The sequence below is a fragment of the Arachis hypogaea genome, chromosome 19, assembly GCF_003086295.3.
Source record: "Arachis hypogaea cultivar Tifrunner chromosome 19, arahy.Tifrunner.gnm2.J5K5, whole genome shotgun sequence".
Lineage (NCBI taxonomy): Eukaryota > Viridiplantae > Streptophyta > Magnoliopsida > Fabales > Fabaceae > Arachis > Arachis hypogaea.
In genome coordinates this window covers 95,896,490-95,968,578 of record NC_092054.1, presented here as the reverse complement: position 1 = coordinate 95,968,578, position 72,089 = coordinate 95,896,490, and the positions used below count along the sequence as shown (strand labels likewise).

Here is a 72,089-nt window from a genome sequence, read left to right as displayed (position 1 = left end):
GTCCACCATGCAGTGCCATATATGCTTGGAAAGATCTCGATTCCTACTTTCCATTGCTTTTTGAATCACCTCATTTGGAGCTCTGTAGCTCAAGTTATTCTTGTTGGAAGTATACCCCTTGCACACTCATGGCGCCAACGTTAGCCAAAAAGTTAGAGGCTAACGTTGGCACAAACTTTTGCTCTCCAGGGTGTGTTTTTCATGCGCCAACGTTAGCCAAAAAGTTAGGGGCTAACGTTGGCGCAAACTTTTGCTCTCCAGGGTGTTGATTTGTGATGCCAAAAGTTAGCCAAAAAGTTTGAGGCTAACTTTTGCTCCAGCTTTTTGCCCAAAAGTTTGCACAAAAGTTTGAGGCTAACTTTTGGTCCAGCTTTTTGCTCCTTGGTTCATTTTCAATTAATCCAAAAGTTTGAGCTAAAGTTTGAGGCAAACTTTTGCTCAAACTTTTTGTCCTCTCTTCCTCCTAACTATTCCTTCTTGCTTCAACCTTTCTCCAAGCTTTCTTCACCTATCATTAATCAACCAAACACATCAAAGCTATGCTTAAAATCATGAGATATTCATTCTTTCATAATATGTGACAATTATAGCATAAAACCTCATGAAATAGCATGAATTTATACATGGTTGATTGAATCAAAGGAAACATGGAAATCTACCCAATTGGCTTGCTTATGGCTCAAGAAAGTGCATAAAACCTATTGAAAACAAAGGAAAAAGCATAGAAAAACATGACATGGTGACATGTCATCAGGGCCCACTTGGTGTGTGCTTGGGCTGAGCTTGAATGTTACACGTGTAGAGGTCAATCTTGGAGTTGAACGCCAGTTTGTAACGTATTTCTGGCGTTCAACTCTGGTTTGTGACGTGTTTCTGGCGTTTAACTCCAGACAGCAGCGTAGAACTGGCGTTCAACACCCTTTTACGTCATCTAAACTCGGTCAAAGTATAGACTATTATACATTGCTGGAAAGCCCTGGATGTCTACTTTTCAACGCAATTGGAAGCGCGCCATTTTGAGTTTTGTAGCTCGAGAAAATTCACTTTGAGTGCAGGGAGGTCAGAATCCAACAGCATCAGCAGTCCTTCTTCAACCTCTGAATCTGATTTTTGCTCAAGTCCCTCAATTTCAGCCAGAAAATACCTGAAATCACAGAAAAACACACAAACTCATAGTAAAATCCAGAAATGTGAATTTAACATAAAAACTAATGAAAACATCCCTAAAAGTAACCAGATTCTACTAAAAACATACTAAAAACAATGCCAAAAAGCGTATAAATTATCCGCTCATCACAACACCAAACTTAAATTGTTGCTTGTCCCCAAGCAACTGAAAATCAAATAGGATAAAAGAAGAGAATATACTATAAATTCCAAACTATCAATGAAACATAGCTCCAATTAAATGAGCGGGACTTGTAGCTTTTTGCCTCTTGAATAGTTTTGGCATCTCGCTTTATTCATTGAAGTTCAGAATGATTGGCATCTATAGGAACTCAGAGTTCAGATAGTGTTATAGATTCTCCTAGTTTAGTATGATGATTCTTGAACACAGCTATTTTATGAGTCTTGGCCGTGGCCCTAAGCACTTTGTTTTCCAGTATTACCACCGGATATATAAATGCCACAGACACATAATTGGGTGAACCTTTTTAGATTGTGACTCAGCTTTGCTAAAGTCCCCAATTAGAGGTGTCCAGGGTTCTTAAGCACACTCTTTTTTTTGCTTTGGACCTTGACTTTAACCACTCAGTCTCAAGTTTTCACTTGACACCTTCACGCCACAAGCACATGGTTAGGGACAGCTTGGTTTAGCCGCTTAGGCCAGGATTTTATTCCTTTAGGCCCTCCTATCCACTGATACTCAAAGCCTTGGGATCCTTTTTATTACCCTTGCCTTTTGGTTTTAAGGGCTATTGGCTTTTTGCTCTTGCCTCTTGGTTTTAAGAGCTTTTGGCTTTTTCTGCTTGCTTTTTATTTTTATTTTTTTTTTGCCTTTTTTTTTTGCAAGCTTTGTTCTTTGCTGCTTTTTCTTGCTTCAAGAATCATTTTTATGATTTTTCAGATTATCAAATAACATGTCTCCTTGTCATCATTCTTTCAAGAGCCAACATATTTAACATTCTTAAACAACAACTTCAAAAGACATATGCACTGTTCAAGCATTCATTCAGAAAACAAGAAGCATTTTCACCACATCAATATAATTAAACTAAGTTCAAGGATAAATTCAAAACTCATGTACTTCTTGTTCTTTTGAATTAAAATAGTTTTCATTTAAGAGAGGTGATGGATTCATAGGACATTCATAACTTTAAGACAAAGTTACTAAATACTAATGATCATGTAATGAAGACACAAACATAGATAAGCACTTAACATAGAGAAAACGAAAAACAGAGAATGTAAGAACAAGGAATGAGTCCACCTTAGTGATGGTGGCGTTTCCTTCTTGAGGAACCAATGATGTCCTTGAGCTCTTCTATGTCTCTTCCTTGTCTTTGTTGCTCCTCCCTCATTGCTTTTTGATCTTCTCTTATTTCATGAAGGATGATGGAGTGCTCTTGATGTTCCACCCTTAGTTGTCCCATGTTGGAACTTAATTCTCCTAGGGAGGTGTTGATTTTCTCCCAATAGTTTTGTGGAGGAAAATGCATTTGAGGCATCTCCGGGATCTCATGGTGATGAGCTTCATGCGTCTCTTGAGATCCATGAATGGGCTCTCTTGCTTGCTCCATCCTTTTCTTAGTGATGGGCTTTTCTTCCTCAATGGGAATGTCTCCTTCTATGAAAGCTCCAGCTGAGTAACATAGATGGCAAATAAGATGAGGAAAAGCTAGCCTTGCCCCAGGAGAGGGCTTTTCGGCTATTTTGTAGAATTCAAGGGAGATGACTTCATGAACTTCTACTTCCTCTCCAATCATGATGCTATGAATCATGATGGCCCGATCCACAGTAACTTCAGATCGGTTGCTAGTGGGGATGATGGAGCGTTGGATGAACTCCAACCATCCTCTAGCCACAGGCTTGAGGTCCAGTCTTCTTAATTGAACCAGCTTGCCTTTGGAGTCAATCTTCCATTGAGCTCCTTCCACACATATGTCCATGAGGACTTGGTCCAACCTTTGATTAAAGTTGACCCTTCTAGTGTAGGGGCGTGCATCTCCTTGCATCATAGGCAAGTTAAACGCCAACCTCACATTTTCCGGACTAAAATCTAAGTATTTCCCCCGAACCATTGTAATATAATTCTTTGGGTTTGGGTTCTTACTTTGATCATGGTTCCTAGTGATCCATGCATTGGCATAGAACTCTTGAACCATTAGGATGCCGACTTGTTAGATGGGGTTTGTTAGAACTTCCCAACCTCTTCTTTGGATTTCATGTCGGATCTCCAGATACTCATTCTTCTTGAGCTTGAAAGGGACCTCGGGGATCACCTTCTTCTTGGCCACAACATCATAAAAGTGGTCTTGATGAGCTTTGGAGATGAATCTTTTCATCTTTCATGACTCGGAGGTGGAAGCTTTTATCTTCCCTTTCCCTTTTTCTAGAGGATTCTCCGGTCTTAGGTGCCATCAATGGTAATGGAAAAACAAAAAGCTTATGCTTTTACCACACCAAACATAAAATATTGCTCGCCCTCGAGCAAGAGAAGAAAGAAGAGATGAAGAAGAAGAAGAAATGGAGGAGAGGGAGAGAGAGATGTGTTTCAGCCAAGAAGGGGAAGAGAGGGTTGTGTTGTGTGAAAATGAGGAGGAATGGAGGGCTATATATAGGGAAGGGAGGGGGGTAAGGTTTTGGCCATATAGGGTGGGTTTGGGTGGGAAATTGATTTTGAATTTTGAAGGTAGGTGGTGTTTATGAGGTAGGTTTATGGGGAAGAGTGGATGGATGTGAGTGGTGAAGTGGTGATAGGGAAGAGAGATTGAGGTGATTGTGAAGAGTTTTCGGGAAGAGTGTTTATGAGATTGTGTGAAAGAGGGGTGAGAAGAAGTGAGTGGAGGTAGGTGGGGATCCTGTGGGGTCCACAGATCCTGAGGTGTTCAAGGATTTACAACCTTGCCCCAAATTGGGCATGCAAAATGCCCTTGCACATAACACTGGGCGTTCAGCGCCAGATTGGTGCTTGTTTTGGGCGTTGAACACCCATTTGTTGCCCATTTCTGGCGTTGAACGCCAGAACCATGCTTGTTCTGGGCGTTCAGCGCCAACTCTTCTCCAGGGTGCAATTCTGGCGTTCAAACGCCCAGATGCTGCCCATTTTGGGCGTTCAGCGCCAGAACCATGCTCTATTCTGGCGTTGAACGCCAGCCAGATGCTCCTTACTGGCGTTTAAACGCCAGTGAGATCTTCCTCCAGGGTGTGATTTTTCTTCTGCTGTTTTTGATTCTATTTTTAATTTTTCTATTTTTTTGTGACTCCACATGATCATGAACCTAAGAAAACATGAAAAACAAATAAAAATAAAATTAGATAAAAATTGGGTTGCCTCCCAACAAGCGCATCTTTAATGTCAATAGCTTGACAGTGGGCTCTCATGGAGCCTCACAGGTGTTCAGAGCATTGTTGAGACTTCCCAACACCAAACTTAGAGTTTGGATATGGGAGTTCAACACCAAACTTAGAGTTTGGTTGTGGCCTTCCAACACCAAACTTAGAGTTTGACTGTGGGGGCTCTGGTTGACTCTGTTTTGAGAGAAGCTTTTTATGCGTCCTCTTCATGTTTACAGAAGGGTAACCTTGAGTTGTAAACACAAGGGAGTCCTCATTCAATTGAAGGACTAATTCACCTCTGTCAACATCAATCACAGCTCTTGCTGTGGCTAGGAAAGGTCTTCCAAGGATGATGGATTCATCCTCATCCTTCCCAGTATCAAGGACTATGAAATCAGCAGGGATGTAAAGGCCTTCAACCTTTACTAACACGTCCTCTACTTGTCCATAAGCCTGTTTTCTTGAATTGTCTGCCATCTCTAATGAGATTTTAGCAGTTTGCACCCCATAGATTCCTAGTTTCTCTATTATAGAGAGGGGCATGAGGTTTATCCCTGAACCAAGGTCACACAGAGCCTTTTCAAAGATCATGTTGCCTATGGTACAAGGTATTACGAACTTTCTAGGATCTTGTTTCTTCTGAGGCAATGTCAGTTGATCCAGATCACTTAGTTCATTGGTGAGCAAGGGAGGTTCATCTTCCCAAGTCTCAATACCAAATAATTTGGCATTCAGCTTCATGATTGCACCAAGAAACTTGGCAGCTTGCTCTTCAGTAACATCCTCATTCTCTTCAGAAGAGGAATACTCATCAGAGCTCATGAATGGCATAAGGAGGTTCAATGGAATCTCTATGGTCTCTAGATGAGTCTCAGATTCCTTTGGTTCCTCAGAGGGAAACTCCTTATTGATCACTGGACGTCCCAGGAGGTCTTCCTCACTGGGATTCACGTCCTCAACCTCCCTTACAGGTTTGGCCATGGCGGTTATGTCAATGGCCTTGCACTCTCCTATTGGATTTTCTTCTGTATTGCTTGGGAGAGTACTAGGAGGGATTTCAGTGATCCTTTTACTCAGCTGGCCTACTTGTGCTTCCAAATTTCTAATGGATGACCTTGTTTCATTCATGAAACTCACAGTGGCCTTAGATAGATCAGAGACTAAGTTTGCTAACTTAGAGGTATTTTGTTCAGAGTTCTCTGTCTGTTGCTGAGTAGATGATGGAAAAGGTTTACTATTGTTAAACCTATTTCTTCCACCATTATTAAAGCCTTGTTGAGGCTTTTGTTGATCCTTCCATGAGAAATTTGGATGATTTCTCCATGATGAGTTATAGGTGTTTCCATAAGATTCACCTAAGTAATTTACCTCTGCTATTGCAGGGTTCTTAGGATCATAAGCTTCTTCTTCAGAAGATGCCTCTTGAGTACTGTTGGATGCAGCTTGCATTCCATTCAGACTCTGAGAAATCATATTGACTTGCTGAGTCAATATTTTATTCTGAGCCAATATAACATTCAGAGTATCAATTTCAAGAACTCCCTTCTTCATAGGCGTCCCATTACTCACAGGATTCCTCTCAGAAGTGTACATGAACTGGTTATTAGCAACCATGTCAATGAGTTCTTGAGCTTCTACAGGAGTTTTCTTTAGGTGAATGGATCCACCTGCAGAAGTATCCAATGACATCTTAGCTAATTCAGACAGACCATCATAGAATATATCCAGGATGGTCCATTCTGAAAGCATGTTAGAAGGACACTTTTTGGTCAGTCCTTTGTATCTCTCCCAAGCTTCATAGAGGGATTCACGTTCTTTTTGTCTGAAGGTCTAAACATCCACTCTAAGCTTACTCAGCTTTTGAGGAGGAAAGAACTTGGCTAAGAAAGCCTTGACCAGCTTTTCTAAGAGTTCAGGCTATCCTTAGGTTGAGAATCCAACCATACTCTAGCTCTGTCTCTTACAGCAAAAGGGAAAAGCATGAGCCTGTAGACTTCAGGATCTACTCCATTAGTCTTAACAGTATCACATATCTGCAAAAATTCAGTTAAGAACTGAAAAGGATCTTCAGATGGAAGTCCATGAAACTTGCAGTTCTGCTGCATCAGAGAAACTAATTGAGGTTTCAGCTCAAAATTGTTTGCTCCAATGGCAGGAATGGAGATGCTTCTTCCATGTAAATTGGAATTAGGTGCAGTAAAGTCACCAAGCATTCTCCTTGCATTATTATTATTTTCGGCTGCCATCTCCTCTTCTTGTTCGAAAATTTCTGAAAGGTTGTCTCTGGACTGTTGTATTTTAGCTTCTCTTAGTTTCCTTTTCAGAGTCCTTTCAGGTTCTAGATCTGCTTCAACAAGAATATTCTTGTCTTTGCTCCTGCTCATATGAAAAAGAGGGACAGAAAAATAATAATAATAGGGGTCCTTTTTACCACAGTATAGAGGTCCCGGTGTGAGTAGAAGAAAAGAGGAAGAAAAAATTCGAACACAGATGGAAGAGGGGGTTCGAATTTGGGTGAGATGAAGTGTTAGTAGATGAATAAATAAATAGAAGGAGATAAGAGAGGGAGAGAATTTTCGAAAATAATTTTTGAAAAAGAGTTAGTGATTTTCGAAAATAGTTTTTGAAAAAGGTTAGTAATTATTCAAAAATTAAAATCAAAAAATTAAAATAATTAGTTAATTAAAAAGAAATTTTGAAAAAGAGGGAAGATATTTTCGAAAATTAAAGAGAGAGAGTTAGTTAGGTAGTTTTGAAAAAAAATAAGAAACAAACAAAAAGTTAGTTAGTTAGTTGAAACAAATTTGAAAATCAATTTTGAAAAGATAAGAAGATAAGAAGTTAGAAAGGATATTTTAAAATCAAATTTTGAAAAAGATAAGATAAAGAGATATTTTTGAAAAGATATGATTGAAATTAGTTTTGAAAAAGATTTGAATTTTAAAATCACAATTAATGACTTGATTCACAAGAAATCACAAGATATGATTCTAGAACTTAAAGTTTGAATCTTTCTTAACAAGTAAGTAACAAACTTGAAATTTTTGAATCAAAACATTAATTGATGATGATTTTTTTTTTTTGAAACAAAGGAAGCTCAACACATTAAAGTGGAGCAAATAAAAGAAAAAAGAAGACACATAACCAGCTACCAACAAATAAACCAACCCCTACTATCCCCAGTGCTCTCATCCTCCCCCAGGATCACCACCACTCCATTCCGTGTAGCTCATCAACGTCCTTGTGTGTATGACCTCCAGGCTTGCTCTTGCATTCTTGAAGATTCGTGCATTCCGTTCCAACCAGATGTTCCAAATCACTGCAAAGAACACTGACATCCACATCTTCTTCCCCTGTTGTCTATTATGCATTCCATGCCAACTCTCAAACACTTCTTTAACAGTTTCGGGAATCACCCACTCCCTTCCTAGTAACCTCAGCCACTTGCACCACACCTGCCATGTTACCTCACACCTAAGGAATAAATGCTCAACAGATTCTAATTCCTTGGTACACAGTACACACATACTATCCCCCAGAATGTTGACTCCTAGTTTAGTCAGCCGCTCCTTGGTGTTAACTCTACCCACTAGCACAAACCACCCAAAGAGCTCAATTCTCGGAGGGACGAAACCTTTCCAAATGGAACTCGTGAAGCTATAACTCGTTATCTCAGCTGATAATGTCTCCGCTTGTATAGCCTGGATCACAGAACTAGTAGAGAAAATACCTTTATTTTCAAACTTCCACACCACATTGTCCTCCCTACCTGATGACAACCTCACTGGCCTTAACCTCTCATGCAGTTGATTGACAAGCTCCAGCTCCCATTGGAACAGTGCCCTCCTCCATTGAAAATTCCAAATCCAATCAAGCCCATCCCAAAAACCACACTCCCCGATGACAAGTCCTTGCTGACTGGAAATAGAGTAGAGTCTCGGATGACTTCCTTTCAGAGTACCACCTTGAACCCAGTTATCTTCCCAAAATCGAGTCTGCATACCATTGCCTACTTCCATTGCCAGTCCACTTACCACTTTATCACGAATCCGCGGTTCTTTTATATTCAGCTGACATATGTCCTTCCAAGGGCCACCCTTTACTGGTAAAGGCTGAGTTGCTAACATGACATCCGGGTTCAACTTATTACACGAACACACAATCTTCTTCCACAGCGGGCAATCCTCCTTTGAAAACCTCCACCACCACTTAAACAGAAGCGCTGTGTTTCTCAGCACTGCATCACCAACCCCCAATCCCCCAACCTTTTTTGGAGCTTGAACGATCTCCCACTTTACCATAGGTATACCATAGTTCCCGTTCTCCCTGCACCACATAAAGTTCCGTTGTAAAGCAATCAGCTTGTCCGCTATCGCCTTCGGCATCTTGTATAGACTAAGGTAGTAGATGGGGAGACTATTCAGCACCGATTTGATAAGGACCAGCTTACCTGATTTATTCAAAACCTTGGCTTTCCACAAACTCAGCTTCTGTTCCACCTTATCAATGATTGGTTTCCAAGTCTTCACCAAGCGCGGATTCGCACCTAGAGAAACTCCCAAGTATCTAACCGGTAGAGAAGCTTGTTGGCATCCCAGCAGTCCACATGCCTGATCAATCCATCCTTGCTCACAGTTCACGATATCAGATTCGATTTATCAAAGTTAATGCTCAGCCCAGACATCAACTCAAAGCACCGTAACAGTCTCTTATAGTTTACAATTGTTTCAGTCTCCGGCGGGCAAAATAAAATAGTGTCATCTGCAAATTGTAGGTGTGACAGTTCAATAAGATCTCCCCCTACCAGCAGTGGAGCAATGCGGCCATTCCTCACAGCCTCCCCCAACATCCTATGCAACACATCTACAACTAATACGAATAGCAATGGAGAAAGTGGGTCCCCTTGTCTTAGTCCCCTCTCCATCTTGAATGGCTTGGAAGGTGCCCCGTTTACCAAGACTGCCATGGTGGCCGTAGTAACACACTCCTTCACCCAGCTCCTCCATTTTTGGCCGAAACCCATTTTCTGTAGCACAATGTCAACAAAATCCCATCTCACTTTGTCATAGGCCTTCTGAAAATCCAGTTTGATAATGACTGCTGACTTTTTCTGAGTCTTCAGCCAATGAACCGTCTCGCAGGCTATGAGTGCACCATCATGAATTTTCCTTCCCTTTACAAACGCAGTCTGAGTCTCTCCAACCAGTCCCGACATCACAGATCGCATCCTGTGCACCAACACTTTCGAAATCACTTTGTACACACACCCCACCATACTAATCGGCCTAAAATCCTTCACCTCCTTTGCACCTTCAAACTTTGAGGCTAGTGTCACCCACGTTACATTGACATCCTTTGGCAATTTCGCACTTTGAAAGAACCCCATTACCGCAGCAGTGAATTCCGGCCCAATGTCATCCCAGCATTTCTTTATGAAGTTCATGTTAAACCCATCACTCCCTGGGGCCTTGGAAGATTCGCAGTCCCACACAGCCTCCTTAATTTCCTCATCTTTCGGCATCACTTCTAAAGCTTCAGCCTCATCCCTATGGATACACTTTACTAACCCATCTCTGATTCCAATCCTTGGAACATATTCCTGTCGATATAAATCCTTGTAGAACCCTCTAATCGCACCTTTTATTCTCGCCTGATTCCGCACAAGTCTTCCATGTAACATCAGAGCATCAATCCTGTTATTCCGTTTTCTGGCCGAAGCAATGTTATGAAAGTATCTGGTATTCCTATCCATGTTTGCAGCATGCTTAGACCGAGACATCTGTTTCCAGTGCATTTCCTTTCTAATATACCATTTTGAACAAAAGCTCACAAGCGCCTTCCTTCTAGCCTCCGTTGTACCATCATAAACTCCATCACTGACTGAATTGTCCAGCTTGGTGAGCTCCTCCTCAAACCTCATGAGTCTCTTATCCATGTCCCGGAAGTTATCCTTGTGCCATTGCCGCAGTTGTATTGCTAGAGCCCTCAGCTTTCACGGGAACTGCGTTTCTCCGAGGCTTCGCCACTCATCCTTCACCATTCTCAGAAATCCCTCATGCGTAAACCAGGCGTCTAAACTTCTGAATGGTCTAGGGGGCCCCGTTACTCTTGTTAGTTCCATGATCACTGGGCAGTGATCAGACAATCCCCTTGGGCCACCCTTAATCCTAATATCCGGAAACACCTCAGTCCATTCAACATTAACCATCACCCTATCAATCCGACTACAGGAACGCCCCCTAAACCATGTATACTTCCTATCAGTAAGAGGCAAATCTATCAACTGCATGTCTCGCACCCATTCCTTAAATTCCTCCGATGACGCCATCAAGCTAGTAGCTCCTTTACGATCCTCTACTTGTAAAATTTCATTAAAGTCTCCGAGAAAACAGAAAGGAATCTGACACAACCCCGCCACATAGCTCAGTTCCTCCCACACCCCCCTCTTTGCCTCCCTCCCATGCGCCCCGTACACCAAACAGAAAGCACATCGGAAGTTGGTCTTTGTTAAAACGCCTTCAACACACAGCCACCACTCACCTTTATACCTTTGATCTACTTGAAACACTCCTTCATCCCAAATTAATAGCAGACCCCCGCCATTCCTGCAGATTCCACAAACTCCCAACCAGCAGTACTAGATCCCCAAAGCCTTGCAACCTCATATTTAGTAATCACTTTTTTTTTTTGTTTCAAGCAATCCCAACATGTTCAAATTATATTTATTTTTCAAAGATTTCAGCATGCTTAATTTACCGTCCCCCCTCCACCCCCTAATATTCCAACAGCTCACAATCATTTAAATAAAGATTTGCTCACCTTATTTTTATTTTTTGGTCGACTCCTTCTCGCCTTTTCTTTTTGCTTCGCCAGTTTTCTCTTAGCTGCTATTTCTTCATTTTGTGCTTGCAAAATCGCCATAATATCTTCTTCCTCATCGCATAAAACCGCTCCTGATTCCACAGCCAATGCCCAGGTTGCTTGATTCTCCTGGCGCTGCTCTTCCTGTGTCCCCTCGCCTTCTAAATGGCTAACTGTGCCCAGCCTAGCCCCTGCTCCTGCCCCCCGGGCATTGCCACAGGCAGCCACCTCCGGGACGTCCCTCACTGCGTTTCCCTGTGCTCCCGAGGTACCATCCTTCCCCATTAGGCAGCTCAATCCCGCTTGGGATCCCTCATCGTGCAAGCCGGCCTCACTTATCCCATCCTGCGCCCCTTGCTCCTGCCGGTGGACTGCCGCGCTGATTCTCGTCCCCTCCTGCGCAACCCTTCCCCCATCAAGCTCAACTCCCACCCCATCGATCGGGCCTCCGCCCCCCACCATCTCCTCTAGTTGCGGGTTCTTATCCACCGACGGATCCCCGAGTTTAAGCGGCAACCCTCTCGCCTCAAGATCCTTCTCCGCTGGTGAGCACCCCAACCCTCGCAAACCTTCCATCGGCGCCGCTTCAAACAGCTCCCGTGGATCCCTCCGGATCCTCAGGCTGCCCGGCCCGTCGTGGCCTCCAATGGAAAGAAAACCATACGCCGTTTTAGTTAGGAGGCCATCCTGGCCCAGCCCAACAACAGGCTCCCTCTCAATACTCATGTCCCTTACGGTCAGCCTCCCCCCTCCGTTCTTAGTTGGTGTTGGGCCAATTGAATGCGAGCCCATACTGTTACAATACTCCAACCGTGTCCCAGCTTGGTCCCAATCCGGATGGGCCTCTTTAGTCGTACCAAATGGATCAGCCCACTTTGCATGAACTCCTCCCACCCCTCCCCATACTTGCGTGACTGTATTCTCCGACTCCCCCTCATGAACTATCTCACATCCCTTCAAACCCGCTACTTCACCGTCCTTGGTACTAGCTGAATCCGGTACAACCGTATCCTTTTTGAATTTCAAAAAGGCAACGTCCACATCATTCAATAACACATCAGAGATTACTATTCTGTCCTCACCGTGCTCAGCCTCCGTAGGCCTACCAGTAACCAGTTCCGCCGCCGGGTCCCAACTACCCTCCCCCTTCTTCATGGCCGTGCCAGCGGTGCCAGAAACTTCATTCTCCGCATAGACACTTCTGCTTCTCCCCATGCTGACCGCACCGCCCTCCTGTGGTTCTACCTCCTTCACAAAGATCTCAAACACCGTCTTCCCAACAACAATTTGCATCCATTCTCGGATTACATCGAATACCCCCGTCTCAACTTGAATCCTCCTTGCTTCAAACGATGCTCCTTCCCCCGTCATTACATCACACTGGACCACGTTGCCCCACTGCCCTCCTATTCTCTTGAACGTTTCCGGCGCCCATGCATGTAAAGGAATTCCGTAGCACTCCAGCCACGCTCGTCGAGTAATACACCGTTCCGATTCCTCCCAACGCGAGATCCTATGGAATACTTGCAACAAATTATCCATCTTGAATGTAAACACTCCCTCCGCATGCTGCACAGTATTAAATATTACCAGCACTTTGCACGGCCCGATCTCCCTAACATCCACAATGTTGGGCAGATTTTTAGACACCACCGTCTTCACTGATCTGAGGTCCACTGGGTGTAATGTGTGCCCCACTAAGCTCCTCGCCAACCATTCCATATTTGCTTCGACTACCGGCACATCAATTCTTTTCACAGGTCCACTCCCCTCTGTGGCATTCTTATGATCTCGCACTGGCTGTTCCTTCATAGCTTTGGCCGCAGCCACCCCATTCCCCTGATAAGAATCCACTGCTTCACCGCCAATGGGACTTGTTATTTCCTTCCGCACTGTGCCACCCATCTGAAACTGTCTTCGATACTTAGCTTCCCCGACGGTAATTACCTTCCCCCTTAATCTCCACTGGTTCATTTCTGTAATCGCCTTGAGAGCGCCCCCTTTTGTCGTGTACCGAACAAAGGCAAATAAATAGATCACACCACTCTTTCGTTTCCGGCCAAGATATATGTCGTTAATTCTTCCCGTCCAACAAAATAAGTGATACAGTTCCCTCCTTGAGATATCAGCCGGTAGATTATCCACAAACACAGAGAATGAATCATTTTCCAAACGATGATATGCCTCCCGATTCCAAATTCTAGGATCCTTTGGTGTTAACTGTACTCCTCTCATATTATCCCTGGAGTACTCACCTCTCACAGCCCCTCTGCCTCCCATTTCTTAATTGATGATGATATTTTCGAAAATTATGAGATAAAATTAAGAAAAAATTTTTGAAAAATATTTTTATAATTTTTGAAAATAAATAAGAAAAATGAAAAAGATTTGATTTTTGAAAAAGATTTTGAAAAAGATAAGATTTTTAAATTGAAAATTTGAATTGACTCATAAAAACAACTAGATTTTAAAAAAGTTTTGAAAAAGTCAACTCAAATTTTCGAAATTTATGAGAGAAAAGAGGGAAAGATATTTTTTTGATTTTTGAATTTTTAATGATGAGAGGGAAAAACATGAAAAAGACTCAATGCATGAAAATTTTGGATCAAAACAATGAATGCATGCAAGAATGCTATGAATGTCAAGATGAACACCAAGAACACTTTGAAGATCATGATGAACATCAAGAACATATTTTTGAAAATTTTATATGCAAAGAAAACATGCAAGACACCAAACTTAGAACTCTTTCATGTTTAGACACTATGAATGCAAAAATGCACATGAAAAACAAGAAAAGATGCAAAACAAGAAAACATCAAGATCAAACAAGAAGACTTACCAAGAACAACTTGAAGATCATGAAGAACACCATGAATGCATGAATTTTTCGAAAAATGCAAGATGAACATGCAATTGACACCAAACTTTAAATCTGACTCAAGACTCAAACAAGAAATACAAAATATTTTTTTGGTTTTTATGATTTTATGAATTTTTTTTGTATTTTCTTTTAATTTTTTCGAAAATCATTTTGAAAAAGAAAAATAAGGATTCCAAAATTTTTAATATGAATTCCAGGAATCTTATGCTCTTTAGTTTAAAGCTCCAATCAAAGGGTCAGGCATGGCTTAATAGCCAGCCAAGCTTTAGTACGTAACTCAGACATGACACGTCTGACATACCCTATCCAGAAGAATTAGATATGGCTTTACAGCCAGCCAGGCTTCAACATGCTTCATGAAACACTAGAATTGATTCTTAAAAATTTTGAAGAAAAAATATTTTTGAAAACATTTTTATTTTAAAATTTTTTTCGAAAACAAAGGAGAAATTTTTGAAAGATTTTTGAAAAATTTTTGAAAAGAAAACAAATAGAAAATTACCTAATCTAAGTAACAAGATGAACCGTCAGTTGTCCAAACTCAAACAATCCCCGGCAACGGCTCCAAAAACTTGGTGCACGAAATTGTGATCTCAGGCAACGGCATCAAAAACTCTGTACGCACGTCTTAATAAATTGTTTTTCATTCACAACTTCGATACAACTAACCAGAAAGTGCACTGGGTCGTCCAAGTAATAAACCTTACGTGAGTAAGGGTCGATCCCACGGAGATTGTCGGCTTGAAGCAAGCTATGGTCACCTTGTAAATCTCAGTCAGGCGGATATCAAATAGTTATGGAGTTTTCGAATATTAGTAATAAATAGAAAATAAAATAAGGATAGAAATACTTATGTAATTCATTGGTTAGAATTTCAGATAAGCGTATAGAGATGCATTCGTTCCTCTGAACCTCTGCTTTCCCGCTGTCTTCATCCAATCAATCTTACTCCTTTCCATGGCTGGCTTTATGTAAGGATATCACCGTTGTCAATGGCTACTTTTAATCCTCTCTGGAAAATGGTCCGATGCGCTGTAACTTTATGGCTAATCGTCTGGAGGCATCACCCTTGCCAATGGCTGCATCCTATCCTCTTGTGAAAATGGTCCAAATGCTCTGTCACAGCACGGCTAATCATCTGAGGTTCTCGATCATACTGGAATAGGATTCACCCTCCTTTTGAGTCTGTCACTACGCCCAACACTCGCGAGTTTGAATTTCGTCACAGTCATTCAATCCCAGAGTCTTACTCGGAATACCACAGACAAGGTTTAGACTTTCCGGACTCTCATGAATGCCACCATCAATCTAGCTTATACCACGAAGATTCTGATTAAGAGATCCAAGAGACACTCATTCAATCTAAGGTGGAATGGAAGTGGTTGTCAGGCACGCGTTCGTGGGGGAATAATGATGATTGTCACGTTCATCACATTCAGGTTGAAGTGCGAATGAATATCTTAGAAGTGGAATAAGTTGAATTGAATAGAAAAATAGTAGTACTTTGCATTAATCTTTGAGGAACAGCAGAGCTCCACACCTTAATCTATGGAGTGTAGAAACTCTACCGTTGAAAATACATAAGTGAAAGGTCCAAGCATGGCCGAATGGCCAGCCCCCAAAACGTGATCACTATGATCCTAAGATGAACTAAAAATCATAAGATGTCTAATACAATAGTAAAAAGTCCTATTTATACTAAACTAGTTACTAGAGTTTACAGAAGTAAGTAATTGATGCATAAATCCACTTCTGGGGCCCACTTGGTGTGTGCTTGGGCTGAGCTTGAATGTTACACGTGTAGAGGTCAATCTTGGAGTTGAACGCCAGTTTGTAATGTATTTCTGGCGTTCAACTCTGGTTTGTGACGTGTTTCTGGCGTTTAACTCCAGACAGCAGCGTAGAACTGGCGTTCAACGCCCTTTTACGTTGTCTAAACTCGGTCAAAGTATGGACTATTATACATTGCTTGAAAGCCCTGGATGTCCACTTTCCAACGAAATTGGAAGCGCGCCAGTTTGAGTTCTGTAGCTCCAGAAAATCCACTTTGAGTGCAGGGAGGTCAGAATCCAACAACATCAGCAGTCCTTCTTCAACCTCTGAATCTGATTTTTGCTCAAGTCCCTCAATTTTAGCCAGAAAATGCCTGAAATCACAGAAAAAAACACAAACTCATAGTAAAGTCCAGAAATGTGAATTTAACATAAAAACTAACGAAAACATCCCTAAAAGTAACCAGATTCTACTAAAAACATACTAAAAATAGTGCCAAAAAGCGTATAAATTATCCGCTCATCAGAGTGCTAGAACTCAACTCTGTAGATGCTTTGTTAGCTCAAAACAAGGCAATTGCAGCAGAAATAGCAGCCTTAACCAAGAGGATGGAGGCTAATCAAGCCTCAGTCATTCAAGACCAAACTCCTCAACAAGAAGGGAATGCATCAGAACCTGAAGGTGACTGGAAACAAGCTAATTATGTGAACAATTCATCCAGGCCACCATATGATCCAAACTCTAAGACATACAACCCAGGTTGGAAGAACCACCTAAATTTTGGTTGGGGAAACCAGCAAGACCACAACCAAGACCACAACAAACCTTATCCATCAAATCAACACTCCACTCACAAGCCCAACCATCAAACAGGCAACCATAGACCCTACCATAACTCACAAAACACATCATACCAAAGCAACCTACCAATACACAATAACCTCCATCAAGACACACTACCCTTAACTATGCAACCATATGAAATCAAGAGCAACTTTGAGAGGATGGAGGCTGCAATAGCACAATTGTCATCACAGATTATAGGAGCAGTCTCCACCCTTATGGAGAGACAAGCACAAACTGAAAGAAGGATAGACGCCAATCAAGAAGAATACAGGTCAAATCTGAAAAATCAAGGTGCAGCAATCTCAAAGTTGGAAGCACAAGTGGGGATCCTATCCAAACAAATCCCACTGCCCACACACACATTTCCCAGTGATACCATGGCCAACCCAAGAGGGGAAGGCAAGGCCATTACACTAAGAAGTGGAAAGTTGTGGAAGAAGGAACCCCAAGCAAAGACAACCACGAAGAAGAAGTTACAGACAAGCATGGGAATAGAAATGAAGAAGAGACCCCTGCTCCACCTTCACCAAAACCAGTCCTGAAGCCCTATGTGCCAAAGGCACCATACCCACAAAGGCTGGAAAAAGATAAGAAGAATGGTCAATTCTCTAAGTTCCTAGAGATCTTCAAGAAGCTCCAAATCAACATACCATTTGCTGAGGCATTGGAACAAATGCCACTCTATGCCAAATTCTTGAAAGAGCTTATAACAAGAAAAAGAAACTGGGAGGCAAAGGAGACCATAGTACTAACTGAGAAATGTAGCGCCATCATACAAAAGAAGCTACCTCAGAAGATGAAAGACCTAAGGAGTTTCCAAATCCCCTGCATCATAGGGGACATCACTATTGAGAAAGCTTTGTGTGACTTGGGATCTAGTATAAATATCATGTCCTTAACCATGATAAGAAGGATGAAGATTGAAGAAGCCAAGCTAACAAGAAATGGCACTCCAATTGGCCGACAGAACATTTAAGTTTCCACATGGGGTGGTGGAAGACTTATTAGTAAAAATGGGAGAATTCATTTTCCCAGCTGATTTTGTTGTGCTAGACATGGAAGAAGAGGTCAACACATCAATCATCCTAGGGAGGCCATTCCTAGCTACTGCTGGAGCCATCATTGATGTGCAAAAAGGGGAACTAGTCTTGAGATTGCATGAAGAGAAGATGGTCTTCAACGTCTTTAAGGCAATGAGTTACCCCAAAGAATCCATAGGAGAATGCATGATGGTAGACACCATGGAACAGATAGTTCAAGGAGTCTTAGAAGAAGAACAATATGAAGGAACTATTGAACTGGAACAAGCATCAAATGGAGAACTACCACAAGGAACCATGAATAATCCAACCATACCATCCACCATAGATAACAAAGAAGCAGAGGCACCAAAATTATAATTGAAAAGCTTACCACCCAGCTTGAAATATGCATATTTGGGTGCCAACAACACTCACCCAGTAATCATAAATTCAAGTCTGAGTGAGGAGCAAGAAGAAGAGCTTATCCAAGTGCTGAGACAACAGAAGGATGCCATATGCTGGACACTTGCAGATTTAAAGGGGATCAGTCCTTCAATGTGCATGCACAAAATCCTACTTGAAGAAGATGCCAAACCTTCAAGGCAACAACAAAGGAGGCTGAAACCAACCATAAATGAAGCGGTTCAAAAAGAAGTGTTGAATTTGTGGCAAACAGGGGTGATCTATCCCATCTCAGACAGCCCTTGAGTAAGCCCGGTGCAAGTAGTCCCAAAGAAGGGAGAAATCACTGTTGTGTCAAATGAGAAGAATGAACTGATACCGACAAGGATAGTGACCGGATGGCGTATGTGCATTGACTACCGGAAACTCAATGAAGCCACCCAAAAAGACCACTTTCCTTTACCCTTCATAGACCAGATGCTTGAAAGATTGGCAGGACATGAGTATTATTGCTTCCTTGATGGGTATTCGGGCTACAATCAAATTGTTATAGACCCCAAGGATCAGGAAAAAACTTTATTTACTTGTCCATATGGTGTTTTCGCTTATAGGAGAATGCCCTTTGGATTGTGCAATGCACCTGCAACATTCCAAAGGAGCATGCTCTCGATTTTTTCGGACATGGTTGAGAAGTTCATAGAAGTATTCATGGATGACTTTTCTGTGTTTGGTAACTCATATTTTGATTGCCTATGCCATCTTGCTCTTGTTCTAAAAAGGTGCCAAGAAACCAACCTGGTTTTGAACTGGGAGAAGTGTCACTTTATGGTAACTGACGGGGTGGTTCTTGGTCACAAGATTTCAAAAAATGGCATAGAAGTAGACAAGGCAAAGGTGGAAGTAATTGAGAAATTACCTTCACCATGCAATGTCAAGGCAATCAGGAGTTTTTTGGGACACGTTGGGTTCTATAGGAGGTTTATCAAAGATTTTCAAAGATTGCAAAACCCCTTAGCAACCTACTTGTCTCAAATACTCCCTTTGTTTTTGATAAAGAGTGCATGGTAGCCTTTGATGAGCTTAAGAAGAGACTCTCCTCTGCACCTATTATAGCACCACCAAGCTGAGATCTTCCCTTTGAATTAATGTGTGATGCATCTGATTTTGCTGTTGGTGCTGTTCTAGGACAGAGGAAAGACAAGCTAGTACATGTTATTTACTATGCTAACAAGGTCCTTAATGAGAATCAAAGGAACTACACCACCATGGAGAAAGAACTTTTAGCCATAGTCTTTGCTTTTGATAAGTTTAGATCATATTTTATTGGCTCTAAAGTAATTGTATTCACTAATCATGCAGCACTCAAATACTTGCTTACCAAACAAGAATCTAAGCCCGGATTAATAAGATGGATTCTGCTGCTCTAAGAATTTGACATTGAAATTAAAGATAGGAGCGGAGCAGAGAACAAAGTAGCTGACCATCTCTCAAGGATTCCACAAGAAGAAGAAGAGACACACCAAGTTGCAGTAAATGAAAGCTTCCCTGATGAGCAATTGATGATGATTCGAGTAGCCCCTTGGTTTGCAGACATAGCTAACTTCAAGGCCATTGGGGAACTACCAACCAACATCAACAAACACATGAGAAGAAAGCTAGTCAAGGATGCCAAACACTACATCTGGGATGACCCCTATTTGTTCAAAAGGTGTGCTGATGGGATCTTGAGAAGGTGTATATCCCATGAAGAAGGTCAGGAAGTGTTGTGGCAGTGCCATGGATCCGCATATGGAGGCCACTTCAGTGGAGAAAGAACAGCAGCAAAAATGCTTCAATCCAGATTTTACTGGCCAACAATGTTCAAGGATGCCAAGGAATTGGTGTCAAGATGTGATGAGTGCCAAAGGGCTGGTAATCTAACCAAGAGAAATGAGATGCCACAGCAATTCATATTAGAGCTAGAACTATTTGATGTATGAGGGATTGATTTTATGGGACCCTTCCCAATCTCCTACTCAAATAGTTACATATTGGTGGCTGTGAATTATATCTCAAGATGGGTAAAAGCCATAGCCACTACAACAAATGACAACAAAGTTGTGATAAGCTTCTTGAGAAGGAACATTTTCAGCAGGTTTGGATTTCCTAGAGCTCTCATCAGTGATGGAGGGACACACTTCTGCAACAAACAACTTGAGACACTCCTTCTCAGGTATTGAGTCAAGCACAAGGTGGCAACTCCATATCACCCACAGACCAACGGGAAAGTTAAAATTTTCAATAGAGAGCTAAAACGAATCCTTGAAAAAACTGCTGGAAGCTCCAGAAAGGATTGGTCTAAGAAGCTGGATGATGCATTATGGGCCTACAGGATAGCCTACAAGACACCCATTGGGATATCTCCATACCAACTGGTATATGGCAAGGCTTGTCACTTACCAGTTGAACTTGAGCATAGAGCTTTTTGGGCTCTAAAAATGCTAAACTATGATGAGCAAGCTGCTGGAGAAAGAAGATTGATGCAACTCAATGAGCTGGAGGAATTTAGAAATCAAGCATATGAGAATGCAAAAATCTACAAAGAAAACACAAAAATGTGGCATGATCAAAAGATAGCAAGAAGGGAGTTCACTGAAGGACAAAAAGTGCTACTGTACAACTCAAGACTCAAGTTTTTCCCTGGGAAACTTAAGTCTTGATGGTCAGGACCATTCACCATACTCAAGGTGTTTCCCTATGGTCATGTAGAGCTCATGGAGGACAAGACTAAGAGAACTTTTACTGTCAATGGTCATAGACTCAAACACTACTTGGGAGGCTCCTTAGAGGAGCAGAGAGTGAGCTACAAGCTCAACTAAAGATGGAGGAGTGTCAAGCTAGTGACAATAAAGAAGCGCTAGTAGGGAGGCACCCCAACACTTTATCCTTTTGATTTATTGTTTTTCTTAGAAGTAGTTAAAATTCATTGCTTTAGATAGTTTAAGTTTCAGTCTCAAATTTGTGTTACATTACCAATTAGAATTAGATTGCAATAGTAGGCTAGGAAGTTTGATACTAGCTTTTTGGTAGTAGATTATTCTTACATTCTTTTATTTTTGGGATTGCAACTTGATGAATGCATTACTAATGATGAGTAAATGGGCTGAGAAATAGCTAAAATGCTAAGTTTGGTGTGGTGATGCGCATAAACTAGTTATGCTACGATTTAGGAAATTGCACGATCGGCAAAATTCCTTCCGGCAAGTGCACCGGTTATCGTCAAGTAAAAACTCACAATAGAGTGAGGTCGAATCCCACAAGGATTGGTTGAGTGAGCAATTCGGATTGGAAGTATGTTCTAGTTGAGCGGAATCAAAATTTAGATGAGAATTGCGGAATGTAAAATTGGCGGGAAAAGTAAATGACAAGAAATTGAAATGGCGGAATCTTAAATGGCATGAATTAAAGAGCAGAAGCTAAATTGCTGAAATTAAAAGGGAATGGGGGTGATTGCATGAATTGAGTGCAGAATGTAAGAGAAAGTGGAAATCAGAAATGGGGAATTCATTGGGTTATAGGAGATATTGAGATCTCCGAATCAAAACATGTTTATCTCTTCCTCAACCAATGCGTTCATTGAATTTTGCTTGGCAATCTTATATGATTGGATCCCAATCCCTTGGCTCACCAATTCTCTCTAAAAACAAACAAATTCCCAATCCCTTGGTTTAAATGTTCATAAGAAGAGATGATGCTCGATCACTGATTATACCACACAGTTTCATGAACCACAATTTGGTAGGATTACATGTCACAATATCCATCCAAACCCCAATCCAATTCACTGTGAGAAGGCTTCTCTAGCATGAATCCTCCATTCCTTTCCCAAGGTTCCGAAGGATTCCAATTATGGGTAGTTTCTTTCCCAAGACAACTACCCAATGGAATTAGATCGAGAAGCTTTCTAACAAAATTCAAGAGAAAAGATTGAAGAAGAAGATAAACTATTATTGATTCATTGAATTACAATAGAGCTCCCTAACCCAATGAAAGGGGGTTTAGTGAGTCATAGCTCTGAATTCAATTACAAAGATATGAAAACTAGCCAAAAATGAGAAGGTAAAAGTCCTTTCTAACTTAAATTCTATCCTATTTATACACTTTCTATATTGAGCTTCTGTTGTGTTTCTTGGGCTTTGAGGCCTCTCCCTGCTTTCCTTTTGTCTTGGGTTTATGATCCATAATCTTGATGAGGCTGTTGATCCAAAATCTGTAACATTCATTGAGCCAACTTAGTGATAATCAAATAATGACACATGACTCAATAAATTGAAATTTCAGACTCATCAATCTTTCAGGCCCAATCCCATAAACCATGATATTCAATTGGGTTTCATACCAGAGTAAGTTTAAGTTAATGTTTGTGCTCAAATACTAACTTAAACCGCAATATTGTTGGCCCAGAAACCTTTTCCAAGAGTGGCGTTTAAGTTGCAGTTTAAGCTTAAACTGCAGCTTAAACGCCAGACACTTCCAGTGAAGCCTTTTGTAGAAGCACGTTTAAGCTTTAGTTTAAGGTTAAACTGAAGCTTAAACGTGGAAATGGAAGAAGGCAGCCCTGGAGAGTCATATAGTCGAACACGTTTAAGCTTCAGTTTAAGGTTAAACTGAGCTTAAACGTGGAGATAGGAAGGGCAGCCCTGGAGGTCGAACACGTTTAAGCTCCAGTTTAAGGTTAAACTGGAGCTTAAACGTGGAAGAGGAGAAAGCCATCCTGGAGGTCGAACACGTTTAAGCTCCAGTTTAAGGTTAAACTGGAGCTTAAACGTGGAAGAGGAGAAAGGTAGCCCTGGAGGTGTCGAACACGTTTAAGCTCCAGTTTAAGGTTAAACTGGAGCTTAAACGTGGAAATGGAGAAAGCAACCCTGGAGGAGAAACTTGGTCGAACACGTTTAAGCTCCAGTTTAAGGTCAAACTGGAGCTTAAATGTGGAAATGGCTCCCTGGTGCTTTTCCCCTTTCTGGCGTTTAACCTCCAGTTTAAGGTTAAACTGGAGGTTAAACGTGGAACTGCCCCCCTTGGTGCTCTTCTCACTTCTGGCGTTTAACCTCCAGTTTAAGGTCAAACTGGAGGTTAAACGTGGAAATGCTTCTTTGGTGAGACTTCCATTCTGGCGTTTAACCTCCAGTTTAAGGTTAAACTGGAGGTTAAACTTCAGTTTCAGCATTTCTTAGCCTTCATGATTCTGGCGTTTAAGCTCCAGTTTAGGCTTAAACTGGAACTTAAACTCCACATGTGATATTCAAGCTTCCTTTATTGATTTTGTTGCTTCCTTGCCTAGCCTCTTCTTCCCTGAAATCATCCAAACAATTGCATCAAAGTCTTGCAAAATTTCATGAGAAATCTTCCATTCATAGCATTCAAGTAATATAACTAAAACTCATGGAATTTGCATCAAAATCATACTGTTTGGATGGTTCATTGCTTTGTTATTATTTTAACCATTCTTGGTTACTTTAAGCTCAAGAAAATGCATAAAACCACTAAAACTAACAGAAAAATACTAGTGAAACTAGCCTAAGATGCCTTGGCATCACAACACCAAACTTAATTCTTGCTTGTCCCTAAGCAAGTCCTGAGTTATTTGAGAAGAAAGTATGAAACAGAAAGCAATTACATTGGCTATATTAGCAAGCATTTGAAGTTCATCAGAAGGGTTTTATGCAGAGAGTTGCAGCATCACTTTTTCATTCTTATCAGGTAAGATTATCACTTTTTCATTGCATCCATCAAACACTGCTATGGCCTCTTGTTATTCTTATGTCCTTGGCACTTTTCTCTTCTTTGTTTTTCTTTTGTTTTTCTTAGAGCTCCTTTGCTCCTTGCTTGCTTGGTGTCATGTGTTGCACAAGCCTTTGGCATTTTCTTTTTCTTATCAGTGCACTACACATATCCACTTCAGGCATTTTAGTTCACATTTCTTCTTGAGACATTGGTGCCCAGCACCTCTTTGTGTGACTAAATGTTTTGTATTTAGGTTGCTCTTGATAATGGACTTTTGGTTGATAATCCCGGGTTAGTTAACCCAAGTTACCAAGTGTTGAAACACTCCTCAGAACCTATTCATCCAAGCATATCCTTAATACATAAACACCACAAGCATTTGTCTCAGAAGTTCAAACCATTGGTGCCTAGCTTATTTTCTCAATTTTCTTGCCTTTTGGTTACCCTTTTTCAGTGGCTTTTTCTTCTTCTTTTTCTTTCTTTTTCATGGCCAAAGACATTTATTCATCAAGATCCATAGACAGTTTTCAATTTCTACACAAAATGATAATTCTACACTCTAATTCCAGTGATCTGACTAAACAATCAAGCATGCATACCACCACTTAATTCTACTTGATTTGTCACTAATTGAGCCAAGTTACCTTTGTTCAAACTTTTCTTTTATTTTTGGAAACAGAACAAGCATGGCAAGCACTTGTTTAAGAAGGTGAAGTTATATCCAAACATCTAGGCATTCACATTATTCAAAGCAATAACAGACACTCATACTAAAAAAACTCCACATAAAACTTAAATGACTTATGATGAAAGAAAGCTCATAAAGACAATTCACCAATTATCATTTGATTATTAAGGAACGAGACCACCTCTTATTTATTGCTTGGTTCTTCTTAATTCTTGGGATCCTGCTTCTTCTTGCTTCCTGCCTCTTTTTGACCACTTGTGCTTCCTTTGTCTTTTCTTATGAGCTTTTTCCAGAATCCATCCTTTTTCATTGTTTCTTCCACTCCTTTTTCAAGGATCATTGCCTTGTTTATTTCTCCTTCTTTCCTCCCTTTGAAATACTCATCAAAAGCTGGAAATGCTGGGTCCATCTTGTGTAGATGTTCCCCTATGTAGTTAAGCTTGATTTGCGAACTGATGTTGTAATCAGCTTGGACTGAGTATCTTGCATTCTGTAAAGTGGTGGCTTCCTTGATTGCCAAGACATTGGCATCTTGGTGTTGGCATATGTGGCTGAAGGATTCCTGTAAGTGTAAATTCTGTTCCCTTTGCAGATCTAAGAATCTTGATTCAAAGTTCCTTTGCATATCCATCATTTTTAGGTGAAAGTCCTCTTGTCTCTCCTGAGACCTCATGTATTGTTGAGACATTCCTTCCATGATTTCCTGCATTCTGCTCATATCCATGGGGTCTCTGGGAATTCGTTGTCTTCTTTCTGGGATTGCTTGCTCTTCTTGCTCTTCTTCTCTGTCTTCTCCTTCCTGTCCTTCTTGTTCTGCTTCTTGCTCTGCTTCCGCTTGTTGCCCTTCTTCATTTCTTCTTCTTGTATGTATTGGAGGAGTTGGGCCAAGAGTCATTCTGTACGCAGTTATGGCCAATCCAGGATATAGCCAATTAGGTCTTTCATCTTCAAGTGGTACTTGGGCATCGATGCATAGTCTAATGATGGTGCTAGGGAAGTGGAGCCAGGATTCAGGGTCACTTTTCTCACTAAACTCTTGTATCTGTTCAGCAATGAGTTTATGAACTTTGATCTCCCCTCCCACCATAATGCAATGTAGCAAGATGGCTCTTTTAGGGACTATTTCTGAAGAGTTTGCAGTGGGTAGGATGGATCTCCTAACTATTGCATACCACCCTTTAGCTTCAGGTGTTAGGTCTCCCCTTCTCAAAACTCTTGGAGCCCCTCTTGTTTTTCTCACCCATTCAGCTCTGATGGCACAAAGATCTTCAGCAATAGTCGTGTAGTCAGGTTCTCCTATCATCCTTTCCTCATAACTTGCTTGGCTGAAATGTATGTTTTTCAGGCCAAGAGTTTTCATGATTGCCTTGGGGCTGAAGTCAACTTCCACCCCTCTCACATAGCTTTTGTATGTGGGTTTCTTGGTTGAGTCTTCCCTCACTGCATTTGCATAGAACTCCTTCACCAAGTTGATGTTGATTTTAGTGATTGGCTTAGTCAGGAGCTCCCACTTCCTCTTTTTGATCTTCTCCCAAACACCTAGGAACTCATCCTTTTCAAGGTCAAAGGGAACCTTAGCTAGTACCCTTTTAGGTCTCATCCATTCGGCTTGAATCTCATGGAAAACTGATTTGTATCTCCTTGCATCGAATTCCCTGTTCTCCTCCATTGGTTGCTTGTCTTTTCTTCTTTTGTGGCTAGATGAAGCTGCCATTGGTTCTTTAGTTTTGGGGTAAGTGACAAGCTAAAGTTGACAAGGTGAAGCAAGAAGTGTTGTTGGAAGTATGGGGAGGTTGTTTTCGGCATGATGAAGGAAATGTGCATGAAGGAGATTTGGTGGTGTTGAACTCGTTCCCCAAGTGGTTCTTTATAGGGCCCTTAAGTGAACAATGGACGGCTAGGGTGGTTTGTGAAGGGTGGTTTGATGGTAAATATATGAATTAGGGAGGAGGACGAATTGCTTTTCATTTTCTTGGAAGTATTCTGGGTGCATTAGGTTGTACATGTAGCAATCTTTTCTTGCAGAACTTCCTTTTCCCATGTGTTAGCTTCAAAGACTTGTGAACTTTCTTTTTGACCAAGCACCGTACCTCCCTTTGTCTTTTTCCCCCATTTTTGTCTTTTCTTTTGTACCTGCACAAACAAACAAGTTTGCTATCATTTTTCGGTCCATGTGAATGATGAATAGTACTTGCACATGTAAATCAATGATTGACTCCATGAGCTTATAGCCGTGACTTTTGTATGTATGCACACTTATTATTGGACACCAAACTTAGTGTTTGGTAAAGTCTCCTGATGACATGAAATCCATATTGGTTGTCCTTAATGAATGTGCATAATTCGAATAAATCATAGTCACTTTGGCTCTTTGATTCTAAACAAAGTTACTACCCTAAGTAATTGAAACCAAAGTATTAAAACATGCGAATGGTCTACTTGTCATGAATTTCGAAATCCAGAGGAACTTCTTGCTTTTCATGAACCGTGCTCAAAGAGGAACACCAAACTTAATGTTTGGTTGTGCTCTTTGCATGAAAAATTGAATGCATTTTGAATAAAGTTTGGGGTGCCCTCAGGCACACCAAACTTAGAGACAAATTGTATTTTATATGCAATGTTTAGTGCACTTTTTCAGCAGTTGTCCTGAGGATTCAAGTTCATGCATAAGAAACCATGCTTTATTAGATGCAAAATAACACAAAAAAAGAGTAAGGATATTAAAAACATGGGTTGCCTCCCATGAAGCGCTTCTTTAACGTCACTAGCTTGACGGTTGTCCCTTGTTAGGGTGGATTGTAGTGCTTGACGTCTTCTCCTCTCACTATGCAAACGTCTCCACTTGATTCCTTCATGACCTCTAAATGTTCCATAGAAAGAACTTTCCTGATTGTGAACACTTGAGGGAGCTGGGAAGGAATGGTTTTAAGGCCAGGTGGGATTGGCAGATAATGACTTGATATCACTTTATCTCCCGGAGAAAAACCTTCAGTGGGAATTTTCTTGTTTCTCCACCCTCTTGGCAATTTCCCTATCATTCTTCCCTTTCTCTTGAGGATTTCTTCATTGACCCTTATGCTAGGAGGATCCTTCTGATCTGTTTCCATTGATTCTTGTGGCTTTAACTCTTGCAACTCCTGTTTGCCTTCCAAAGACTGCTTTAGAGTTTCAGCTGCTGGATTACCTTCCTCCAAACACAGATGACTACTATCATCCTTAGGCTTTTCAGGTTCTGGTTCAGGCTCAGATGCAGGTTTGAAAACTTTGAAAATGAGCTGTTCATCATGTATTCTCAGAATTAGCTCTCCTTGTTCTACATCTATGAGCGCTCTAGTAGTGGCTAGAGAAGGTCTTCCCAGAATGATCGGGTGTAGGTAGCTTTCCTCCATGTCCAGAATGACAAAGTCTGTGGGGAAGTAATAATCTCCCACTTTCACCAGCACATTCTCAACCACCCCTTCAGCTTGCTTCTGAGTTTTGTCAGCCAGTTGTATGATTACATCAGTGGATTTCACCTCATTCAGTTGTAGCCTCTTCATAAGAGTTAGGGGCATCACATTTATGCTGGATCCTAGATCACAGAATCCTCTGTCAATTTTTGTTTCTCCTATGATGCAAGGAATATGAAAACTTCCTGGGTCTGTTTTCTTAGAGACTGTGTCCTTCTTGATGAGGGCACTGCATTCTTTGTTCATTGTTACCGTTTGTCCTCCCTTCAAAACTTTTTTCTTGCTCAACAATTCCTTTAAATACTTGATGTGCGTAGGCATTTGATGGAGAATCTCAAGAAAGGGAATATTGATATGGAGAGACTTAAATGTCTCTAAAAACCTTGAATAGGTTTTCCCTTTTTCTCCTCCTCCTAACCTCTGAGGAAATGGTGCTTTTGGTTGGTATGTTTCCATCGTGCCTTTTTGCAGTTCCTTGGCTTGCTCAGTTTTACTTTCCTGCTTAACTTCTTCCACACCTTCCTTCAAGATTTCTGGCTCCTGCTCTGAGGGCCTGATTCCTTCTTCTTCTGAAACTTCCTTCAATGTGGTGATGGCCTTGCATTCTTCCCATCTCACTCTCTTTTGTTCCCCTTTAGGATTCTTTTCTGTGTCACTAGGGAACACTGCAGTTGATTTGGGGGCCTGTTGAGATAGCTCTCCTACTTGAGACTCCATCCTCTTGAGTTTTTCCCCATGGTTTCTTAAGGTAGTTCTCACATCATCCCTGAAGCTTTTCAATTCGGTTATGTCTTGACTCATGGTTGCCATCATTCCTTCTATCCGGTTTAATTGATCTTGAAATTGTTGGTTCGGATTAAGTTGGGTAGGTTGATTATTTTGGCTATGATATGATGGTTGGGGGTAAGTGTTTTGTGTGGCTTGGTATGATCTTTGGTTGGAGTTTTGGTATGTGGAATTGTTATATTGGTTGTGGTTGTAAGGTTTGTGGTTTTGTGGTTGGGTTTGTTGGTTCCCCCACCCAAAGTTTGGGTGATTTTTCCATCCTGGGTTGTAAGTGTTGGAATGTGGATCATATGATTGCCTTTGTTGGTTTCCCACATAGTTGGCCTCTTCCCAATCACCTCCTTCAATGCTTACTTCCTCTTGATCTTGTGTGTGTATTGCAGCCACTTGCTTTGTTTCTAATTGCCTGGTAAGCTCTGCTAGTTGCTTGGCAAACACCTTGTTTTGGGCTAGAATTGTATCAACATGGTTCAACTCCATGACTCCCTTAGTGTTGTGCCTCTCTGATGCATAGTAGTACTCATTCTCAGCCACTGTCTCAATCACTTCAATGGCTTCTTCCACAGTCTTTTTCCTGTTCAATGAACCTCCTGATGAATGGTCTACAGCCTTCCTTGATTCATAAGAGAGTCCATCATAGAAAATATGCAATTGCATCCAATCATGGAACATGTCTGGTGGGCATTTCCTTGTCAAATCCTTGAATCTCTCCCATGCCTCGTAGAGAGTTTCACCATCTTGTTGTCTAAAAGTTTGAACCTCAGATCGAAGCCTATTGACCTTTTGTGGGGGGTAGAAACGTGCCAGAAACTTGCTTTCCACCTCATCCCATGTTGTTAGACTCCCCCTTGGGAATGATTCCAGCCACTTAGCTGCTTTGTCCCTAAGTGAAAATGGGAACAAAAGCAGTTTATAGGCATCTTCCTGGACTCCATTGGACTTCACAGTGTCACAAATTCTCAGGAATTTTGTGAGATGTTGGTTGGGATCTTCATTAGCACTCCCACCAAATGAACAATGATTCTCCACAAGTGATATTAGCTGTGGTTTGAGTTCAAAATTGTTGGCCTGAATGGGTGGTTTCTGAATGCTGCTACCACAATTCCCAGAGGTTGGGTTTATGTATGAACTAAGAACCCTCCTCTCAAGAATGGCATTGTTTCCATCAGCTCTCTCATGGTTGTGAACTTCTCTATCCATGTTGAGATCTAGAGCTTCCTCAAAATTGTCCTCAGATTCTCCTTCAGATTCTTCTTCTCCCAGTACTCTCTTCCCTCTTGCTTCCCTTCTAAGTCTATGAAGGGTCCTCTCTGGTTCGGTATATGGAGGAGTTGATGTCTCTCCTCCCCTACCTGTCATACAAGAACACAGCACAGGCAACAAACAAGTGAAATACTCTTGGTTAATGGAAGAGTATGGTTAGAGCAATTGAGGAATTAATTCAAACAGTTAGTGAGTCAGTGAGTTAGTTGCTTGAATTTAAAGGCATAAAGAAAGAAAGCATGTAACAGAGTGCAGAAATTAAAATTCAACAAGTAACTTGTACTGAATTGATCAAAACAAAAAAAAAATGCTCAATCTAGTTAACTTCCAATTGGAGAATTGTCAATCGAAAACCAATCCCCGGCAACGGCGCCATAAACTTGATGCGCATAAACTAGTTATGCTACGATTTAGGAAATTGCACGATCGGCAAAATTCCTTCCGGCAAGTGCACCGGTTATCGTCAAGTAAAAACTCACAATAGAGTGAGGTCGAATCCCACAAGGATTGGTTGAGTGAGCAATTCGGATTGGAAGTATGTTCTAGTTGAGCGGAATCAAAATTTAGATGAGAATTGCGGAATGTAAAATTGGCGGGAAAAGTAAATGACAAGAAATTGAAATGGCGGAATCTTAAATGGCATGAATTAAAGAGCAGAAGCTAAATTGCTGAAATTAAAAGGGAATGGGGGTGATTGCATGAATTGAGTGCAGAATGTAAGAGAAAGTGGAAATCAGAAATGGGGAATTCATTGGGTTATAGGAGATATTGAGATCTCCGAATCAAAACATGTTTATCTCTTCCTCAACCAATGCGTTCATTGAATTTTGCTTGGCAATCTTATATGATTGGATCCCAATCCCTTGGCTCACCAATTCTCTCTAAAAACAAACAAATTCCCAATCCCTTGGTTTAAATGTTCATAAGAAGAGATGATGCTCGATCACTGATTATACCACACAGTTTCATGAACCACAATTTGGTAGGATTACATGTCACAATATCCATCCAAACCCCAATCCAATTCACTGTGAGAAGGCTTCTCTAGCATGAATCCTCCATTCCTTTCCCAAGGTTCCGAAGGATTCCAATTATGGGTAGTTTCTTTCCCAAGACAACTACCCAATGGAATTAGATCGAGAAGCTTTCTAACAAAATTCAAGAGAAAAGATTGAAGAAGAAGATAAACTATTATTGATTCATTGAATTACAATAGAGCTCCCTAACCCAATGAAAGGGGGTTTAGTGAGTCATAGCTCTGAATTCAATTACAAAGATATGAAAACTAGCCAAAAATGAGAAGGTAAAAGTCCTTTCTAACTTAAATTCTATCCTATTTATACACTTTCTATATTGAGCTTCTGTTGTGTTTCTTGGGCTTTGAGGCCTCTCCCTGCTTTCCTTTTGTCTTGGGTTTATGATCCATAATCTTGATGAGGCTGTTGATCCAAAATCTGTAACATTCATTGAGCCAACTTAGTGATAATCAAATAATGACACATGACTCAATAAATTGAAATTTCAGACTCATCAATCCTTCAGGCCCAATCCCATAAACCATGATATTCAATTGGGTTTCATACCAGAGTAAGTTTAAGTTAATGTTTGTGCTCAAATACTAACTTAAACCGCAATATTGTTGGCCCAGAAACCTTTTCCAAGAGTGGCGTTTAAGTTGCAGTTTAAGCTTAAACTGCAGCTTAAACGCCAGACACTTCCAGTGAAGCCTTTTGTAGAAGCACGTTTAAGCTTCAGTTTAAGGTTAAACTGAAGCTTAAACGTGGAAATGGAAGAAGGCAGCCCTGGAGAGTCATATAGTCGAACACGTTTAAGCTTCAGTTTAAGGTTAAACTGAGCTTAAACGTGGAGATAGGAAGGGCAGCCCTGGAGGTCGAACACGTTTAAGCTCCAGTTTAAGGTTAAACTGGAGCTTAAACGTGGAAGAGGAGAAAGCCATCCTGGAGGTCGAACACGTTTAAGCTCCAGTTTAAGGTTAAACTGGAGCTTAAACGTGGAAGAGGAGAAAGGTAGCCCTGGAGGTGTCGAACACGTTTAAGCTCCAGTTTAAGGTTAAACTGGAGCTTAAACGTGGAAATGGAGAAAGCAACCCTGGAGGAGAAACTTGGTCGAACACGTTTAAGCTCCAGTTTAAGGTCAAACTGGAGCTTAAACGTGGAAATGGCTCCCTGGTGCTTTTCCCCTTTCTGGCGTTTAACCTCCAGTTTAAGGTTAAACTGGAGGTTAAACGTGGAACTGCCCCCCTTGGTGCTCTTCTCACTTCTGGCGTTTAACCTCCAGTTTAAGGTCAAACTGGAGGTTAAACGTGGAAATGCTTCTTTGGTGAGACTTCCATTCTGGCGTTTAACCTCCAGTTTAAGGTTAAACTGGAGGTTAAACTTCAGTTTCAGCATTTCTTAGCCTTCATGATTCTGGCGTTTAAGCTCCAGTTTAGGCTTAAACTGGAACTTAAACTCCACATGTGATATTCAAGCTTCCTTTATTGATTTTGTTGCTTCCTTGCCTAGCCTCTTCTTCCCTGAAATCATCCAAACAATTGCATCAAAGTCTTGCAAAATTTCATGAGAAATCTTCCATTCATAGCATTCAAGTAATATAACTAAAACTCATGGAATTTGCATCAAAATCATACTGTTTGGATGGTTCATTGCTTTGTTATTCTTTTAACCATTCTTGGTTACTTTAAGCTCAAGAAAATGCATAAAACCACTAAAACTAACAGAAAAATACTAGTGAAACTAGCCTAAGATGCCTTGGCATCATGTGGCCACTCACCCACTTAATCTAGGCTTACAACCATTTTAATAGCTTAATTTTGAAGAGTAAGCCCATAGATTAAGTTTGGTGTGGCCACCACCAAAGATCACCTAGCAAGCCCACGTTTACCCAATTTGAAAGCACTTAATGTTTTGGGCAAGAGCATGAACGTGGTTTAATGTGTTCAGAGAAGGTTGGAATCAAAAGAAAATGAAAAGATTGGAGTTATTTCATCCTTATGAGCACATTAAATACACAATGATGGAACCAATTTATTAAGATGCTACAGGATTAAGTTTGGTGTCCCAAGAGACACCCATCAGTTGCAATCTGAATTACTTATGATAAGAAGGAAAGTGAAGGATTCTTTTGTCATTACTAATGGGTTTCAGTTTCAATTTCAGGAGAAAAGATGGGACCCACATCGTGAATAACTCACATAACAAGGAAGTCAAAGTGTACTTACACTTTGGAACTCAACACATGCAGAAGGCACAGTGAGATAAGAGTTGGCGCCTTTTCCCATGCTAGGCGCCACTCCCCAAGTGGGAAAACATTTAACCCTTTTCATTTCTCACCATTCAAATCACACCCCTCACACCTTATAAAAGCCTCACACTCCCAACTCTTCTCCCACTCTAAACCCTTGATCACACACGAAGAGAATCCATAGACCATTTTTCTCTCATTCTCTTTTTGTCTTCTACTACCTCTCTTCCCCTACTTCTTTTCCCTTTCTCTTGATTGGGACAATCAAGTCCTAAGTTTGGTGTTGGAGCAAAACCTTGTTTTGCTTGCCTCTCTTGCAACCTCCCCCAAATTTTTTTTACAACCTCAAACACACTCTCTCAACCTAATGGCACCACCAAAAAGCTCAGCCTCAAAGAAAAGAAAAACCAAGGAAGCAACCTCTAGATTATCAAGCTCTTTCAACAAATACAAGTTTCTCTCTGCATTCAACCATAATCAATTCTATGGTTGGGTGAGTGAGAGGGAGATCATTCCAGAAGTTGGGTTCCAATTAAGGAGGAACGAACATCCTGAAATCAATATTGAGATCAACAGTAGGGGCTGGTCACTCCTATGCAACCCACCAAGGAAGGTAGTAAAGAGCTTGGTGAGGGAGTTTTATGCTAAAGCTGTGCCTCAATCAGGACAACACTATAGCTACATTAGCTATGTGAGGGGGAAGTCCATTGACTATAGTCCCTCCAGCATAGAGAGGATGCTAATGGTGAAGAGGACAAGCTCCACCCGGAGCTTTGAAGAAAGAATGAAGCAATAAGACCCTGGATTTGATGAAATCCTGAATGAGATTTGCGTGCTAAATGTGCAATGGATCAAGGACAAGGATGGGATACCCAACTAATTGAAAAGAAGGGATCTGAGCCCTCAAGCTAGAGGGTGGCTGGAATTTGTAAGGAGGTCCCTAATCCCCACATCCAACACTTCAGAGGTGACCAAGGAGAGAGCTGTGCTCATATACAGCATCATGAATGGTAAGAATGTCAATGTGGGGGAGATGATTGCCAACAACATCAACAAGGTGCTGAAAAGTACTAGTGACAACACAAGGTTGGCATTTTCCAGTATCATACAAAGGTTATGTGATGAAGCTGGAGTTGAAAAGATCATTGATGAGGTGATGGTGAAGCAAGACAAACTCATAACTGCCAAGAAGATGGCCAAAGTGCTGGCTGTTCACCCACTTCACAGAAAACAAATAGCTCATGCTCATGAGCCACAACAACAACAACAACAACAAGAGGCAGAAGAGCAACCACACTTTCTAGCACTTCAACCACCACCACACTACCAATACCAACAATTTCCAGAGGGATTCAACTGGGAACAACTGCAAGGAGATGTACACCAAATGAAGGGAGACCTACACCACCTAAGAGAAGATGTCAATCAATTCAAGGAGACTCAGCAACAACAATGGAGCCAAGTCAACCAGAACATACAACAACTCCAAGGGAGTTAGGAGTATATGAGGAAGGAGCAACAAGAACAATTTGTTTGGGGAGAGGTGCGAAGTGTACTGGACAAAATAGTAGAGCAAGGCAAATGGCAACAGAGGAACTTGGCTGAATTTAGAAATCTCTATGATGCCAGAACCATATCCAGGAGGCAGTATGACATCAATACACAAGCGAAGCTGAATCACTTGTGTAATGCCGTGGCCGCTCTAAACCCAGGATACCCAACCTTCATGCAAGGAATGGAGGAGTTGAGTGCAAGACAAGAGGAAATTCTAGCCAAACATAAGGAGGATGAAAGGAATTACATGAGGAGGCTAGGATTCTGGAAACCCAAGGATGCCAAGGCACAAGAAGGTTCCTCCAAGCAAGATGAAGGTGGCTCCTCCCCTTCCAAGAAGAAGGACAAAGGAAAGGGGCCAATGAACTGAAGATGAAGATGCTCAAGGTTGTTGAGTCCCATGGTTGACACTCTCTAATTTCTGAAATCATGTTTAAGTTTTTGTTTGATTTACTTTTTGTCAAAATAAATAATCATGCTAGAATAGTTTATATTTTCTGCTTAGTTTTATTTCATGTTAGAAGTCTTTATGAGTCCTCTAGTTTACAAGAAAGAAAATGCCATGTATTTCAAGTCTTCGTCAACATAAACAAAGTAGAGTTTATTTCCATAAGAGTTACTGTGAGTTGTACAAAAACAGGAAGTAAGAGAAACCAAGGCCAAAGATAGATCATCCAACAAACTAAGGAATAAGAAACTAAGTGTAGAACCTTGAATGAACTAAAAAGAAAATAAGTCATGGAAAGCAACTAGTCTTAGAAGGTATAACAAAAAAAGGTTAAAGGGTCTTCCTTGAATATCCATAGAACCAAGAAGTAGTAAGCAATAAAGACCCAAGGCTCTGAGCATCAACTACTTGGATGGAAAAGAAACATTAAAAAGCTCAAAAAAATGAGAGTTAAGGATCCTAGTAGATGCTTGTGGTGAAGATGTGTCAAGAAGAGGCCTGGACAAGTAGATTCTTAGGGGTGTTTCAACACCCAGTACCCTAAAACCAACTGGTTTGGAAGTGCTAATTGAAATCTTAATTAAAGGGTTGTCTTGAGATAAAATACTTAGAGTCGTGGTCAAGAAAGCACAACTAAAGAGAAAGTGAAACAACTCTTACTACTTCAAGGTGACAATCAATAGAAAGCACCCCTGAAGCTTATACTTGAAAGAACCCTCAAGGATCTAAGAGTTTTTCATGACACTAAAACATTCATACATGTGTGAACACTTAATCCTATCCTTAGTTATGTTGCATTCATTCAAAGGCCAAGGTCTCAATTTATAAAAGGGCTACTCACATTGATTTGCTTGGGACAAGCAAAGCTTAAGTTTGGTGTTGTGATGACTTGCATCATTTATCCTTCTTTCTTTCATAAAGAGGACCATAAAAGAGCATAAATATCATTTGATCAGTACAATTCATGCATTATTTGATGGATATTATGGTACACTACTTTGAGATGAGTTGTGCTGAATTTTAGGTGAAAAGGCATAAAAAATGGGAAGAAAGCAACAAAGAAGCTGGGCGTGTGAAACTGGCGTGTCACTTGGAACAAACGCAACAAAAATGCACTGGCGTGGCACACCAGGAGCTCACGCCAGCACTAAATTCCAGAGGAGAATTCTCAAGCATTTATATGGGCGTGGCACGCCAGGAACTGGGTGTGGCACGCTAGTACAAAGTTCCAGAGAGCAACAATGGAGGACACAAAAGGGGCGTGGCACGCCATGTTGGGTGTGGCACGCCTAAGCCATCAGCCACTATGGGCGTGCCACTTGAGCCAAGGGGCGTGGCACACCAACTCATCACTCCAGGGGAACCTTCACTATAGCGTGCCACTTGGTATCGAAGGCGTGGCACGCCAACTCCAAAAAGTCACTTGGGCGTGCCACTTGAGGATCCAGGCGTGGCACGCCAAGCTTGAAGAGTCCACAAATGTATGGGCGTGCCACTTGAACAGCATGGCGTGGCACGCTAGTACAAAAATCCAGAGACGGGGCTGAAGGCAATTGAAGACTGGGCGTGCCACTTGAGCGACCAGGCGTGGCACGCCAATGAACAAAGAGGCCAAACCAAGGGCTGAGCATGCCACTTGATGTCGAAGGCATGGCACGCCAACCCAAGAATCTCACTATGGTGTGCCACTTGAAGGCTGAGGCGTGGCACGCCAGCTACTGGAACCAAGGCAAGATCATGGGCGTGGCACGCCAGCCTCTAGGTGTGGCACGCTGGTATAAGTTTCCAGAGAGGATGAAGGAGGCCAAATACATGGAGCGTGCCACTTGGTGTCAAAGGCGTGGCACGCCATCCACTATTCATCACTTGGGTGTGCCACTTGAATCTCAGGCGTGGCACGCTAGTGTCATTCAGAGAGCAAAGAACCATTGGGGCGTGCCACTTGAGTTCGTGGCGTGGCACGCCAAACAGAGGAATCACTTGTTCACAAAGGGGCATGGCACGCCAGACCCTGGGCGTGCCACGCTAGTTCAACTTTCCAGAGAAGCTTGGTCAAGCATGCAGCTAGGGCGTGGCACGCCATACCCTGGGTGTGCCACGCTAGTTCAAGTTTCCAGAAGCAAGAGAAGTAGAAAAAAAAGCTAGGGCGTGCCACTTGAGCTCGAAGGCATGGCACGCCAAGGTTGTTATGAAGATGAGTGTGCCACTTGAGGGACTGGGCGTGGCACGCCAAGTCAGAATTGAGGGAGCACGTGACACGCCATTGGAGCGCCAACCACATGCCAGCTGGGAAGTCACACTTATTGAGTTTCTTTTTCCTCTAAAATGTAATTTTCTTTTTTTCACTTTTGTAATTCTTTTATTTTTACTAGGAGTAGTATAAATACCCCCAAGGAGTACTGAGAAAGGGGTTAAGCAGTTAGAGATAGCAGTTTTAGATTCACTTTTACACTTCATCATCTTCTTTACTTTGAGTACTTTTCTTTGAGCTATGAGTAGCTAAATTCCCTCTCATTGAGAGAGGGAGCTCTGTTGTACTTGATGGATTGATGATAGTGAAATTCTTCTTCTCTTCATCTTCTCTTTGATTTGTTAGAAGGAATTTTGTTCTTCATGCTTAGTGTTCAATTATGTTAGGAAAGAGATTGAATGCAAAATGGGTTTCATGGGAACCTTGGGAAAGGAAACATGAAACCATGCTTGAAATCCCTTCTCACAATTGAGTAGGATCTGGGTTTTGGTGTTTGGATATGGTGACATATAATCCTCCCTCTACTTGGACCTATGATAATGTGTGGTATAATCAGGGACCAAGCATATCTCTCTTCATGAACAATTAGACCAAGGAATTGGCTATTGATCAAGATCTGAGAGATTGAGTCACCAAGGGATTGGGGCTCAATCAATCATGATTTCCAAGAGGTCAATGAGTTGCATGATTGAAGAGGATATAAGCTGAAGTTAATCCAAAGAGACAACATCTTCTAATCTCAATGAATTTTCCCATTCTTATCTACCACTTTCTTTATAGCTTATTTTTACATTCTGTAATTCCTCATTCCCATTTACATTCAAGTCATTTATGATTCTATACTTTACATTCTGTTATTTCTATTTCTACACTTTATTGTTTTCCTTTACATTTTAGTCATTTACATTTATGCCATTTATAATTATGCAAATCACAATCTATCTGTTTCACTTGACTAATTCATCAATTGATTAAAACTGCTCAAATTTGCCAATCTCTGTGGATACGATCCCACTCCACTGTGGGTTATTACTTGACGATAATTTTGGTGCGCTTGCCAAAAGAACAAATTCACCAATTTTTTGAATAGGGTGTGAATTGGATTCATCAGCTAGCCAATAAAAACCATGAAGCTTCATTGAGAAACCTGGAAAGACAAATAGGCCAATTGTCCAAACAGCCTGAAAGACCAACCAACACTCCCCCAAGTGATACCATTCCAAATCCCAAAGAGGAATGCAAAGCAATTTAACTGAGGAGTGGAAGAACATTAGAGGATGGCTGATGATTAGACTTTTGTGTGGTTTAGAATTTCATAAATGAAATCTCGTTGCAATGTAGTTTCTAAACCAACAATAATCCTTTCATACAAAAATTTGTTTGTCACAAGTACAAACACCTAAAATCTATAAACTGAAGTATTCAAACCTCGGGTCGTTCTCCCTAGGAATTGCAACAAAGTGTCTTATTATTGGTTATGAGGTATGTTTTTGGGGTTTTGGATAGGAAACATGAAAAGTAAATGGCAATGAAAATAAACTAACAACTAAAAAAGTCTTGGCAAGATATGAGAACTAGAAGTCCTATCCTAGTTATCCTCCTCAATTGTGACCACAATTGTCCATTGCTACCACTTAGTTAACCTCTAATCATGGAGGAAAGCCAAGTGGATGAATCAACTTAATTTCACAAGTCCTAGCCAACTCCCAAGGGAAATACTAGCTTTAGTGGTATCCAAATCAATTAGCAACTTCTAATTATCAATCTACAAAGGAATTAGATAACTCAAGCGTCACTAATTACTCTACCAAAGCCAAGAGGAGCAAAATCTACACTAAAATCCAACCAAGCATTTTATCAAACACTTGGAAGGCATAAAAGGAAAGCAAAGTAAATTGATAACAACAATGAAATCTAACAATTACTTATTGCAAGGAATTAATAACAACAATCAAAAGAAACACAATTATTATTAATTACCTCAAATTGAATTGGAAGAAAATAGAAGGAACAAGAGTAGATCTACAATAAAGCATAGAAACAATATAAAGGAAATTACAACAAAAGAATAGAGGAATCATAAATGGAACAACAAAGTAATGAGAAGAAGAAGAGGAAAGCATGAATTGGAACCTAGATCTAGATTATTGAACTAAACCTAATCCTAATCCTAATTCTAGAGAGAAGTTAGAGCTTCTCTCTCTAAAACTTACCTAAACTAAACTAATGATCAAAAGTGTCTAAAGTATGTTGATTCACATCCTTGGCTTAAATAGCATCAGAAATGAGTTGGATTGGGCCCACAAGGCTTCAGAATTCACTGGCCACGTATTGCTTTAAGTGGATCATATGGCAGCAACGACGTGTGCGCATATAGTACGCGTACGCATCACCATACGTGTAGAAACTATGGCAAATCTTATATCATTTCGAAGCCTCGGATGTTAGATTTCCAACGCAACTGAAACCACATCATTTGGACCTTTGTAGCTCAAGTTATGACCGATGAAGTGCGAAGAGGTCGGCTTGACAGCTTTTGTGATTCCTTCATTTCTTCATGATTAAACAATTAAGGACCTAAAGAGCATGTTTTCACTCTTAAGCACAATTAAAGGAGAATTTACAAAATCATGCTACTTCATTGGATAAATGGGAGAAAGGTTGACAAAATCCTTTAAATTTAACACAAGATAAACCCTAAATGTGGGGTTTATCAACCTCCCCACACTTAAACCAAGCATGTCCTCATGCTTAAACTAAGAGAAAGCAAAGGGTATCAACATTTATTCAATGTGAACTAATCTAAATGCAACCTAAACTATATGCATCTATCTACATGAATGCAACTGAATGCAAAATGATTCTACCTACTTGGTTAAAAATAAATAAATCTCCAAGACATACATGCACAAGTAGGGCTAAGGTCCCATGACGACTCATGAATCCTACCAATTTAAATATCAAAATGAAGTTCAAGTAGACTTGCAAGAAGAATGCTTATGAAAGCCGAGAATCAAGGAATTGAGCATCGAACCCTCACCAGAAGTGTTTGCACTCTAGTCACTCAAGTGTGTAGGGTCGATTCTCTCAATTCTCCCCTAATCATGCTTTCTAAGATTTGTTTTTCTTCTAACAATCAACATATATTTCATGCATGCATACAAGTATCATGAGGTCTTTTCTTTAGGTTGTAATGGAGCTAGGGTCAAGGTAAGGATGCATATTTGGTCAAGTGAGCTTGAAATTTGAATCTTTGATAAGCTTAAACTTCCCACCTAACCTATGACATCCTATACAATTTCAAAGCTAACCTAACTACCCATTTTCTCACTTTTTCACATACTCATATATTCCTTTTCATTTCACAACACTTATGCATTGACCCTTATTGAGCTTTGCTTTGGGGCATTTTGTCCCCTTTTATTTCTTTCTTTTTCTTTGTTTCTGTTTTTTTTTTCTATTTTTTTCTTTTCTTTTCCATATTGTCTTTTTTTTTCTTTTCCTTTTCTTTTTTCTCATTTTTTTCTATATACAAGATCATCAATGCATAAGGTTTTACATTCATTACACATGAGCATGTACCCAATTCCCAATATTTACAACAAAAATACAAAACTACCTTTTTATTCACCCAATGTTCCAAGATTTCCCACACTTAAATGACACACACACACACTAGCCTAACCTAATCAAAGATCCAAATTAAGGACTTTTATTGTTTTTCGCTTCAAGGCTTGTAATGTGCTAAATTAAGAACAAAGTGGGTTAATCGTAGGCTCAAATTTGGCTAACAATGGAAGATAAAAGGAAGGCTATTTGGGTAAGTGAGTTATTTAAAATGATGGCCTCAATCATATAAATGCATGAATACACAAAATAATGGACATAAAGAATTAAGCAAATCAAAGATTACAATCATAGAAAGAGAATAATGCACACAAGAAGGAAAAATAAGTGGTTATAAGATGTAACCACACCATTAGGCTCAAATCTCACAAGCTTGTGTTCTTAGCTCAAAAACCATGTTCCAAAATAAATTTTTTCAAGCAAGTTTAACAAAAAGTTTTCAAATTGGTAGGTTGCCCTAAAAATAATTTCTAATCAAGTAGTCCTAATAGGAAAGAAGTGGTAAAAATATGTACAAATTCTAACTAACATGCAACCTATCATGTAATGCAACAACTATCTAACGAAGAAAATAAAAAAAATTGGCATTGAAAAGGAAATTGTTACCCATGGAGATCGGTCAGACGACCTCCCCACACTTGAAGATTGCACCGTCCTCGGTGCATGCAAAGAAGAGCAAAGTGGACGGGTTGCTACAATTGATGAGCTTCCTCAAAGAGTTGTGCGGATGACTTGTTTGTTGCCCCATTTAAAAGCATTTCCTTTTCATCCTTCTTGGTGTCCAACCTAAAAGGAAAGAAAAAGAAAGAAAATTAAGCCTACAACAAAGATATGAAAGCAAATAGAATATAGGCGGGGGCTAATGCCAAATAAGGGTATGGTTCTCGACTACATGGTAGCTACAACATGTGAGTGAGAAAACATTGTAAGCTAATGGCATATCAAGTAATACTTGATGCAAGAGTAAAGTTAAAGCATCAAGAGCATAGTGAGCATCAAGTTCAAATAAGAAAAAGTGGGTAATGAAAGACATGTAAGCTTACATCAATGCACAAAGGATACAAGGATCATCAAAGGTTAAGCATTGAATTAGAAATTTCATTGCCCATCAATATCAAACAAGTCTAGAAGCACCAAGATTAACCAAGAAATCCTCAACAATTGAGTAAAAAAATGCAACACCATTATTGAAAGAAGAGATTTAGAAAAAAAAATTGAAAACAGGCTATAGAAACAAAATTGAAATGTAAAGAATAGAAGTATACGAACGCGATAAACAAAAGAAAATGGAAGAGGAGAAAAAAAAACTCTTTTTTTTTACCGGCGCGGACGCGTCATGCACACTTACGTGCCGATGTGCATTTTGGCCGAAGGGCGCATACGCGCCAGGTGCGCGCATGCATGGGTGAGGTTGGGCCAAACGCTTAATGCTAGCCCAGAGCTGGCACAACTCTCAGGTCATTGGCCTGGGAACCACTTTAGCGAATCGGCGCGCACGCGGCATGTGCGCGGGCGTGCGCATATGCAAAATAAGGACATCGACGCGTAAGCGCGCAGTGCGCGCACGCGTACACGCAGTTGTGCAATTGGCCCAGCTATTGCGCGAGATTGGCCCAACTCTCTGGAAAAAGTATGGGCCGGAATATGCGTATGGACGCGCACGCGCACAGCGTGCGTACGCGTCCTTGACTCTTTTTTTTTCAAAAATACTATAAACAACTAAAAATCTCCCTAACACTACCTACAACTCAAGATCAACTAAAATGCAAAATTAACAAAAAATTTCAAGTGCAAACAAACATAACTTGCACTTTAAGCAACTAACAACCAAGATATTAAGACAAAACTACATGAAGAGGAAAAACTACTTACAATGGTAACTCAAATCACTTATTAATCAAATCTACAAGAGAATGGAAAGAGTTTACCATGGTGGGGTGTCTCCCACCTAGCACTTTTATTTATTGTCCTTAAGTTGGACTTATGGGGAGTTCCTCATCAAGGTGGCTTGTGCTTGAATTCATCTTGGAACTCCCACCAATGCTTGGTTCTCCATTGTGCCCCAAGATTTCTCATGGATTGAGCCAAGTCTTGATGGAGTTCTTCATAAGCTTGGGGCTCCCAAAGTTGATCCTCTTTGTGCGATCTGGGATCCCACACTTTGTTTTCACACCTGTCTTGAAGTTGATCATCATTATTAGTCCATCCGGGTGGTGAACAAGATGAATTCTCTATGAAGTACCCAACAATCCTCCTAGACCCATCTAATTGAGCACTATTCCAAACTTTGTATTCTACTCTTGAAGTATCAACCATAATGAGCCTTGATTTGCAACACCAACCACGAAACATCTTTCTTTTACGCTTCATCCCACAAAGCATCCTAAGTTGACCATCCGTTTCAAGCAAGCCATACTCAAGTAGGACAATAAAGCTAATAGAAATGAATTTCACCCACTCAAGTGAAGGAGTAGTGATGTGTGGAAAACGATCCAACACAAAACTCACCGGCAAGTGTACCGGGTCGCATCAAGTAATAATAACTCATATGAGTGAGGTCGATCCCACAGGGATTGAAGGATTGAGCAATTTTAGTTTAGTGGTTGATTTAGTCAAGCAAATCAAGTATTGGTTTGAGTGGTTTGTAATTGGCAGAAGCTAAATTGCATGAATTGTAAAGGGAGAGGGAAGAATTGCAGTAAATTAAAGAGAACAGGAAGTAAAAGTGATGAATCTTAAAGAACAAGTAATTTAAATTGCAGAAGTTTAGATTGCAAGAAATGTAAATGACTGAATCTTAAAGTGCAAGAAATGTGAATTGCTTGAATTATAAAAGGAATTGGGAGTTGGGATTGCAGAATTTAAACAAGAACAAGTGAATTGTAATAAACAAAAGAGTAAAAGATGAATTGAAGTAAAGTAAATCTTAAACAGAAAAGTAAAAATGATTGAAGAATTAAAAGAAAACAGAAAGTAAATGTAGCTTAATTGCAGAAATTAAAAGAGAGATTGAAGATCTCAGGAGTGGAGGAGACTAGAAAATAAGTCTAGATCTCAAATCCTTCCTTGATCCAACAAGAACAATTACAAAAGAAATTGGAAAAGTAAATTGCAGAAGAAAAGAGGAGGTGAAGGCAGTAAACAGAATTTGAAATGTATATCACAGTTCTTAGAATTATGCAGAAAGATTAAACAAGAGATCTCAAGGGGAGATTGAAATAGAATTTCTTCAATTCTCCACCCAAGATCCAAGACAAGAAGTAAAGAGTGCTCAAGCAAGAACAAGGAAGAAGAGAGATCAATTCTCCTTCCCAATTCCTAAACTCCCAAAGCTAGAAAATAAAATTGGAAATTACAAAGTAAGCAAAAAGATTCAAAAGTGAAAAGAAAGGTCCCTATCTAACTCAAACTAGCTTCTATATATACACTTCCTATTTTTGGATTTTAGAATTTAGAGTGGGCTTTTTAATTTTGTGAAGAATTGGATTTATTTCATTTTTGGACTCAAAATTGAGTCATGGTGCACTCCCAGGGCACGGCTCAGTTCAAATACCAAACTGAGCGCCCAATGTTGCTTTGTGTTGCCCAATTTGGTGCGCCAGCCCCTTGTCCGTGTTGCACTTCACTAGAGCTCAGTTGGAAAATTGAACTGAGCTCTATGTCTTGCCTTGGTGCGTCCTATTGTGCGTGTCCCAGCTTCCTTGGCTTGCAATTTTGTTGCGCATGACAAGCACCTTGGTGTGCTTCCTAGCGTGCCAATGTGTGGAGAGTGGGAGAAGATAGCGCTCAGTTAGGAAAACAAACTGAGCTTTCCCTTTGTAGTGCCTTGCTTTGGGCTTCATGCTTCCAAGTTCGATCCTTGGTGGAAGCAATTTAATGCTGATTTCCTTGGAAGAGTGGAGAGTAAGGAGTGCTTGTACAAGGAAGCTCCAGGGTCGAGTCTTGTTGAGTGAAATCTTGTACCCATTTTTATTTCAGGGAGTAGCGCTCCTTCCTTGCAAGTGAGAGGCTCCCACTTCGATCCCAGTGAATGTAATTTGTGGAGAAAATTTTCCTTATGCCTAACAATATAATGTAGCACTAAGTTAAGTAAAGCAACTGAGCGCCCTTGCCTCCTTGGAGCAGCCCCTTCTTGTCATCCCTCAGGTGCATGGTTCAAGTCTTGGTTTTGGCTAATTTTCCTTGCAAGCTAGGTAGCGTGAGGTTCTGTGTTCGAACCTTGGGGAAGGCTTTTGGCCAATTTTTCTTGTTTTCCTTGCAAGGAGCGTTCCTTCATTCCCTTGGGTCATGAGTTCGAGACTTGGTGACTTCATTCCTTGGAATTGTGCCTTGAATTTATTTTTGAAGAAGTCCGATAAAGCTCACTTAGTGAATTGAGCTTTATGTCCTTGCCTTGCTTTCTTTGATGCTCAGTTAACTAAGTGAACTGAGCTTTGTGCCTTGCTTCCTCCTTTTATTCCTTGTGAAGCTCGGTTCACTCTCCCAACTTAGCTTTCCTTCTTTCTCAATGATGCCACGCTTTTTCTTCTCCTTTGGCTACGCTTCTTGTTTCCTTTGGGCACGCTTTTCTTATTTTTTTTCTTTTTTCACCTACAAGTAATCAAAACAACCAATCAAAGTATCACCAAATTCACAAGGCTTAAGGTTCATTCATAATTCAATTAATTTTAGCTTAAACCTCATGATTTTGTGCCAATTAAAGGGTGGTTGATTGATTCAACAAAACCATGCAATTCCACTCCAAATCACTTACTTATAATGCAAGAAGGTGCATAAAACCTAATGAAACAAGTGAAAAATGCTTGAAAAGCTAGCATAAGATGACTTGTCATCACAACACCAAACTTAAACCTTGCTTGTCCCCAAGCAAGCACTAAACATAAGAGAAAATGAAATAAAACAGAGAAGTATGCATGTCCTTATTTAGCAGATAATTGAACTTGGTTCATGGGGTTTTATGCAGATCAATGGTGGCTCATTTATTACCTGTTGCTATATAAGAAATGTTTCTTCAAAGGTTTACTAAGGTTGCTGCTACAATGCTTTACTTTTGCTTGATCCTTTGCTAGCTTTTCCTTTCTTATTTTGCTTAGAGAGCTTATTACTCATTGAAGGCTTGGTGGCAAATGTTGCAGCAGCCTTTTGGCTTAATTTTGCTCAACATTTCTTCACCACAGACACATGGCTCACAATTTCTTCCTAGGAGCATTGATGCCCAACATCTCTTTGGATCACTAAATGTTTTGTAGCTAGGTTGCTCTTGATAGTGGACTTTTGGTTGGCAATCCCAAATCAGTTGATCTAAGTGGCCAAGTTTCAAAATACTCCTCAGAACCTACTTGTCCAAGCATATCCTAGTACAAAAACACCACAGGCATATGTCCTAGGGTCCAAACTATTGGTGTCTAGCCTTATTGTTTGTTTCTTTGCCAATTCTTGGCTTTTCTTTTTCTTTTTCTTTTTGTTTTACTTCATTTTCAAGGAAGTTTCATTAATAACAGACTTTATAGTAGCAAGCTTGTTCATACTTCAAAGAACATGTTATTATTTATGCAGCTTTTGTTATTTGAGCTAACCATTAAATCAAACAAGTACCTCCACCGAATGTCATTCTAATTTCTACAACATTGAACAATCACTTTTCTAAATCAAACATTTTTCTTCTATTTATGCAGAAAGGAACAAAACAAAATTCAAGCTAATGATGGATGACAAAAATAATATGCAGGCTAGCATTCTCAACAAACATCTCCACTTGCACTTAATTAAACACTTCAGCAAGACATACAGGAATTTCTAAATTGAAATACTTCAAAGCAACAAGGATTAAGTGTCAATACAACCTGTGGGGAATGTCGGTTTCAGATGAAAAGGAAATCTAATTTGTATCTGAATACCGTCTAGTAGCCACTTTTTTGGAAATTCTGTTTCGGATAATTGAACACCATTATAGGTGCATTTAATATACATTTCTCTATTCCAATCCCTAAAATCTTCTGACCATTCTGGAAATTGAAATAAAAGCATACGAACAATATTTTTAATTATTATCAACGAAGGCAATACAATATATTTTCTAAGAATCGATTGGGTTATTAATAACGAGCCTCTTATTACTTGAGCAACTATAAAACTATCCCAGGCCTCTCCTACTGCTATACGTCTTTTTTCCTCTTGTTCTTTTTTTGTTCTTTTGTCCTCCTCCTTACTTTCTTTTGTCTCTTCTTTTGTATAATACGAATTTTCTAATCCTGTTTTTGTCTGCAGCCTCCTTTGGAACAGAAAAAGCATTTGTCTCATTGGTTCAAAATTTTTCAAAAAAAGAAATGGGGGTTTCTCAATTTTATTCAAAAAAAGGGGCGAATACAGACTTTTTTGAAAAATTTTCCAAGTAATAGTTTTTCGCCTTTGAGCACGTATGGATCCTTTTATTATGTCTCGTCGAAAATCTGGTTGTTGTGCATAACGTATTAAAGCCAATTCCCCTTTTTCATCAGTGTTATTTGTTTCTCTAGTATCCCCATAAGGATTAGAATCTTTTGATTTTTTAGTATGAGTAAAAATAACTACACGTTTGGCTTTTCGGGAACGAATTCCATACTTCTGTTCGTCTTTGTTTCCCTCTTCGAGGTCTTGGATTTCATCGATTAGTTTGTAAGGCCATCGAGGAACTTGTTTTTCGATTTCCTTTATTACAATACATTTTTTTTAATTGTTTTATAGAGAACATGGATATATTTTATCAAAAGTTATTTTTAACTGAAATTAGTTTTTTTTTTAACTTAATCCATAAATTTTCTGAAAAATCAGTATCAGCCTTGAATTTTGAAGGACTTGTGTTCTTTCCGGAACATGCACACATAACGCCTAAAAAAATTCAATTCTTATTTGATGCAATTCGAACAGATCTGAAGGATAAAACAATTAAAAAAAATGTATTGTAATAAAGGAAATCGAAAAACAAGTTCCTCGATGGCCTTACAAACTAATCGATGAAATCCAAGACCTCGAAGAGGGAAACAAAGACGAACAGAAGTATGGAATTCGTTCCCGAAAAGCCAAACGTGTAGTTATTTTTACTCATACTAAAAAATCAAAAGATTCTAATCCTTATGGGGATACTAGAGAAACAAATAACACTGATGAAAAAGGGGAATTGGCTTTAATACGTTATGCACAACAACCAGATTTTCGACGAGACATAATAAAAGGATCCATACGTGCTCAAAGGTGAAAAACTATTACTTGGAAAATTTTTCAAAAAAGTCTGTATTCGCCCCTTTTTTTGAATAAAATTGAGAAACCCCCATTTCTTTTTTTGAAAAATTTTGAACCAATGAGACAAATGCTTTTTCTGTTCCAAAGGAGGCTGCGGACAAAAACAGGATTAGAAAATTCGTATTATACAAAAGAAGAGACAAAAGAAAGTAAGGAGGAGGACAAAAGAACAAAAAAAGAACAAGAGGAAAAAAGACGTATAGCAGTAGGAGAGGCCTGGGATAGTTTTATAGTTGCTCAAGTAATAAGAGGCTCGTTATTAATAACCCAATCGATTCTTAGAAAATATATTGTATTGCCTTCGTTGATAATAATTAAAAATATTGTTCGTATGCTTTTATTTCAGGTAATTAAGTGGTATACAATTTGCATATGTTTAATCGATCTGCTGATAACAGCCTATGCATTTTATTATCATTTCCAATTGGATGATCCATTAATCCAACTGGCAGAAAATTATAAATGGATTAATTTTTTTTATTTTTACTGGAGATTCGGAATAGATGGACTCTCTATAGGACCCATTTTATTGACGGGATTTATTACCACTATAGCTACTTTAGCGGCTCAACCGGTTACTCGAGAATCCCGATTATTCCATTTCCTGATGCTAGCAATGTACAGCGGTCAAATAGGACCTTTTTCTTGTCAAGACTTTTTACTTTTTTTCATCATGTGGGAATTGGAATTAATTCCAGTTTATATACTTTTATCCATGTGGGGGGGGGGGGGAAAGAAACGTTTGTATTCAGCTACAAAGTTTATTTTATACACTGCGGGAAGCTCTATTTTTTTATTAATGGGAATTCTAGGTATCGGTTTATATAGTTCTAATGAACCGACATTAAATTTTGAAACATTAACTAATCAATCGTATCCTGGGGTGCTCGAAATAATATTTTATATGGGATTTCTTTTTACTTTTGCTGTAAAATTGCCGATTATACCCTTACATACATGGTTACCGGACACCCACGGAGAGGCACATTACAGCACTTGTATGCTTTTAGCCGGAATCTTATTAAAAATGGGCGCAGCTTTTCCTCCTGTCATCATTATTTCTCCTTGTTGAATTTCCTTTGGACAATGATGCAGGCTCCCTCCACAGATTGAATGTTTTCCTGCATAATCCTCACAAGTTGCTTGTTTCTCAAGCCCTTAAGCAAATGGTTAGCTAACATGATTTATTTGTGGGCTTTTGAACTTACTTTGGTGTGTGAACACCAAACTTAGTCCCTTGCCAAAGTTTCTTATACATCAAATTAACCATATGTGAAACCCTTGTGTCTTTGCTAAAGGTCATAAAACTAAATCTAAAAAAATATATATATATAATGGTTCCATGGTTTATCTGATTGCTTGGAGCTAGCAACCTTTTATGCAGAAGGTGAAAATGTGTTCTTCAATGAAATTTTTGGTGGGACACCAAACTTAGCATCTTTCATTCTCCCTTAGATTGTTTTGGTGTGCAACACCAAACTTAGCTCCTTGCAATACAGGTAAACATACTCAACCTTGTTTATTGAAATAGTTGGGGAAAAAAACTACCTTTGGTTGGGTTGCCTCCCAACAAGCGCTCTTTTAATGTCACTATCTTGACATCTTGTTCTTTGATCATGGAGGCTGAAAATCATAGTGCCTTAGCTTTTCTCCTCTTACTGTGAACTTCCTTCCAGTCTCCTCTTTGATGATCTCTAGGTGTTCAAGTGAAAGGATCCGGTTCACAGTATAGTATTCTGATAATTGTGGACACACCTTCAATGGTTGGGTGTTTATCATCACTTTATCCCCTGGTGAGAAGCTTTCAGTGGGGATTTTCTTGTTTCTCCACCCTTTTGGCCTCTTCTTTTTTTCTTTTTTAGAAGATAATTCATGCTTTGGTGGTTCTTTATCTGGGGTGTTGAGGTTCTCATCTGGGGGTTTTGGATCTAGTTCCTCCTTGATTTCTTTGGTTTGTTGCACCATCTCTACTGCCTTCAAGTATGGATTTAGAAGTCTTGGTGTTAACTCATTGACTGCCTCCTTCAAACTTTGATCTCTGGCCTTATCCTTCATAAAATCTTCTTCTTGAATGGGCTCATGTAAGGTTTTAAAAACATGGAATGCTAGGTGCTCATCATGCACTCTCAGCAACAATTCTCCTTTTTCAACATCTATCAATCCTCTGCCCGTAGCTAGGAAAGGCCTCCCCAGGATGATGGGAGTGTTAGGGTCCTCTTCTATATCTGAGATAACAAAGTCAGCAGGGAAAAAGAATTTTCCCACTTTTACCAACATATTCTCCACAACTCCCAGTGCTTGCTTAATGGATTTGTCAGCCATTTGGAGAACTATTCGTGTGGACTTCAGCTCAGAAATTTGAAGTTTCCTCATTAGAGACAAAGGCATCAAGTTTATTCTTGCACCCAGGTCACAGAATGACTTCTCAATTGTTATGTTTCCTATGGTGCAAGGTATGTAAAAACGCCCAGGATCATCTTTCTTCTCTGGCAACTCTCTTTGGAGGATAGCACTACATTCCTTTGTCATTTCAATAATCTGTCCTTCCTTCAGGGATTTCTTCTTTGTTAGCACTTCTTTTATAAATTTGGCATACAATGGCATCTGTTCAAGTGCTTCTAAGAAAGGAACATTGATGCTGAGTGTCTTGAATATGTCTAGAAACTTTGAGTATTGCTTATCCTCATTTTCCTTTTTGAACCTCTGAGGGTATGGAAGTTTGGGGACATGTGGCTTCACCCCTTCCTTCTTCTTTTGTAGCTGTGGCTCAAGGATATTCTTGTCTCCCTTTGAGATTTGTGCCTTCTTGGTTTTCTGATCCTCTTCACTTCTCCCTTCTGTCTCTTCTTGTGGAACTTCTCTGTTGTGTTCTTCCTGATTGATGGCTTCCTTCTCCCCAGTCTTCTCACTTTCCACTATGATTGCTTTGCACTCTTCCCACTTAGTAACTTTTCCTTTGTCTCTTTCAGGGACATTGGGGAAGGTAATTGCTCTCTTCTCACCCATTTCTGAGATTTGCTTAGCCATTTGTTCGATATGCCTCTCAAGATTTCTGATTGAAGCTTCTTGGTTTTTATTTGTTATGGCTTGATCTTTCCTTGCCATCTCTTGATTTTTCATGAGTTTCTCCATCATTATCTCTAGACTAGAGATTCTTTGGGAGTCTGGATTTAGTTGTGGTTGTGTAAACTGAGATGGTTGTTGTTGAAGGTTGTTTGAATTATCTATGGGGATATTTTGTGGGTAGAATGTGGATGTTGAAAAGTTATTCTGGTAGTTTTGTGAGTTGTTATGGGGTTGGTGGTATGTGTTTTGTGGGTTTTTGAATTGGTTAGTATTATTGGATGAATGGCTTTGGTTGTTTGTGTTGCTGAGGCTGCCAAAGTTGAAGTCCTTTTGTCCTTGATTCTGATGCTCACCCCACCTTAAATTAGAATGAGTCCTCCAGGGTGTCTTGTGTGCATCACCATGGAAGTTGTGTTAGAATGAACTTGAAGTGTTGTTCATGTGTTGCACCTGTTCAGGGCTTGGTTGCTTATAATTGAATGTCCCAAAACTTTCTTCAGATTGATTCCACCCATGTGAGTTTGAGATTGGCTTTGTGTATTTACTGTAGCGATTTGCAGTCCATCAATTTTCTTAGCTATTTGCTCAAATTATTGCTGAATTTGTTGATGCATCACTTTGAAGATGGTATCCACACCTTCCAGCTCCAATACACCTCTCTTGAGAGCTGGTGAGCGTTGCCTTTGATGAGCAAAAAAATATTGATTATTTGTTACCATGTCTATGAGGTTCTGAGCTTCTTCAACTATCTTCATGAGTTGCATTGAGCCTCCTGCTGAATAGTCAAGTGCCTCTTGAGCTTTCATTGTCAGTCCTTCATAGAAATTTTGGAGTTTATCCCATTCATTGAACATCTCTGGTGGACACTTTCTGAGTAAAGCTTTGTATCTCTCCATCCATCTGAGTAAATGTTTGGACTTCTGTTTTGAGCCTAATGATCCTTTGAGGAGGATAAAACTTGGCTAAGAACTTGCTCACTAGATCCTCCTAATTGTTGATGCTTTCTCTTGGAAATGACTCCAACCATTGAGTAGCTTTGTCCCTCAGGAAAAATGGAAACAGCAACAATTTGTAACTGTCAGGATGCACACCATTGGTCTTCATTGTGTCACATATCCTCAGGAAGGTGGATAGGTGCTGGTTTGGATCTTCCAAGGGGCCTCCTCCATAAGAACAGTTGTTCTGCACCAAGGTGATCAGTTGAGGTTTCAGTTCGAAGTTGTTTGCATTGACATTTGGGGTAAGGATGCTACTCCCACAATGGCTAGGATTAGCAAACGTGTAAGAAGCCAAGACTCTCCTCTGGGGCTGACCATTGTTGTTGGCCACTCCTATTGGTGGATTGTTGGATTTTCCTCCATTTCTTGGTTCTCCTCTCAACCTCCAAAGTGTTTCAAGATCAAAAGGTGTGGATTCATTGTTTCTTCCTCCTGACATAAACACAGAACCAGAAACCAGAATTAAACACTCTATTTCTAGAGTGAAGTTAGTGTTAGCTTAAGCAAAAAATCAAACAGTTAGTATGCTTAGTAAAAAGAAAAAAAATGCTTAATCTAGACCACCACCTTACTTAATCATTGTCAATCTAATCAATCCCCAGCAACGGCGCCAAAAACTTGATGTGTGGAAAATGATCCAACACAAAACTTACCGGCAAGTGTACCAGGTCGCATCAAGTAATAATAACTCACATGAGTGAGGTCGATCCTACAGGGATTGAAGGATTGAGCAATTTTAGTTTAGTGGTTGATTTAGTCAAGCGAATCAAGTATTGGTTTGAGTGGTTTGTAATTGGCAGAAGCTAAATTGCATGAATTATAAAGGAAGAGGGAAGAATTGCAGTAAATTAAAGAGAACAGGAAGTAAAAGTGCTGAATCTTAAAGAACAAGTAATTTAAATTGCAGAAGTTTAGATTGCAAGAAATGTAAATGACTGAATCTTAAAGTGCACGAAATGTAAATTGCTTGAATTATAAAAGGAATTGGGAGCTGGGATTGCAGAATTTAAACAAGAACAAGTGAATTGCAATAAACAGAAGAGTAAAAGATGAATTGAAGTAAAGTAAATCTTAAACAGAAAAGTAAAAATGATTGAAGAATTAAAAGAAAACAGAAAGTAAATGTAGCTCAATTTCAGAAATTAAAAGAGAGATTGAAGATCTCAGGAGTGGAGGAGACTAGAAAGTAAGTCTAGATCTCAAATCCTTCCTTGATCCAACAAGAACAATTGCAAAAGAAATTGGAAAAGTAAATTGCAGAAGAAAAGAGGAGGTAAAGGTAGTAAACAGAATTTGAAATGTATATCACAGTTCTTAGAATTATGCAGAAAGATTAAACAAGAGATCTCAAGGTGAGATTGAAACAGAATTTCTTCAATTCTCCACCCAAGATCCAAGACAAGAAGTAAAGAGTGCTCAAGCAAGAACAAGGAAGAAGAGAGATCAATTCTCCTTCCCAATTCCCAAACCCCCAAAGCTAGAAAATAAAATTGGAAATTACAAAGTAAGCAAAAAGATTCAAAAGTGAAAAGAAAGGCCCCTATCTAACTCAAACTAGATTCTATATATACACTTCCTATTTTTGGATTTTAGAATTTAGAGTGGGCTTTTTAATTTTGTGAAGAATTGGATTTATTTCATTTTTGGACTCAAAATTGAGTCATGGTGCACTCCCAGGGCACCTCAGTTCAAATACCAAACTGAGCACCCAATGTTGCTTTGTGTTGCCCAATTTGGTGCGCCAGCCCCTTGTCCGTGTTGCACTTCACTAGAGCTCAGTTGAAAAATTGAACTGAGCTCTATGTCTTGCCTTGGTGCGTCCCATTGTGCGTGTCCCAGCTTCCTTGGCTTGCAATTTTGTTGCGCATGACAAGCTCCTTGGTGTGCTTCCTAGCGTGCCAATGTGTGGAGAGTGGGAGAAGATAGCGCTCAGTTGGGAAAACAAACTGAGCTTTCCCTTTGTAGTGCCTTGCTTTGGGCTTCATGCTTCCAAGTTCGATCCTTGGTGGAAGCAATTTAATGCTGATTTCCTTGGAAGAGTGGAGAATAAGGAGTGCTTGTACAAGGAAGCTCCAGGGTCGAGCCTTGTTGAGTGAAATCTTGTACCCATTTTTATTTCAGGGAGTAGCGCTCCTTCCTTGCAAGTGAGAGGCTCCCACTTCGATTCCCAGTGAATGTAATTTGTGGAGCAAATTTTCCTTATGCCTAACAATATAATGTAGCGCTAAGTTAAGTAAAGCAACTGAGTGCCCTTGCCTCCTTGGAGTAGCGCCTTCTTGTCATCCCTCAGGTGCAAGGTTCAAGTCTTGGTGGATGCTTTTTGGCTAATTTCCCTTTCAAGCTAGGTAGCGTGAGGTTCCGTGTTCGAACCTTGGGGAAGGCTTTTTGGCCAATTTTTCTTGTTTTCCTTGCAAGGAGCGTTCCTTCATTCCCTTGGGTCATGAGTTCGATACTTGGTGACTTCATTCCTTGGAATTGTGCCTTGAATTTATTTTTGAAGAAGCCCGATAAAGCTCACTTAGTGAACTGAGCTTTATGTCCTTGCCTTGCTTTCTTTGATGCTCAGTTAACTAAGTGAACTGAGCTTTGTGCCTTGCTTCCTCCTTTTATTCCTTGTGAAGCTCGGTTCACTCCCCCAACTTAGCTTTCCTTCTTTCTCAATGATGCCACGCTTTTTCTTCTCCTTTGGCTACGCTTCTTGTTTCCTTTGGGCACGCTTTTCTTATTTTTTTTTCTTTCTTCACCTACAAGTAATCAAAACAACCAATCAAAGTATCACCAAATTCACAAGACTTAAGGTTCATTCATAATTCAATTAATTTTAGCTTAAACCTCATGATTTTGTGCCAATTAAAGGGTGGTTGATTGATTCAACAAAACCATGCAATTCCACTCTAAATCACTTACTTATAATGCAAGAAGGTGCATAAAACTTAATGAAACAAGTGAAAAATGCTTGAAAAGCTAGCATAAGATGACTTGTCATCAAGTAGATGGCAACCTAGGTAAAGAAGCTTCTAGGGGTCTTGACAAAGCGTAACCAACCCCTGTTCTTCTCTTTCTAAGGACTTCCACCTCTTCACAAGATTTCTTAATTTCAATCCTTTGTTCAACAATTTTATCTAAGCCTTTTTCCTTACTCAAATCATAAATGGGAGGGTGAGAGAATTTTACCTCCACATTACTTTCAAATTCACTGGGAGAAAGTTCTTCATGCTCAAAGGATTCTTCACCACTAAGACTTGGTGCTTGATCTTCATCACCAAGGGAACTCAATTCTTGCTCTATCCCATCCAAGTCTTCATATGGAATATGCCTTGGAAGGTGTGCACTTTCCTCCCTAGCATCAAATTCAATCATCTTGGAGGGGTTTTCTTCAACCCTATGTTCCCATGGAGGCTCTGCATCTCCCAAGTCTTCAACCAATTCTTCCTCTTCTTCAACAATTATAGCTTCCTCCAATTGTTCCAATACAAAGCAACTTCCCTCATTCTCCACCAATCTCTCCTTCATGTTATGCTCTTCATTTGTTTCTCCACATGTAGCCATGGAAGTTCCTTGAGTGTTCAAGTATTGGGATGCTAACTGGTTTACCACTTCGTCCAAGGCGGCCGTGAATTGTTGCATATCCCTTTTCATCTCCTCTTGTCCTTGAACAAGAACATCAAGGATGTCATCCATTGGAGGTTGGGATGGATGTAAGGGTTCATCAATTTGGGGGAAGGATCCATAGTAGGAAGGTGGTTCTTCTTGGTAGAGTTGTGGTGGTTCACTACTTTCCACTCTTTCCACTTGTTGCACAACATGCTCCATGGTTGCTTGAAGTTGATCCAATGTTTCCTTGATACGATCCCTTGACTCTTATTCCTCTTGGATAATATGATTAGGATCATGTGGCTCTTGGATCAATAGACATGAGTATTCTTCCATGGGAGGTTGTGGTAGAAAGTAGTATTCATCTTGTGGTTGAAACTTTTCATACATTGGAGGTGGTTCATCTTGGTAATAATATGGAGGGGGTGGTTCTTGAAAATATTGATGTTGGAATAGTGGTGGCTCTATGTGTGGTTCATATGGCTTATGTGGTTGTTGGTGGGATGGATAAGGATTAGGGTCATATGAAGGTGGTTGGTGAAAAGTGACTTGTGAGTATGGTTGAGGGTTATGTTGAGGATATGGCTCATAGGCATATGGTGGTAGTTCTTGAAAGTCACAAGGAGATTCACCATAGCCATTGGATTGATATGCATCATAGAATGGCTCTTGTTCATAGTGCATTGGTGGAGGTTGTTTCCAAGAGGATTGATCATATGCATATGGCTCCTCCCACCTTTGATTATCCTATCCTTGATACACATCCATATTGTAGCCCTCATTTCCTACAACATAGTTAGAACCAAACTCATAGCCAAAGTGAGAATTCATAATGAAAAGAGAAAATAAAATTCAAAAGCTAATAGAAAAATAATGAAACAAAGTCCTAAACTGGCAAAGAATAGCAAACAATCCAAAAATCAAGCTATTCACAATATTCACATATATACACTAACCAATAAAATAACACCATTGCAATTCCCCGGCAACGACGCCATTTTGATGATTAGACTTTTGTGTGGTTTAGAATTTCACAAATGAAATCTCGTTGCAATGTAGTTTCTAAACCAACAATAGTCCTTTCATACAAAAATTTGTTTGTCACAAGTACAAACACCTAAAATTTATAAACCGAAGAATTCAAACCTCAGGTCGTTCTCCCTAGGAATTGCAGCAAAGTGTCTTGTTATTGGTTATGAGGTATGTTTTTGGGGTTTTGGATAAGAAACATGAAAAGTAAATAGCAATGAAAATAAACTAACAACTAAAAAAGTCTTGGCAAGATATGAGAACTAGAAGTCCTATCCTAGTTATCCTCCTCAATTGTGACCACAATTGTCCATTGCTACCACTTAGTTAACCTCTAATCATGGAGGAAAGTCAAGTGGATGAATCAACTTAATTCCACAAGTCCTAGCCAACTCCCAAGGGAAAGACTAGCTTTAATGGTATCCAAATCAATTAGCAACTTTTAATTATCAATCTACAAAGGAATTAGATAACTCAAGCATCACTAATTACTCTACCAAAGCCAAGAGGAACAAAATCTACACTAAAATCCAACCAAGCATTTCATCAAACACTTGGAAGGCATAAAAGGAAAGCAAAGTAAATTGATAACAACAATGAAATCTAACAACTACTTATTGAAAGGAATTAATAACAACAATCAAAAGAAACACAATTATTATGAATTACCTCAAATTGAATTGGAAGAAAATAGAAGGAACAAGAGTAGATCTACAATAAAGCATAGAAACAATATAAAGGAAATTACAACAAAAGAATAGAGGAATCATAAATGCAACAACAAAGAATTGAGAAGAAGAAGAGGAAAGCATGAATTGGAACCTAGATCTAGATTATTGAACTAAACCTAATCCTAATCCTAATTCTAGAGAGAAGTTAGAGCTTCTCTCTCTAAAACTAACCTAAACTAAACTAATGATCAAAAGTGTCTAAAGTATGTTGATTCCCCTTCAATCCTTGGCTTAAATAGCATCAGAAATGAGTTAGATTGGGCCCACAAGGCTTCAGAATTCGCTGGCCACGTATTGCTTTAAGTGGATCATATGGCAGCAATGATGCGTGCGCGTACAGTGCGCGTACGCATCACCATACGTATAGAAACTATGTCACATATTATATCATTTCGAAGCCCCGGATGTTAGCTTTCCAACGCAACTAAAACCGCATCATTTGGACCTCTATAGCTCAAGTTATGACCTATTAAGTGGGAAGAGGTTGGCTTGACAGCTTTAGCGATTCCTTCATTTCTTCATGAGTTCTCCATTTTTACTTGCTTTTCGTTCATTCTCTTGATCCTATCTTTGCCTCCTAAATCTGAAATCACTTAACAAACATATCAAGGTATCTAATGGAATCAAAGATAAATCAAGATTAAACAATTAAGGACCTAAAAAGTATGTTTTCACTCTTAAGCACAATTAAAGAAGAATTTACAAAATCATGCTACTTCATTGAATAAATAGGAGAAAGGTTGACAAAACTCTCTAAATTTAACACAAGATAAACCTTAAATATGGGGTTTATCAATGGCAAGGCTAGCAGTAAGAAGCAAGTGACAATTGAAGAAAAGAACCAAGAAGAGCTCAAGGAGAAGGATGAGGAACCACCAGCTTCAAAGAAGGGGAAGCAGATTATTGAGGAACATTCACAAGAACAGAGGAAAGAAGTGAAGCCTTACACTCCTCCTCAATCATATCCTCAAATATTGCAAAAGGAGCTCAAAGATCAACAGTTCCTAAAGTTTTTAGAAGTTTTTAAGAAGCTAGAGATCAATATCCCACTTGCTGAAGCATTGGAGCAAATGCCTCTATATGCTAAATTCCTCAAAGAGATCATCAACAAGAAGAGAAACTGGAATGAGAAGGAAATGGTGATCTTAACTCAAGAATGCAGTGCAGTAATCCAAAAATGGCTCCCACCAAAACTCAAGGATCCTGGGAATTTCATCCTATCATGCATCATAGGCAATGTGACTTTGGAAAAAGCCCTCTGTGATTTGGGTGCCAGCATTAATTTGATACCTCTTTCATTGATGAAAAAGCTTTCGATAGATAAAGTCAGACCTACCAGAATGTCACTCCAAATGGTTGATAGATCACTCAAGATACCAAATAGAGTTGTGGAAAATTTGCTGGTGAAAATAGGAGAATTCATATTCCCTAATGATTTCGTCATCTTAGACATAGAAGAAGAAGGACACAACTCAATTATCTTAGGAAGACCTTTCCTAGCCACAGCAAGGGCTATAATTGATATAGAGAAAGGAGAAATGACCCTCAGAGTGCATGGTGAAAAGATGATCATCAATGTCTTTAAAGCCATGCAACATCCACCTGAGAAGGAAAAGCATATGAGGGTGGAGATGATAGAAGAATTGGAGGAGGAGCTACTTGAAGCCAATGAATGGGAAGAGGAAACTGAAGTGGAACAAGACATCCTAGAAGAGGAAGTAGTAGAAGTCTCCTTTGAAGGCAAGACAGAACAGAGGCCAAAATAAGAATTAAAGCCTCTACCCCCTCATCTCAAATATGCATTTCTTGGAGGAGGAGAGACTCTGCCAGTAATCATCAATTCCTCTTTTAGCATGGAAGAAGAAGCAAAGCTGATTGAGATACTGAAAGCTCACAAGACAGCTTTGGGATGGACAATTGATGATATCAAAGGCATAAGCCCTGCCATCTGTATGCACAAAATTCTACTAGAGGAAGATTCAAAGCCTGTAGTTCAACCCCAAAGAAGGCTTAACCCAACCATGAAGGAGGTGGTTCAAAAAGAAGTGATGAAGCTATGGAATGCTGGAATCATATACCCAATCTCTGACAGCTCTTGGGTGAGCCCAGTACAAGTAGTGCCAAAGAAAGGTGGCATGACTATCATCTTCGATGAGAAGAATGAACTCATTCCCACAAGGACAGTGACGGGGTGGAGAATGTGCATCGATCATATAAGGCTGAATGATGCTACAAGGAAAGATTATTTTCCTCTCCCATTCATCGACCAGATGCTGGAAAGATTGGCTGGCCATGCATACTATTGCTTCCTGGACGGGTACTCTGGATACAATCAAATAGTGGTGGATCCCAAGGATCAAGAAAAGACTTTCTTCACCTGCCCATTTGGAGTATTTGCTTACAGAAGGATGCCCTTTGGGCTATGCAATGCCCCTGCAACTTTTCAAAGGTGTATGCTTTCTATATTTTCTAACATGGTGGAAAAATTTTTAAAAGTCTTCATGCATGATTTTTCTGTCTTTGGCAATTCATTTGACACTTGTTTGCATCATTTAACTCTTGTTTTGCAAATAGGGAGTTAAAGAAAATTTTGGAGAAGACAGTGTGGAACACAAGAAAGGATTGGGCCATAAAATTAGAAGATGCTCTCTGGGCATACAGAACAGCCTTCAAAACTCCTATTTCAAAGTCTCCTTTTCAGTTATTATATGGCAAGTCTTGTCATCTCCCTGTAGAGCTTGAGCATAAAGCTTTCTAGGCCACTAAACTCCTCAACCTTGACTCTCAAGCAGCAAGAGAGAAGAGGCTATTGCAATTAAATGAGTTGGATGAGTTTAGACTGGAAGCTTATGGAAATGCTAAGATATACAAGGAAAAAGCTAAGAGATGTCATGACAAAAGGATCTCAAAGAAGGAGTTCAAACCAGGACAGCAAGTACTCTTGTATAACTCCAGGCTCAAAGTTTTCCCTGGCAAACTCAAGTCTAAATGGACTGGTCCCTACTTGGTGACAAAGGTTCTTCCTTATGGGAGCCTTGATCTGCTAGATGAAGCAACAAAGAACAATTTCACAGCAAACGGTCACAGAGCAAAGCATTACTTGGAAGGCTAGTGGGACAAAGAAGAGAGCATTCATGAGCTGGGATAAACAAGGATGAAGAACGTCAAGCTAATGACGATAAAGAAGTGCTTGTTGGGAGGTAACCCAACCAGAGGTAGATTTCTTCTCTTAACTATTTCAAAAAAAGGGTTAAGTAGATTTATCTGTATTGCAAGGAGCTAAGTTTGGTATTGCACACCAAAACAATTTAAGGGTGAATGAAGGATGCTAAATTTGGTGTTCCACCAAAAATCTCATTTAAAAACACATTTCAACCCTCTGCATAAATGGTCACTAGCTCCAAGCAATCAGGGAAACCACTAAACCATTGTATGTTTTCTAGTTTTCAGTTTTATTACTTTTAGCAAAAGCACAAGGTTTCATGTAACTAATGCATTATAGACAGTAGCAAGGGACTAAGTTTGGTGTTCCCTCACCAAAGTAAGTTCAAGAATCTACAATAATTCATGCATACTAATAACCTACCTAAGTGCCTGGAAAACAAGCAACTTCCAATAATTGTGCAGAAAAGACACTCAGCCGCTTAAAAGAATCATCACTAAGGGAAATGCAAAAGTAAAAGATGATGATGACAAAAGGAAAGCTGCAAGACACTCCTGAGAGGTTGTATTGTCACAAAATTCACTCTGCTTTGAAATATTCTGAATGAGAAGCTGCTGTTTACCTGGATACTTGGTGTAAATAGTGCAATTTTTGATGTCTATTAAATGCACTAGTTGAGATGCTGGTTATTACTCATCTGCATTAAATTCTGTCTTGTTTCCTTCCTGCATCAATAAGAGAAAATGTTGAAAAAGAAAGTGATTATCCAATGTGGTAGGAATGATAATAAAGTTCTATGGTGGTAATTGCTTTATTAGATGATAGGCTCAACAATAAAAGCTACAGGATAGGATATATCTTTGTAGTGTGAACTTGGTTGCTGTTGTAAAGCCTTCAATTAATAATCATCCTTGGAAAAAGAAAAAGCAAGAAAGGAAAGGAAGAAAAGCTTAGAATTGGCAACAAGAAAGAAAAAAATAATAAGGCTAGACACCAATAGCTTGGACCTTAGGACATATGCCTGTGGTGCTTCTTGTACTAGGATATGCTTGGACAATTAGGTTCTGAAAAGTCTTTTAAAACTTGGTAACTTGGATTAACTAATCCAGGATTACCAACTGAAAGTCTATTATTAAGAGCAACCTAGCTACAAAGCATTTAGTGAGCCAAAGAGGTGCTGGGCATCAATGTTCCTAAGAAGAAGTGTGAGCCAAGTGTATGTAGTAAATATGTGTTGAATTGAGCCAAAAAGCTTCTGCAACACTTAGCTACAATTGAAAAACAAGCTTTTGAAGCAAAAGGTAGAAAGAAAAAGTTAACAAGGATGGATCAATAAAGAATAAGGAATTATAACAGCAACTCTAGTCAACACTCAAAGAGGCATTTCTTGATTGGAAGCTGGCAATAATTGAGCTGCATCATGTCTGCATAAAACCCCATGAACCAAATTCAATTATCTGCTGCAAAAAGACATATATGCTTCTCTGTTTTATTTCATTTCTTCTCATGTTTTAGTGCTTGCTTAGAGACAAGCAAGATTTAAGTTTGGTGTTATGATGACAAGTCATCTTATGCTAGTATCACAAGCATTTTTCATTTGTTTCAGTAGGTTTTATACACGTTCTTGCACAATAAGTAAGTGATTGGAGTAGAATTTCATGTTGCCTTGACTCAATTAAACATTGTTGATTTTTGTATTAAATCATGAGATTTATGCACAATTTAGTTGATTATTATAGATGATGCAAAATCTTATGATTTTGGTGAGACTTTGATGGTATGTTTAATTGATAACAGGTGAAGAAATGAGAAGAAGAAACAAAGAGAAAAGTAACGTGCAGGAGAACGCTGCGTTCACTCAATGAACGCTACGTTCACAAGGGCGCATACGCGCACTAGCCGCCCCCGCGTGAAGAAGCAAGTTGGAGATCCACGCGCACGTGCAGATGGCGCGCCCGCGTGCATCGAGGATTAGCGTTCACCAACAATAAACGCTACGTTCATTTCGAGTGAACGCCTGCGATAATTTCTGAGTGGAAACTTGAAAAAGGGAATCGACGTGCACGCGCACCTGCCGCGCCCGCACCAATGGAATAAAGGTGGTGATGGACGCAGACGCGTACAAGATGCTAGAACGCAGAACTGATTTGTTGCTATACAAGCGCACGTGCACACGCGGATATAGCGTTCATGGAGCGAATGAAGCATTCAATTAATGAACGCTGCTCAAGGGCACACTCGCGCACAGTACGCGCCCGCATCGATGACGAAGAATGCCAGGGATACGCTCACGCACAGGACGTGCCCGCATCGGTGAAAGAACGCTACGTTCAAATTGAGAATGCTACGTTCACCTGAAGCTGCAACAAATGGCCATTTTGATCAACTTCGTGCAAGACCAAAATGCCCACTCCAAGTGCTGAAAGCCTGAAATAGAAAATGTATATATAGATAGGAATTTAATTTTAAAGGGCTCTCTCGGAGTTTTTCAATTTTTAATTTTAGAATTGAGATCAGATCTGAAATTTTCCTTTCTGTTTTCACATTCGTTCTTCTACAACCTTGTACTTTCTGTTTTGGATCTTGAACTTGGATTGAAGAATTTTGCTAAAATTCTTCATCTGAGAACTCATATTTTATTTTTTCTTTCACAGTTCTAAGAATTTGAGATCTAATCATAGTTTGCTTTCTAATTTTATTTCTTCTGCAGTTTCTGCATTTCTGTTTTGAGAGTTATTGAGACTAAATTTTCTTTTCTGTTTCGTTAATTTTATGCAATAGTCAATTTCTCTTCTAAGATTTTAGAATTGGTTTACGTTTTCATTCTGCTTTGACTCTTCTGTTTCAATTTCTATTTTGGCACTGAAATACTAACTAATCTGTTTCCTAAATTTCTTCCTTTGAGCACTCTTTAGTTCACTGCGATTTACATTTTCAGTTCTGTTTTGATTCCCAATACCCAAATCCCTTTACTATTCATGCAATTTAAATTTCTCAGCAAGTTATATTCAGTAATTTATATTACTTGCACTTTAAGTTTCAGCTATTTACTTTTATTGCAATTTAAGTTTCTGCTCTTTTAATTTCTTGCACCCTAAGTTTCTGCAATTTTACTTCTTCTGCATTTAAGATTCTACAAATTTCCTTTCTGCTCTTTAGTTTACTTGCAATTTCACTTCCGTTAATAAAATCTCACTCAAATCATCAAATATTCGCTTAACTACATTCATCACCAAACTAAAGTTACTCAATCCATCAATCCCTGTGGGATCGACCTCACTCTTGTGAGTAATTACTACTTGATGCGACCCGGTACACTTGCCGGTGAGTTTGTGTGGAATCGTTTTTCCCTCATCAATGATCCTGTATCCTGAGCATATTGAGCTGATCCATGAGAGCACCGAAAAGGATCCCACAGTAAGAAGTGAGGATTTAAGCTTCTATGACTATCTCCCTCCTTGAAAGAGCTATCCGTCAAGCTAATAACAGTAAATAAGTGCTTGTTGGGAGGCAACCCAGCCATAATTACCTATAGTATTTTCTTATTTTCTATTTTCTTTCTGTTATTTTAGTTTGATTTCATATTATTCTATTTTCTATTGTTTTTCTTAGTTTTCATAGTTTTTCTAATGTTTGTGATCATGTGTAGCCATTAGAACAAAAACAGGAATGCATAGGAAAGAAACAGAACACCCAAGAGGGTGCCCCTTACTAGCGTTCAACGCTAGAAGGGGAAGAGTGCTTGGGCGTTCAATGCCCATAAGGGAAACAATCATGGCGTTCAATGCCAAAATGGGACCAAGTTTTCTTTGCTTAGGGACAAGCAAAGCTTTTAAGTTTGGTGTTGTAGAGCAAGCTCTAGGTTTATACTATCATTAATGGCACCAAAGGGAGGTAAATCATCTTCATAGAAGAGCACAGCCTGAGCAACCATCAGCACTGAGGTGGTTGAGTTTCATTCCCCCTTTCTTTTTATTTTTCAGTATTTCATTCTATTTTCTGTTTTCTATTCTAGCTGTTGCATGATCACTCTTAGGATTTTGCTTTAGTAGTTTATTTTCAAAATTTTTATGGTTAAAGATATCTCATGAATTGCCCACTAAGCTTAAAAGAAAATTTTTGAAAAAGAAGTAGTAAAATGCACGAGATTTTGAATTATATATTATGAGTTATTCTGATTACTTTGATATGATGGCCTAATCTCTATTTTCTGAATGTATGAATTAACTGTGCATAATTGATATTGAAGTTGAGTATGTTGGCTCTTGAAGAACAGTGAATTTAGAGAAGTATTATTGGTTCTCTGAAAAATAAAAAAGATTGATTCTTGAAGCGAAAGAAACAGCAAAAAAAAAAAGAAAATAAAAATAAAAAGAAAATTCGAAAGAGAAAGGATCCAAGACTTTGAGCATCAATGGTCAGGAGGGTCAAAATTGGTCTAAAAAGCTCAAATGAGTTGCTATTCCTAACTATATGCTTGTGGTGTGAAAGTGTCAAGTAAAAAGCTTGAAACTGAGCATTTAAAGTCGTAATCCAAGGCTAAAAAGTATGCTTAATAACTCTGAGCACCACTGTCTGGGAATTTAAGCAAAGCTAAATTCGAACTAAAAGGGTTCCCCCAGTTTAGTGCTTGTGGCATTTATGTATCCGATGGTAATACTTGAAAACAAAACGCTTAGAGTCACGGCTAGGCTCAAGGTGCAAAGCACAAAAAAGAAGCTGTGTTCAAGAATCAAGAAAAGCTAAAAGAAGAGAATCAATAATATCATTCGGATTCTAAGTTCCAAAGGATGCCAATATTTCTGAGCTTCAAAGGAAAGTGAGATGCCAAAGCTATTCCGAAATAAAGAACTCATAGCCCCATTCAATAATTGGAATTGAGCTTTATTGACAACTTTGAAGACCTTATGTATTTTTCTCTTCTTTATTCCTATCTTGTTTTTGGTTGCTTGAGGACAAGCAACAGTTTAACTTTGGTGTTGTGATAAGTGGATATCTTATACACTTTTTCATAGCATTTTCATAGTGTTTTTAGTTAGATTTTATTAATTTTTATTATGTTTTAGTGTGTTTTAGTACAAAATTCACCTTTTGGATGCTACTTTGAGTTTTTGTGTTTTTTCCATGATTTTAGGTGATTTTTGGGCAATTTTGGCAAAGTCTTAATCAAGGACGAAGAAAGGATAGCAGATGCTGTCAGATCCTGACCTCTGTGCATTCCAACGAGCATATCTTGGGCTACAGATGTCTAATTGATGCGTTATTTATGGCGTTGGAAAGCTAACATCTAGAGTTTTCTATAAATATATAATAGTCTATACTTCTTTTCCAGATCACTACCCATAACTGGCGTTGAACGTCCACATCCGGAGTTCAACACCCAAGAAGGACCAAGCCCAGTGTCGAACGCCCAAAGATGGCGTTCAGCGCCACCAAGGGAGCAAGGTAGCAGCGCATTCACCCTCTAACTAGCATTCAATGCCCATTCTCCAAGTTGAACGCCAAGCTTGGACGAAGCACTCAACCAAAGTGGGCCCAAAGTGGATTTTAGCACTCCTTAGCTTATGCAGTCTTATCTTTGTACTTTTTAAATTAAATTTAACGATTCTTAGGGTTAGTATTTACTATTTAAATAGGGGATGACTTAGGATTAAGTGTCAATCAATTCATAGAACATTGAACAGATCTTCTCTGTTTTCTCTGTAAATTTTGAGCAACTAAACCTCCTCGGTTAAGATTAGGAGCTCTGCTTATTCCTATGGATTAATATGATTACTTCTCTATGTTAATATATGTTTGATTCTATTCTATGATGTAATGTCATTCTTCATCTAATGAATCTGGGGTGGAATGAGAGTATGACCCCTTATTCTACATGAGTTCTTGTGAGTCCTGACCCAGATAGTATTGAGCTAAAAGCTTGAGAATACATCTCCTAAACCAATAATTTATCTGGGCTAATTGGGATATGTGACATATAATCTTGTTAGTCATGGGTAATGAGGTTTCTGTGACGCTAAGGCTAGAACATTGAGCTTCATTCTCTGATCTGGAAGATCTGACCTTGTCTATGGCATTTTGAGTAGGATCAAAGGAGAATGAATTGCGTGACCTTCACCCTCGTTTATATTAAATGACCACGATCAATAGTGTTTGATATGGATTAGAGGAGATTAATTGACCACGATTAATGGTGTTAATCACTTACAGCTTTTCCATAGAATGAATCGTTCATTGTTAAAGTAGTCGGTAAAAAGTATTAATCCAGAAAGATAAAGCATCTCTGACGCCTTAACTGATTTCTCGTTATTTCTATATAAATTCTTTACTATTTTCTTTATTTCCTTGTTTATGTGCATTCAACAACAACAACTCCCTTTTCGATTTGCCTGACTAAGTTCTGCAAGATAATTATTGCTTGCTCAATCCAACAATCCTCGTGGGATCGACCCTCACTCACCTGAGGTATTACTTGGACGACCCGGTGCACTTGCTGGTGAAGTTGTGTGAGTTCAAATTTCGTGCACCAGTTGGTTTGTGGTTGTGTATGTGTTTCATGGATTAAGTTTGATGTGCTACACCAATAGGGTATTTACATGTCACTAGGTACTTGGCCTAGTTTCACATTGATTGTGTCACACTAAGTTTGTTGTTGCCACACTTCATATATGCAAGGTCCACCCCCATGCAAACAGATTAGCAACCGAGTTACTTTACTTTCTTTTATCTTTCAGTTCGTTTTGTTTTAATTTAGTTTATTTTCTTTGAATAAGCCTTTGCATTGCCTGATTGCTTTCGCTTGATAATACTGTTTATGCCTATTTCCATCACCACTATTTCTTTTTTTTTCCTTTGTTGCTTGGTGTGGATTTTTGAATACCACAACTTACCGGAAAATGCACCGGATTGTACCAAGTAATGAACTCAGATGAGTGAGTATCAATCTCACGAGGATTAACGGATTAAGCAAATAATAGTCAATTGGTTATTTTAGCTAGACAATCAAAATTTAGGGTTTCAATAGTAAATAACATAAAAACAGATAATTAAATAAAAGCAAACTAAAATTGGTTAAGAAAATAATATGATAAAGATAGTTAAGGTGTCAGAGATATTTAAATTTCTGGATTAATATTCAATGTCAACTACCTTGATCATGCAATGATTATGTTTATGACAAATCCCAAGAGATTAAATTCTTATTTCTATGCAACCCAATCTCCTCTAATGCAACTAACCGTTAATCCCTTGGTCACTCAATTGCATTAGAGGGTGTAGTTCAAATTCTGATTTATATACCACACAACCCTAAGAATCCCAAAGCATAATGTAGATATATGTCACGTGCCATATTAAGTCCAGATAATTAAGAATTATGAGAGATTGGTTTCAAGTTATAATTATAATGATATAACTTTTCCAAGACCCAAATAGAATTCAAGTTGAATTAGAGTTGTTTTCCAATAATCACTAATTCTTAGGATGAAGAACGAAACCAATTCTTAAACAATAATCAAAATATTAATCAAGAGTAGAAGAATAAATAATTATTAATCCATCAAAGTAAATAGAGCTCCTAACCTTAAAAATGGAGGATTAGTTGCCCATAGTGCAAAAAAATTCTAAATCCTAATCTAATATAAAACCTGAAACTAATAAAGAATGAAAGACAGAAGAGAGAATGGAGAGGAGGGAGAGCGAGTGTGTGCCTTTGGGGAGGAAGGAAGTCTCCTTTTTATAGTAAAACCTCTAAGAATAAACCTAGGATTCAAATTCAAACTAAATCAAATCAAATATTTTCTTAATGAATATTTGACTAACAAGTGATCTTCCTTGTAATTTAAGCTTGGTATCTTCAAATATTCATTAATTACGAAGATTTCTCGGGTCTGGGGCTGTTGTAGGCGTTCGGCGCCACTTTGGTGGCGTTTGGCACCACGTTTTATGCAATTATGCACTTCCTTGCTGCTTATATGGAGTGGCGTTTAGCGCCGGGAGTTCCAAGAAGAATTAACCTGGATGCGGTGTCGGGGGGTTTAGCACCATGGTACCAGAGAAAAAGTATAGACTAATATATATCGTTGGAATGCTCTGGAAGTTGGCTTTCTAATGGCGCTAGAACCGCATCATTTGGACCACTATAACTCAAGCTATTCTTGTTGGAGTGTGAAGAGGTCAGGGTTGACAGTATCCACGAACTCTCTTTGCACTTGTCTTTAATGCTTGATCCCCTTTGCTTATGTGATGAGCGGATATTTTATACGCTTTTTGGCTTAGTTTTCATATAGTTTTTAATAGGTTTTATTTAGTTTCTATTAAGTTTTTACAGGTTTTAGTGTTAAATTCACATTTTTGGATTCCACTTTGAGTTTGTGTATTTTTGTACCTTTTCATGTATTTTCTAGCTGAATTTGAGGAGATGGAGCAGAAGTTTGATTCAGAGACAGAGAAAGCACTGCAGATGCTGTCCAGATCTGACCTGCTTGGATTCGAAAGAGATTTTCTGGAGCTTCAGAAGTTCAAATGGACCATTCTCAATGGTTATGAAAAGCTGACTTCCAGAGCTTTCTAGCAATATATAATAGTCCATATGTTGTTTCGGATTAGAAGGCCCAAAACTGGCATCCAACACCAGCTTCCTGCCCTTTCTGGCGTCCAACGCCCAAGGAAGTAAAGCCCAATATGCAAAAGCCTAGAGATGACTCCCTAGCTGGCGTTTCACATCCAGAAGACCTCATAGCACGTGGATCTCATAAAGCTCAGCCAAACACTTACCAAGTGGGCCTTAGAAGTAGATTTTAGCACTAAAATGACTGTTGTACCCATACTGGTCATTAGTTTAGTATTTAAGGGCTTTTATTCATGTCATTCAAACAGAGATCACAATCCTTTCATCACTTTTCCCATTATTTTGATTTTCACCATTGTTGTATACCTCAGTATGAGTTTCTAAACCTCCTAGGTTGAGGGGAGGAGCCCTACTGAGTCCTATGAATTAATAAAAGTACTATTTCTTCTTCTTCAATCTGTGTTTTTTCTATCTCTGAGATGTATATCCCGATCTTCATTGTGATGAACATGATTATCTAACAAATTAGCTCTGTTCATCACACTAAGACGAACATGCCTGACAAACACCCGCAGCTACTTGGGTTTGTGTGAGTACTTGGAAGAAAAGCACGAGCCAATAGCTATGGTTATACATCTCTCAGACGGTTAATCCACAATTTCGTAGGGGACTTCTCGAGACACCAGTTCAGCCGATCTCCGGGGAGATTAAGGTCTCCGTGGCATAGGCTAGATCCAAGAAGCAGCGTCTCTGATTCGAAAGATTCTACCTTATCTGTGGAGTTTTGAGTAGGATCGCCAAGAGAATGGATTGTTATGCGCTTCACCCTCCATTGGATTGAATGACTAAGGGCCCTGGCATTCATTCTATAGCGGAGGAGATCAATGACCACGGGCAATGGCTTTGATCACTTACAGCCTGCCATAGAAAAAGATCATCCACAAGCAAGGAAGATAATAGTACTAGAGTTACTTCAGAAAGACAAAGCAACTCCGACTATCAATTCTCAATCTAACCTTATCGCTTATTCCTTTCAATATATCCAAGAATTTATAACATATAATCATTCAAGGTTTACGTAATATTGTTCAACTCCTTCTGATTCTGCCTGACTAAGACATGCAAGACAACCATTGCTTGCTTCAAGCCACAATCCTCGTGGGATTGACCCTGACTCGGTTAGGTATTACTTGGACGACCCAGTGCACTTGCTGGTACTGCTGCTATTGTATGAAATAGTCTGGGGGTTTGCGTACACGCGCACCAAGTTTTTGGCGCTGTTGCCGGAGATTGTTGAGTTTGGACAAACTGCCGAATTGTCTTGCTCCCTAGATCAGGTAATTTTCTTTTATTTTTACTTTGTTTTATTGAGTCTTTTATTTTTTTTGTTTTCTTCTTCTCAATTTTTGAAAAATTCTAAAAACTTTTTCAAAAATATTTTTTTCGTTGTTTAATTTTTGTTCTGTGTTTGAGTCTTTTGTTCTTGTTGAGTCTTTTAATTTTCAAAAATTTCAAAATGTTTTTCAAAAATATTTTTCCTTTTTTTTGTTTGATTCATATATTTTTTGAATGTGTCTATTTTCTTGGTAGCTTGTTGCTTCTTTGAGTTCAGTATTTATTAATTACTGCAATTTTTAACTTTTTTGGTAACTTCTTTCTCAAAACTTTTTAAAAATAATTTTTCTTTGTTTAAATCTTGTTTCAACTTTTAAGTTTGGTATTCTTTTTGTTATTTTTTCTTTAATTTTTGAAAATTTATTTTTAGTTTTCTAAAAATTTTAAATTTGGTGTTCTTTTTATGTTCTTGTATTTTTTTAGTCTTCTTCTTTACGTTCTTGTTAACATTCAAAGTGTTCTTAAGTCTTGTGTTTGTTTTAATCTTAAAATTTTTAAGTTTGGTGTTCTCTTGTGTTTCCCTCCAAATTTTCAAAAATTTGGGTTCACCAGATCTAAAAATTTTAAGTTTGGTGTCTTTTACTTGTTTTTCTCTTTCTTCAATAATTTCAAAAATAAAAAAATTATCTTTTCTAACTAATTTTTACCTTAATTTTCGAAATTTTTCAAAAAAAATTCAGATTTCAATTTTCAAAATTTTATCCTATCATATCTTAGTTGGCAAGTTTTCAAAATTCAAATTTTTTCAAAAATAAAAATCCTATCTTTATCTTATCTTTTTCAAAATTCAAATTTTTTTAATCATATCTTTTTCAAAATCTTATCTTTTTTCTAATTTCAAATTTTAATTTTAAATCTTTTCTTATCTTTTCTTTTACTTTTATT

General features: G+C 39.3%; 2 non-coding genes across 2 annotated transcripts; both read left to right on the top strand.

The window, feature by feature from the left end:
- Nucleotides 1-6,243: 6,243 nt before the first annotated feature.
- LOC112782156 (small nucleolar RNA R71) lies at nt 6,244-6,351 on the top strand. Its single transcript, XR_003192893.1, has one exon. It is a non-coding gene; the product is annotated as a small nucleolar RNA R71 (small nucleolar RNA).
- Nucleotides 6,352-29,644: 23,293 nt separating this feature from the next.
- LOC112780348 (small nucleolar RNA R71) lies at nt 29,645-29,748 on the top strand. The gene has a single exon (XR_003191191.1). It is a non-coding gene; the product is annotated as a small nucleolar RNA R71 (small nucleolar RNA).
- Nucleotides 29,749-72,089: the final 42,341 nt, after the last annotated feature.